The following is a 70,830-nucleotide window of genomic DNA, read 5'->3' as shown; positions in this document are numbered from 1 at the left end:
GTTACTGTTTTATAAATAAATTCTTTCATACCTTTTTTTAAGATTCCACGTATAAGAGATATATCATATGATATTTGTTTTTCTTTGACTTATTTCACTCAGTATGACAATCTCTAGGTCCATCCACCAATATTGCTAATTATAATTTAAGGATGCTCTTAGTCCTTTACAGAATTTCCAGAAGATTGTGCATGAAAAAAAGGACAGCTTTCTTTATTTCTGTTTTTGCTATTATTTATTATTCTGTTTTTTTGTTGCCTTCAGTTTTTGAGTAAGAGGTAACAGCATGGAGAGTTCCTTTATAATTATTCCCATAAAGCTTGTGCCTCAATCACTTGATATTAAAGTTGGGATGCACCTAGAAGAAGACTCTAAATCAAGCAGCTTTTTTAGCAACTGTAAAGCCGTAGCTCTTGGGCAAAGTGAAAGTGGCTCAATCGTGTCCGACTCTTTGCAACCCCACGGACCATAGCCTGCCAGGCTCCTCTGTCCATGGAATTCTCCAGGCCAGAATATTGGAGTGGGTAGTCATTCCCTTCTCCAGGGGATCTTCCTGCCCCAGGAATCAAAACTGGGGTCCCCTGCATTGCAGGCAGATTCTTTACCAGCTGAGCTACCAGGGAAGTCCCTTTGGCAAAGATATAATGCTATTAGATACAATTCATCCTGAAAATCTACATAAAATAACTAAAACATTTAAATCCCATGAAGTGTAGAAGTTAGGCGAGTATCTAAAGGTATCCAAAGTGCACTTGAGGCTTTGGTTCATGACCATGTCCAACCTTTACAATTTTCCCAGAATTCTGTTGTTGACAGGTAACAGTGACCCTGTTGGGACTCAGGGCAGGCCGGCACAGAATAGATCAAGGTGAAATATTGATTATTTTGAATTAAAATTACAAAGAAACAGCCAGTGCAAAAAAGAAACCCTGATCCTCTTCTTTGTTTCCCAGAAAGCAGTAAATAAATATCCCTTGCTGTCTAGGAGGCAGAGAGACATCTTTATCCCCAGAGATAAGGAAACCAGGGCTGAGAAGCCTGTAAAACTACCCGTGTTATTTCTTTACTAACCAACTGCCCCAAGCCCAAACTCTGTTTAGATTCTTTACTAAAACTAAGTTTCTTAGCTCTGTCAATTCCTCACCAATTTATTGTGTTTTTTTTAATCTCAAAATTATAAAAGCTACCTGCGTTGGACTCTTTGTAGATCCTACTTCTTCTATTATTAATTGATTAATGTTTATTTTTGGCTGAGTTGGGTCTTAATGGCTATGCACAGGCTTCCTCTAGCTGCAGAGCGGGTGGGGCGGCTGCCCTCTAGCAGCAGTGCTAGAGCATCTCACTGTGGGGGTTTCTCTTACTGCGGAACACGGGCTCTAGGTTCACAGGGCTTCAGTAGTTGTAGGTTGTGGTTTTTGCTAAGGCAAGTCTGACACTTTGCAACCCTATGGACTGTGGCACATCAGGCTCCTCCCTCCTTCACTATCTCCCAAAGGTTGCTCAAATTCATGTCCACTGAGTTGGTGATGCTATGTAATCATCTCATCCTCTGCTGCCCCCTTCTCCTTTTGCCTTCACTCTCTCTCAGCATTGGGTAGGGCACAGGCTTAGTTGCCAGGAAGCATGTGGGGTCTTCCAGATGAGGAATTGAACTGGTGTCCCCTGCATTGCAAGGTGGATACTTATCAGCTCCTCTTCTATGAGACCTCTATATATACAAAGTAAATCTGTCCCCCTATTCCTGTTAATCTGCATTTAACCTACTTATTAGAATAGCCAAAAGAACTCAAGAGAGGTAGGAGGGACATGTTCCCATCCCTGGCAATTGGCACAATCAACATGATACTTCCCAGACTCCTCTTCCCCGGAGGCTGCTGCAGCTGAGAGATCCTGGGACATCTGACAAAAGCTGGCAGAAAGTGGGATTTCTTATCACAGCAACCTCCTTGATATCTGCCTGCAGGATTAAGTGGAAGGGAAGTAGTGAGAGTCCCTTTTCTCTCTTTCTAAGTTTAAATTACCTGGAAAAAATGCTTTCAGGATTAGTTCCCTGGACATAGCGACTCTGGCATTGAGCCTTTTCTTCTCAGAGATGGTCACAGTTTGTCTTTGTCTTTTGTCATTGTCATAAGGAGGAAAAACTATGGGGCAGAACGCTGGCATAGCCCTATAGCCTGGTGTTCAAACTGGCCTCACAGATTGGGAAGTTAATGTTTCTCATCAGACTGTCATTTGTTTGGACAAACTTTGCTGTGGGTCTCCTATGTAAAGACAAGCTGAGATTTTTCCTTTCATCTTTTTCTATATCCTGAGAGCTTGGCTTTGTAACCAACAAGAATATTCTCTGTGGTCTCCACCATTCCGAGAGTACACTTACCAGGGTGCAACTTCGTGGGTCAACCCCATAGCCAGCTCTCAGGGGAATTTTTCAGGAGTCCAAGTCTATAAGGGGTTTCTGTCATCTTAATTTTTGTTGCTTTTTCAGTGTTCAGAACATGCCATTCCAGTAGCACCAGTACCTGGTATCACAGATCAGTGGGTCTGTCACTGGAGGCATTTCACATTCTCCTGGGAAACTAGAGACACCATTTTCACTACACCAGGTGCTACCGCCTGTAGCACTGAAGGCTTTTACTTTCTTAGACTAACTCTAGGAGCGAACTTTCTGGGTCTGGCGAAGGCTGCATACTGTATTTTGAGATGAGGCATATGCTTTTTGTAAGCCATGGAAATGCATTGATTTGAGTTGCTATTTAAGATGAAGATCTTATTCATCGATGACAAGATAATGGATCCTTTGAATTGGCTATATTTAAGAGAAAAAAATTGTTTTAGCGAACTCTCTTTCTAAAACCAAATTTTAAAAGTGGATAAAACACAAGCAAAAATATATATACTGGCTTATCTTGAAGATATTGTGGTTTTGTTTCCAGATTATTCCAATAACGTGAATATTGGAATACACTGTCACACGATTTTTTTTTGTTTCCCAGTACATATAGAAGTTATGTTTATACTGTACTGTTGTCTATTAAGTGTATGAAGCATTATTTCTAAAAAAAAAATGTATACCTTAATAAAAATACATTATTGCTAAAAGATGCTAACCATCATTTGAGCCTTCAGCAAGTCATAATATTTTTGCTGATGGAGGATCTTGCCTTGATAGCTGACTAGGGTGGTGGCTGCTGAAGTTTGATGTGTCTTCAGCAATTTCTTAAAATAAGACAACAATGAAGTTTGCAGCATCAAATGACTCTTCCCTTCATGAACAATTTCTCTAGCATGCAGTGTTGTTTGATAGCACTTTGTCCGCAGTTGAATTTCTTTAAAAATTGGAGTCAGTCCTCTCAAACCACTGCTTTATCAACTGTGTTGGTGTGTGTGCATGTGTGTGTGTGTGTGTGTATGTTAGTTGTTCAATTGTGTCCGGTTCTTTGTGACCCCATGGACTGTAGCCCACCAGGGTCCTTTGTCCATGGACTTCTCCAGGAAAGAATACTGGAGTGGGTTGCCATTTCCTTCTCCAGGAGATCTTCTCAACCCAGGAATTGAACCTGGGTCTACTGATTGCAGGCAGTTTCTTTACCATCTGAGCCACCAGGGAAACTATATTTGTATTATAGTCTAAATCCTTTGTTGTCATTTCAATAATCTTCACAATATCTACCCCAGGAGTAGATTCCATTTCAAGAAACCACTTCTTTTGCTCACTCATCAGAAAGCAACTCCTCGTTCGTTAAAATTTTCTAATGAAAATGCAGCAATGAAGTCACATCTTCGAGCTCTACTTCTAATTCTGTTTCTGAACTTGGGTGGCCTTGGCCAGCAGTGGCTTGAAGCAAGATCTCAGATTCTCAACCAAAGATTGAAACCAGGCCTCAGCAGTGAGAGCACTGAACCCTAATCATTAGACTACAAGTGCCAGCAGATAGTGAGAAGTCCCTGGCTTATCTGCTGTATAGAAATGAATTTCAACAAAGAGATGGAAGATAGTGAAACAGTGAAGTGTTTATTAGGAAAAAAGGTACATGTGAATAGATATACACCAGTGGGGTGGGATAGGGGTGGGGTGGCTCAGAGAGACAGTCTCACCCTTTGGTGGTTTAAATCACTTACAGGGAGTATTTCTTCCTGGTTTCCTCTGGCCAATCATCTTGCTTTGCCTGGCTCTGAGTCTCTCTTGGGTTGCCCCGCAGGCATGGCTTGGTTTCATTGTAAGACAAGGCTGTGGTCCTAGTGTGATTAGATTGACTAGATTTCTGTGAGTATGGTTTCAGTGTGTCTGCCCTCTGATGCCCTCTTGCAACACCTACCATCTTACTTGGGTTTCTCTTACCTTGGGCGTGGGGTATCTTTTCACGGCTGCTCCAGCAAAGCACAGCCGCTGCTCCTTACCTCGGACAAGGGGTATCTCCTTACTGCTGCCCTTCCTGACCTTCAATGTGGGATAGCTCCTCTAGGCCTTCCCGCGCCTGTGCAGCCACCGCTCCTTGGTTGCTCCTCCCGGCCGCCGGCCCTGGCCTCAGGTGTGGGTGGCTCCTCCCAGTTGCCGCCCCTGGCCTTGGGCTTGGGGTGGCTCCTCAGGGTCACAGCCCCTGGCCTTGGGCCAAAGAATTTGGAAAACTCAGCAGTGGCCACAGGACTGGAAAAGGTCAGTTTTCATTCCAATCCCAAAGAAAGGCAACGCTAAAGAATGCTCAAACTACCGCACAATTGCACTCATCTCACATGCTAGTAAAGTAATGCTCAAAATTCTCCAAGCCAGGCTTCAGCAGTATGTGAACCGTGAGCTCCCTGATGCTCAAGCTGGTTTTAGAAAAGGCAGAGGAACCAGAGATCAAATTGCCAACACCCACTGGATCATGGAAAAAGCAAGAGAGTTCCAGAAAAACATCTATTTCTGCTTTATTGGCAATGCCAAAGCCTTTGACTGTGTGGATCACAATAAACTCTGGAAAATTCTGAAAGAGATGGGAATACCAGACCACCTGACCTGCCTCTTGAGAAATCATTGCGCAGGTCAGGAAGCAACAGTTAGAACTGGACATGGAACAACAGACTGGTTCCAAATAGGAAAAGGTGTACGTCAAGGCTGTATATTGTCACCCTGCTTATTTAACTTCTATGCAGAGTACATCATGAGAAACGCTGGACTGGCAGAAACACAAGCTGGAATCACGATTGCTGGGAGAAATATCAATAACCTCAGATATGCAGATGACACCACCCTTATGGCAGAAAGTGAAGAGGAAGTAAAAAGCCTCTTGGTGAAAGTGAAAGAGGAGAGTGAAAAAGTTGGCTTAAAGCTCAATACTCAGAAAACGAAGATCATGGCATATGGTCCCATCACTTCATGCAAAATAGATGGGGAAACAGTGGAAACAGTGTCAGATTTTATTTTTGGGGGGCTCCAAAATCACCGCAGATGGTGACTGCAGCCATGAAACTAAAAGATGAATTACTCCTTGGAAGAAAAGTTATGACCAACCTGGATAGCATATTCAAAAGCAGGGACATTACTTTGCCAACTAAGGTCCGTCTGGTCAAGGCTATGGTTTTTCCTGTGGTCATGTATGGATGTGAGAGTTGGACTGTGAAGAAGGCTGAGCGCCAAAGAATTGATGCTTTTGAACTGTGGTGTTGGAGAAGACTCTTGAGAGTCCCTTGGACTGCAAGGAGATCCAACCAGTCCATTCTGAAGGAGATCAACTCTGGGATTTCTTCGGAGGGAATGATGCTAAAGCTGAAGCTCCAGTACTTTGGCCACCTCATGTGAAGAGCTGACTCATTGGAAAAGACTCTGATGCTGGGAGGGATTGTGGGCAGTAGGAGAAGGGGACAACCAAGGATGGGATGGCTGGATGGCATCACGGACTCAATGGACGTGGGTCGGAGTGAACTCCAGGAGCTGGTGATGGACAGGGAGGCCTGGTGTGCTGCGATTCATGGGGTCTCAAAGAGTTGGACACGACTGAGCGACTGAACTGACTGACTGACTGAGTCTCTCTGTTATAAATTCAGAGTCCTCTCCTGTTTATGCAAATCTCTTAGCCAAGACGGATTTCAGCACAGAGGCCCGTGGGAAGGTTGACACCACCTATTATGCAGTGGTACGCCCTCTTTTTGGCCCCTGAGGAGCCTTTCTGCACATGTGCAGTTGGAAAGTTCTCCTTTACCTCAAGAATGAGAAATACGCAATCTCTTTATCTTTCTCTCTTTTTTTTCCTTTTGAACTTTTCTTTTCGTGCCAACAAATGTACAGATAGTCAAAGTTTTTTCAATAGTCATGTATGGACATGAGAGTTGGACCTGAAAGAACACTGAGCATGGAAGACCTGATGCTTTTGAACTGTGGTGTTGGAAAACACTCTTGAAAGTCCCTTGGACTGCAAGGAGATCCAGCCAGTCCATCCTAAAGGAAATCAGTCCTGAATATTCATTGGAAGGACTGACGCTGACATTCCAATACTTTGGCCTCCTGATGCAAAGAGCCGACTCATTGGAAAAGACCTTGATGCTGGGAAAGATTGAAGGCAGGAGGAGATAGGGATGACAGAGGAAGAGATGGTTGGATGGCATCACTGACTCAATGGACATGAGTTTGAGCAAACTGCTGGAGATGGTGAAGGACAGGGAAGCCTGGCGTGTTGCAGTCCATGGGGTTGCAAAGCATTGGACACGACTGAGTAACTGAACAACAACAAATGGAATATACCTGATTAACAATGTTGTGATAGTTTCAGATGAACAGGGAAGGGATTCAGCCATATATACATACATGTAACCAAGCTTCCCTTGTAGCTCAGTTGGTAAAAAATCTGCCTGCAATGCAGGAGACCTGGGTTCAATTCCTGGGTCAAGAAGATCCCCTGGAGAAGGAAATGGCAACCTACTCCAGTATTTTTGCCTGGAGAATCCCATGGACAAAGGAGCCTGGCAGACTACAGTCCATGTGGTTGCAATGAGTTGGACATGACATAGGGACTAAACCACCAACCATGCATGTATCCATTCTCCCCTAATCCCCCCTCCCATTCAGGCTGCCATATAATATTGGGCAAATTGTCATGTGCTATACAGTAGGTCCTTGTTGGTTATCCATTTTAAATATAGGTGTATATGTGACCATCCCAAACTCCCTAATTATCCCTTCCCTCCAGCAAACATAAGTTCCAGGTCTCTTTATCTCTTATCTGGGCAGGATTCAGCTCCTCCTTTCTCCTACCATGATCTTTACCTTGGAGTATCTGTCCACAAAGGATAGACTTCAGCTACTCAGACTGGTGTCCATCTATCTCAGTTCTTTTGCTATTTTTACCACATCTGTAGTGACTGCCTCCACTAGGAGGGAGTCTTCATCCCCTGAAGTATGTAGGTTAATGAGAGCACATCCTGCTTAATAACCTCCAGTTTCAGTTTTAAGATATGATCCGTCAACAAGTAAAATTAGGTCAGGGTTATCAATAGAAGTCTAGAAATCTGAGATCCAAAAAGTTCTCTGTCTGAGATAAGATGATCATGAGGCTCCCCTTCTTTTGGTCAGAGAAGAGTGGCAGAATTCAGGGTGCTTCAGTGGTGAACAGTATGTGAGATGTGAGAGTAATGGATTCTCATACCTTAGCTGGACTTGCTGGCTGGATATTTATACGAGGGCTCCACGTGGCACCATCTTCCTCACAATGTGATGATTGGGTCCTAGTGTGGGTGTCCCACAACAGAGAGGGAAAGCCAGGCAGAAGCTGTCTCACCTGTTATGACCTGGCTTTTTATATATTTATTTTTGAACTTTTTATTTTGTATTGGGGTATAGCCGATTAACAATGTTGTGATATTTGCAGGTGGACAGTGAAGGGACTCAGCCATACATATACAAGTATCCATTCTCCCCCAACCCCTACCATCCAGGCTGCCACATAACACTGTGCAGAGTTCCATGTGCTATACAGTAGGTCCTTGTTGGTTTCCCATTTTAAAATAGCCATGTGTTCATGACCTGCCCAAACTCTCTATCTCTTCCCCTCAGCAACCATAAGTTTGTTCTCTAAGTCTGTATCTTTCTGTCTGTAAATAAATTCATTTGTATCATTTCTTTTTAGATTCAATACAGTATTTTTCATTTGACTTACTTCACTCAGTATGACACTCTAAAGCTGAAACTCCAGTACTCTGGCCACCTCATGAGAAGAGTTGGCTCATTGGAAAAGACTCTGATGCTGGGAGGGATTGGGGGCAGGAGGAGAAGGGGACAACTGAGGATGAGATGGCTGGATGGCATCACAGACTCAATGGACGTGAGTCTGAGTGAACTCCGGGAGATGGTGATGAACACAGAGGCCTGGCGTGCTGCGATTCATGGGGTTGCAAAGAGTTGGACACAACTGAGTGACTGAACTGAACTGAACTCAGTATGACACTCTCTAGGTCCATCCGTGTGGCTGCAAATGGCATTATTTCATTATTTTTAATGACTAAGAAATATTCCATTGCATATACGTACCACATCTTCTTTATCCATTCCTCTGTTGATGGATGTTTAGGTTGCTTCCATGTCTTGGTTATTGTAAACAGTGCTTCAGTGAACATTGGGGTGTATATATATTTTTGGATCATGTTTTTCTCTGGATATATGCCCTGGGGTGGGATTGCAGGGTCATATAGTAGCTCCAGACTTCTCTGGTAGATCAGATGGTAAAGAATCCACCTGCAATTTGGGAGACCTGGGTTTGATCCCTGGTTTGGGCAGATCCCCTGGAGGAGGGCATGGCAACCCACTCCAGTATTCTTGCCTGGAGAATCCCCATGGACAGAGGAGCCTGGTGAGTTACAGTTCATGGGGTTACAAAGAGTCAGACCCAATGGAGTGACTAAGCACAAGCACAAGCCTGGCAGCTCTATTAATGGTTTTTGATGGTTTCCATAACTTAATTAAAAGCTTAAGGGTGGGAATTCCCTTGGTATTTTCAATGCAGGGGCCCAGGTTCAATCCCTAGTCGAGGAACTGGGATACCACAAGTAACTCCACATAGCCAAAGAACAAAACAAAACAAAAACAAAAACAAACAAATTTTTAAAAAAATCCAAGGGTTTGTCCAGATTGCCATACACAAACAGGCAAAATGAAATCTTACTTTGGGATGCCTAGGGGGTAGACTATTGAAGAACCTTATTTGGGTCACTGAAAGCCTGTTCATATTTCTGAAATTCTGAAATCTTCTTGTTGGATCAACTCCCTGAAATTCTTCTTGCACTGGAAAAGTGAAACAAGAATGACTTTTCATGCAGCTATGCCCAACACCTTAGTGGACTCCCCTGGCAAATACAAACCTTCCTGTTGGGGACCTTTAGGGCAGGCCCTGTAACTTATTTCTGTACTTCACTGAGGCTGAATGAATGAATGAGCAAATTCTAAATTGGTTATTGTGAGTAACCAATGAAGATCTGTAGAGTTGATATGAAGGTTATTTTAAACTGAAGATATTTGAGACCCAGCAGATGCAGAAAGAAGCTTTTTCTGAGCTTCCCTTTCTGAATAAAAGCAGAATCTTCTGATAGTAAAGCTGCTATACATCCCTTTAGGGGGGAGTTACACCCAGGAAGAAAACAGATCACTCACACTTGCATTAGACAAACCTTAAAACAAATTATTTCCCGTACCATTTATTCCCATAAAAGCTCATTTATCTTTCCTTTTAAAAATCCATTCATTTCCTGTAGAGTCCCTGTTTGCTCCCCTCTGCCCCATTAAGCTGATGTAAAGTATAAACCTTTTCTCTAGCAGTTCAGGAGCCACGTCTACGTTCTTCCATATGCATATGTATAAACTTTGTCATTTCTCCTGTTAATCTTCAGCCATTTTGTCAGTTCATTCACAGGGTTCCTAACTGTACATAAATGAGTACAGGAAAAGTTTTCCTTCCAATACCCCTCAAGATGATATGAGTACAAACTAAAGACTAAGAGACAAACAAAACCTGGGTGGTGAGTGAATTACGGAACAGGAAACTAAAAGCTCACACTTTACCACATCTTCTTTGGCTCTACTTCCCCTTCCAAATTTAAACACATTAGAAAAGGTTTACTTTACCAAAGATTTCTTGGATTTCATATGGCAAAACAATTTAAAATTTTCCCTTAAAGAATTCTGGTGGTCCAGGGGTTAAGAATTCGACTGCCAGTGCAGAGGATGTGAGTTCAATCCCTGGGCCAGGAAGAGCACACATGTCTGTGAGCAACTAGACCCCTAAGCCACTACTGCTGAAGACCATGCACAGAGCCTGTGCACCATCACAAGAGAAGCCACTGAAATGAGGAACCCATGCACTGCCATGAAGAGTAGCCCCACTCACTGCAACTAGAGAAAGCCCTCACACAGCGATGAAAACCCAGGGTAGTAAAAAACCGTTCATTTATTTATTTATTTTCTTTAAAATCTCTTAAAAAAAAATTCTGTCCTTTCCATCAAGTTTCCTCTCCTCTCTCTTCTTCCTACCTTTCCCTCCCCATGGATTTGAAACTTCCTGCTGTTTTCAGCTCTGGATTTCAGCAAAGCAAAAGCCAGGCAGTTATTGACTCCATCCCCTGTAGAAAGCAGTTTCAAGATCACCTATTTTTATTTAAACAGATTCTTTGTGGGAGGTTTTAACCCCACTCTCTGTGAATAATAACAGGCTTTCTAAGCACTGTCTGCATCTTACCTGGCCTGTGCACTCAGTAGCACAATCTTGTCTGACTCTTTGTGACTCTACGGACTGTAGCCCGCCAGGCTCCTCTGTCCATGGGATTTCCCAGGCAAGAATACTGAAGTGGGTTGCCATTTCCTCCCCTAGGGATCTTCCTGATCCAGGGACTACATGTGTGTCTCCTATGTCTCCTGCACTGGCAGGCAGGTTCTTTACCACTGAGCTATCAGGGAACACTGCTTCTTACCTTATTTTGTCTTAAAAATAAGTCTAAGAGAAATATGTTATTATCACCCCATTTTAGAGATGAGAAAACTTTCCCAGTGCTTAAGGTGATAAACCAGGAATTGGACTTGTTACTGAGTCCAAGCTTGCTCTGTTCACCATATACTAGGACAATAAATCTGAGAGACTAGGTGTTGAGACACAGAATACAACTTTGTTAGGGGAGTGTGTAATTTCCTTGGTTATGTCTCACTACAGCAAAGATCTGAAATGACAGACCAGTGTTACAGCTCGGTTACAGCTTAGTTTTATTCAGCAAGCAAAGGACAGTACACCCTCGAGGTGTGAGGGCAGGCAGACCCCAAAGGAGAGGCCTCAATCTGTCTTGGCTTCCTCCTTTCATTCATTTGTCTCCTCCCCGCTGAGCCTGCCCCATGTAAATTGGGCTGGCCAAGAAGGGGGTGTGTTTGTTTCACCAGTTCTCACTCCAGTCCACAGGTTTTCTTTTGTTTCATTTTTATGGGCTTTTCCCTTTCTTTATCTTTTAGCCACCACCATTTTTGACTCCTTTTTCCTATTCTAACTACCTAACAACTTTATTTGGATAGTCAGCTGACCAAGAAGATGGCAGACTAACATCTCAAAATAACCATTTTGTTGGGGCCTGGATGCCAGGTTCTTTTATGGATCAGAGATGGGGGGTGAGGTGAGGAAACAAAGTTGAAAGTGAAAGTGTTAGTTGCTCAGTCATGTCTGACTCTTTGTGACCCCATAGACTATAGCCCACAAGGCTCTTCTGTCTGTGCAATTTTCCTGGCAAGAATACTGGAGTGGGTTGCTATTCCTTTCTCCAGGGGATCTTCCCTACACAGGGATGGAACCTGGGTCTCCCGTCTGAGCCACCAGGGAAGTTAAAGTAGAAAGACCATTGATTTCTTGCAAATACCTTCTAGAATGGCAAGTCCCAGATGGGGATATGCGAGTTTCACTTCCTTACAGACACGAGTGTTAAAGAACCCACCTGCCAATGCAAGAGACATAAGAGACACAGGTTCAATCCTTGGGTTGGGAAGATCCCCTGGACAAAGTCATGGCAACCCACTCCAGTATTCTTGCCTGGAGAATCCCATGGACAGAGAAGCCTGGTGGGCTACAGTCCATAGGTCATAAAGAATTTGATGTGACTGAAGTGACTTAACACAGAGACACAGCCTTTTCGCAGGTGGTGTGAAACAGAATATCTCCTGCCATATCAGTAAGCAAGGATGCCACAGGTATGTGCAATTCCAGCCACCCCCTCTCCCCCAAATATGAATTTCTGAGCCACCCCAGACAAGCAGCAGGCAAGTGGCACCATTATCTACACAAGGAACTTAAGAATGTCACAGTCCTTCACAGGTGGGCAGGGCCAGGTTATCTTCCTGTGAGCTAAACAAAGGCACTTTAAAGGGTATGACTTCCCTGGTGGCTCAGACAGTAAAGCATCTGCCTACAATGCGAGAGACCTAGGTTCAATCCCTAGGTTGGGAGGACTCCTGAAGAAGGAAATGGCAACCCACTCCAGTATTCTTGCCTGGAAAATCCCATGGACGGAGGAGCCTGGTAGACTACAGTCCATGGGGTCACGAAGAGTCGGAAATGACTGAGCGACTTCACTTTAGTTTAAGGGTGTGGGGGTGGGCAGGATTCTCTGAGGCAGGCCTTTAAGTATGCTATTATAACAAAAGCAGCAAAAGAAAACAAGGATTAAAGTTACAGAAAGAGATCCAGTCCAGTATGGAGTCAAAATTAACCCTTCTTGGTTACAGACCGAGACAGTGTAAACCTAGAACCTAGAGAGAGGGAGTAAAATTATCCTCCATGAGAAAGTAATAACTGTATATGTGTATATATATCTGAGTCGCTTTGCTGTACACCTAAAACTAACACAATATTGTAAGTCAACTATACTTTAATGTGAGTAAAAAGTGAAGTCGCTCAGTGGTGTCTGACTCTTTGTGACCCCATGGACTATAGTCTACCAGACTCCTCCATCCATGAGATTTTCCAGGCAAGAATACTGGAGTGGGTTGCCATTTTCTTCTCCAGGAGATCTTCCTGACCCAGGGATTGAACCCAGGTCTCCTGCACTGTAGGCAGACACTTTATCATCTGAGCCACCAGGGAAGTCCATACTTTAAAAGTAAAGAAATAAAAACAAAATTGTCTCTCAGCAAATACAGGTTTCTTTCTGGGAGGAAATTCTACTGCTAAGAAATATGATGTTCTCTGTTTCTTCTCTAAAGCGGATTTTGCATTTGGCTTATCTCAAATTCCTCTCCTCCACTCTGGCCTATAGGAGGAGAGATCACTGTAGATAAGAACAGCCACACACTCTCTTTCAACGGCCCAGGAATGTAGATGAGGCCAGAACTGGGTGAGGTCACACAGAGTCTTCCTTTTCCTCCTCCGTGTTCAGGTACTGTCATCTTGTCCAGATCTAGGGAGCCTTTCAGCTAGGGGCAGCTGGACACCTCTCATCTCCTCACCACCCCCTTCCTCTCGCCACCCCTTCCCCTGCAGATGCTGATGGGAGTCATGAAATTCTGGCCAAAGCAGCTTCAGGATTCCCGGGGAGAGAGAAGACATCCCATGCCTTCCCCTTCCCATGATTACTTGTTATGTGACTTTTGCTAACCTCTCATGCTTCCCAGGTGGTGCTAGTAGTAAAAGAACCCAACTGCCAGTGCAGGAGATATGAGACATGAGTTTGATCCCTGGGTTGGGAATATACCCTGGAGGAGGGCATGGCAACCCATTCTAGTATTCTAGCCTGGAGAATCCCATGGACAGAGGAGCCTGGCAGGCTATAGCCCATAGGGTTGCAAAGTGAAAAGAGAAGTGAAAGTCATTCAGTCATGTTTGACTCTTTGTGACCCTGGAATTCTCTAGGCCAGAATACTGGAGTGGATAGCCTTTCCCTTCTCCAGGCATCTTCCCAACCCAGGTCTCCCACATTGCAGGTAGATTCTTTACCAGCTGAGCCACAAGGGAAGCCCAAGAATACTGGAGTGGGTAGCCTATCACTTCTCCAGAGGATCTTCCTGACCCAGGAATTGAACCGGGGTCTCTTGCATTACAGGTGGATTCTTTACCAACTGAGCTATCAAGGTCACAAAGAGTCAGATACAACTGAAGTGACTTAGCACACATGCATGGGCTATTTAGTCTGGAACACGGACTTGGTTGGAGTTTGAGCATCAGTGCTATCGTGGCTTTCTCTGCTGCTTTATAGAGAGAAAATTTCTTATCGGCTAAGGCTCACTATCCCCAGCAGCCCCCCAAAGAGGGTGTGCGTGCATGCTCAATTGTGTCTGGACTGTAGCCTGCCAGGCTTCTCTGTCGATGGACTTTCCTAGGCAAGATCTGGAGTGGGTTGGTATTTCCTTCTCCAAAGGATCTTCCCACCTCAGGACAGAACCGGAGTCTGCTGATAGGCAGGTGGATGGCTTACTACTGGGCCAGGTGCCCTGGGCAGTTCCCCAACCTTTCCTCACATGACCTTGTTTCCTGTGGAATGAGACCAAGATGCTCCTCCCACCCTTCTTGGAAGCCAAGCCCCCTTTCACTGGTATAAGGTCCATACCTCTGGAAGAGGAGGATTGCAGAAACTGCCTTCTCACTCTCAGACATCAAACTACAGACCCAGGTAAGCAGCCCAAGAAGTGGTCTCAGGAGCTGCTTCTGCCTGAGGGTTTGAGAGGGAGCATCCAGGGTGAGTGAGACTAGCCTGAGAATCGGGCTGGGCAGACAGGGGCAGTGAGCAGAGTTGGGGTCAGGAATGGAGCATGCAACTGCAGAGCCCACAGGGTTGGAGAAGGAGAAGCCTCCAGGTTGGGGGAGGCTTGACTCTCTTGTAGGAATATAATGGTGTCCTTCATGGTGTGGGGTCAGACACAGGACAGGGACTGAGTTTCCCTTGTGCTAGAGGACAACAGGGCTCTGTCAACTGTGGTCTGGATGAATACTGGTGGTTATTTTGGGGGTACAACTTGGCTTATTCAAAATCTGACTTATTTATTTAGTGGTTTATTCAAAAGGATCCCCTAATGAGCTGCGTGAGTGCTGGGTACAAAAGTATTTTATTTTCCAAATATATTTCATATCAAAAGACTTTCTGTAGTCAAAGACAGGACTGCTAGGATTTTAGAGCATTTTAGGGGTCACCACCCAAAGGGGAGGACGACACCTCTGTAGGGAGTGGGAGTCAAATGTTTGTGGGAAGAGTATACGTGAGCGTCTCCTTACCTAGAAAAGCTGTTAGGAACAGGGACATCTTTCTGGTCAACCGGCAGGGAGACTGTAAGCCAGGGAGGCTGCAGGTGGGAGCTGGGGTTCTCTTTCTAAGGCGATGCTTTTCCTCCTCTGCCCTTTTTCCCTGGCAGATTTCTCCAGGCGAGGGTGGTCATCATGGCTCTGAAGTCCCTGGTCCTGTTGTCACTGTTGGTCCTGGCTGGGGTCCAGCCTTCCCTGGGCAAGGAATCTGCAGCCGCCAAGTTTGAGCGGCAGCACATGGATTCCAGCACTTCCTCTGCCAGCAGCTCCAACTACTGCAACCAGATGATGAAGAGCCGGAACCTGACCCAAGATCGATGCAAGCCAGTGAACACCTTCGTGCACGAGTCCCTGGCTGATGTCCAGGCCGTGTGCTCCCAGAAAAATGTTGCCTGCAAGAATGGGCAGACCAATTGCTACCAGAGCTACTCCACCATGAGCATCACAGACTGCCGTGAGACCGGCAGCTCCAAGTACCCCAACTGTGCCTACAAGACCACCCAGGCAGAGAAACACATCATAGTGGCTTGTGAGGGGAACCCATACGTGCCAGTCCACTTCGATGCTTCAGTGTAGGTCTCCACCTGAGGCCAGAGCAGCAAGATGCACCGCTTCATCACAAAGGCATCTGCCTCTCCCCGCCCCCCCCCAACCCCGCCGCGTTTCCTTGCCCTGGGGGCAATAGCTCAAGTTAGTTAGGGCTCTTATCTCTGTGCACCTTACCAGAAACACACATACAGGATTCCCTGGCATGAGGGCAATAACTCAAGCTAGTTGAGTCTTCTATCCAACCCACACTTGCTCCCCTGGTCTGAGTCTTGCCCCTGGTGGTTTGGGGGGTGGAGTGGGTTGTGAGAAGGGACCTGTGTTAACAAAATCACTGCTTCTTTCAATAAAACATGCTTGCAACCACCTGAATTCCTGATGCTGTCCTCACCTGGGTATTTTTTGTGTGATTGCTCTCTTGCCAGGGGTGAGAAGCGTGAATCTGGTTATCTGTGGTGAGAGGGGAATGGAATCCTTAAATGCCACCTCTTTTGACTTTTGGTTTTTACTGCCCTAAGATAATTCCTCTCCTTGTAGGTTCCTTGACACCCAGTATAAACGTGTGGGCGATTTTAGGATCTATAGTCTGGGACACTGTCATGCTGGGTGAGCTGACAAGAGGGTGAAGCTCTCATACAAAAATCTCTGGCACAGAAGGAAAGATCATGTGACCCAGGGGGAGACCCTGTTTGGCCTCAGGAGCAGAGGAAGACTATGAAACTTTGACCTAAGATTTCCATTTTCCTTTTTATGAGGGAGCTATTACTAAATCAAAAAGATGGTCGTCTCTTACTTGCAAACGTGGAATCCTTCATTCAGAAGCTGCAAAGGACCTCAGGGGTCACCAAATGTGGGGAGGATTTCAAATAAGTAGATTTCAGCTTGTGGACCAACTCTAATTAGAAGTGCCTGCCTAGAATGTGTACAAAAATGCCTAAACAGTGATATGATGGAACAGTGGTCTCTACCAAAGGCTCCACGGAGGTGAGTGTATATGTGCCACCCACTGGCCATCCTTACCTAAAGAAAGCCCTGCCTTTTACAGAGGGAAACCTGAGTCTTAGAAAGGTTAAGTGACCTGCTCCTGGCGGCTGCTAGTTACTGTCAGATTGAGATCAAACCTTGGGTGTCCTGGCCTCCCTGTCGTTGCCCTTTCTGCTACTGGAGTCTCCTCAAGGTGAAATCCCCCAGTCTCCCTCCTTCACTGAGAGCTGTGGAGTTGCAGCTTTGCCTGCCTGAGCTGCTGGGGGCTCTCACAGGTTTCCAGTGCACTTGGCTGCGAGCCTGCTCCCTTCTCGACAACCCTTAATTATATCCATTGAAAAGATTAGACTCGGCTTTTGTCACCGCTTAATCATTTCATCTGACTTCCTGTTTATGCTTGCATCTGGCTCTAGACAAGGTCATAGAACTAGAGAAAGATCCTTCTGCCAACCAGTTTGAGCAGTTCTGTCATCATGTGTACTACATTTATAAATGGTGGAGTTGATCATATGTTTTTAGGTAAAGTGAACGCTTAACCTTGGGGTCTCTGGGGGATAAGGGCAGATAGCTGATTCAGTGGCAGTAGGGATCTCACTCCTTACAGAGAGGATGGAGGAGGAAATAAAAAGGAAACTTTGTTTCTAGATCTGTTTTCTTTAGATAGAATTTTTCTTAAGTTCTTCTATTGTTTCCAAAACAGCAGTTACTCTTTTTCCCTCCTCCTAGAGCTGAGAGAAGACTTTAGCGGAGGTTCGAACATTCACTTGGAGTTTTGCTGCATCTATTCTGCACGGTCACCAGCTCTGACTACTGCTTCCCTGCAGGTTCTGGGCCAGTGGACCATGTGAGCCTCCATCTGGGGAATAAAGTGATAGGTGGTAACAGATAGTCTGGGTGCAGCCCTGCACAGCCAGGGAAACAGAAGGTGTGGGTGGGGGTGGGTTGGAAGTGCTCTGAACAGGACACCGAAAGGGAAGAGATCAAGTCTTGTCCTAGAGACATCAGGCAGAGTCAAGGAGAAACAGCAGTTGTTGGGAGACAAATCAGAGATCTCTTTGTGGGGGACCTCCCTGGCAGTCATCAGTTAAGACTCCAGGCTTCTGCTGCAGGAGCCTAGATTCTATCCCTGGTCTAGGAACTAAGATCCCGCATGCCAGGTGGTGCAGCCATAGAAAAAGGTTTCCCTTCTGTGGGGGACTCTTGCTACCCCATAAATAAAGGGGTACAAACCTCTTCCAGAAGACTAAGCCAGGCAGATTAATCTGAAAACTGAGGTGTTAACATGTGAAGATGGATGGGTATCTGCATCATGACAGAAATGACCATATTTAGTGATTCTTCTAAGAAAAGTTAAGTTAGTTAAGTCGCTCAGTCGTGTCCGACTCTTTTGCATCCCCGTGGACTGTAGCCCACCAGGCTCCTCCGTCCATGGGATTCTCCAGGCAAGAGTACTGGAGTGGGTTGCCATTTCCTTCTCCAGGGGATCTTCCTGACCCAGGGATCGAACCCAGGTCTCCTGCATTAGAGGCAGACGCTTTAACCTCTGAGAAGGATAGTGTTAATTTTCGGAAGATTCTTCAAACCAAACAGGCTCCAGGAATTCTGCATTCTTGGTGGACAGGTAAAATGCCTCCCAGCACACTCCTTGCTCCTGCAGTCTTACCTGTACCGACAGAACCACAGTGTCTTCTGCCTCTTTCCACAGGCTGATTTTCTCCTGCCTCTCTCTGTGGTAAATTTCCCTTCAATTCCAGCAGCCAATAGTCTTCCAGCCTGAAACAGATCAGTCAGCCACACCTTAACTGAGTCCTTCAGTGAATGGATCCAGGACCAGCACGTCAGGTTCTTTCTTTCCAAGCGCTGTCTCGTCAGTATTCTGCACTTTGAGCTTTCTCTCTAATTGGAAAACGAAAGGCGGCTCCCAGTCCCCACTCTTGCCTCCTTAGCCTGATTCAGCCTTCCCACTCTTCGCAGAGCAAGTGGGAGCACTAGGGGGCGCTCATCTTCCTGTCTGTGATGAAAGGCACTTCAGTACTGGTTTGAGGAACTGATCACGAATGTGAGACAGCCCTCCATGGGCATGATTCGTGATGCATGGTGGAGGTCCTGGAGAAGGTACAGAATGAGAGTGAACTTTCTGTGGCCTAGACTGTGACACTCCTGCAAGCACTTCAGAACTGTCCCAGGAGCTACTTTCTGGGGGACAAATCGCAAGCACGTCTGCAAAGCATTCAGTAAATTCCCACGTACTTTGGGTTTCTCTGTGGCTGTAACAAGTGTAGGTAGGATAGTTTCATCTCACTTCCTCAGTGCCTTTGAAATTTATTCAAGTTGTTGTGTGAATCAATGGTTCATTTCTTTTTATTGCTGTGGATGTTCCGCAGCTTATTTATCCATTCACCTGTTGGACAATTGCACTGTTTCCATTCTGGGTGATTATGAAGATAGCTGCTTTGAACATCAAAGTACATATTTCTGTGTGAATTGGTGGAAGAATAAACACATCAATCAATGGGACAGCATAGAGAGACCAGAGACATACCCACACAAATACAGTCAAATGATTTTTTAACATTTATCTTTGGCTGTGCTGGGTCTTTACGACTGCGTGCAGGTGAGTGGAGGCCACTCTCTCTCTAGTTGCAGTGTGAGGGCTCCCAGCTGCGGGGCTTCTCTTGTTACAGACCGCTGGCTCTAAGGTGCCGGCCCTCAGTAGCTGCAGCACTCGGGCCCAGCAGTTGCAGCTCACAGGCTATAAAGCAGGGGCTCAGTAGTTGTGGCTCATAGGCTATAAAGCAGGTGCTCAGCAGTTGCGGCTCACAGGCTATAAAGCAGGGGCTCAGTAGTTGTGGCGCAGAGGCAGCAGCTTGTAAAGAAACATGTTGAGGAAAGAACTGATTTTTAAAAAAATATCCCGTGTTATATTAATTTTTGAAGGAGTTGCAAGACTACATGGAGACTGTAAAAACAGTAAGTACTGGGCACCATACTACTGAGTTTAGGTAAAATACTAGGCTTGACATAGAGGCTGCCCACCAATCCTGAAAGCCCAAGAAAACAAGATGGGATTCTGGAAAAGCAGAGCTCTATTTCTTGCGAGAAAAGCAAAACAAAACAGATGTTTCTCCTACTCCGGAGTGACCTGATTTTGTTATAAACCTCCAGGTAGTCAACAGAACCCGGGGAACTAGGCACGCAAGTGTGCCATCATTTCTGATCTTATTTTCTCATCCTATTCTACCTCTGAGTCTCATCTATACTTCCTGATACCACAGTATAATCCCCTCTGTCTTTCTTCTAATCTCCTGTGCCTTCTTCATCGCCTGTACTGTCCCAGCTTCAAGGCTTCCACCTACCCAAGGTCTGACTGAGAGCAGATCCGTGTGGTGGGTCTAGAACTTAGAAGCTGCTGTCTGTGAAATCCCCCAAACCACTGGTAGACACCACAAAACAGTTGTTCTAAGAGTAGGGAACAAATTTATGCATTGTATCCTCACTTCAGAAAAGCTGTCAAACTGCATTTAAAGACCTAAACATAAGGATGCCTTAACAGATACAACTTGGTGACTAACCATCTCCGCCATCGCTCAGTTCCTTGGGATGCTTACGAAACTTCTTTTTATAATCTCTTTTACAGCTTGAATTGTGTTCTCCCCAAATTTATATGTTTAAAGCCCTACCTTGTTGAAAATGTGAGATGCATTTGAAGTGAAGCGCTTTAAAGAAGTGAATAAATTAAAATGAGCCCTTAGGTGGGCCCTAATCCAGTGTGACTGGTGTCCTTATAATAAGAGGAAATTTGAACACAGAGAGACACCATGGGTGCCAGACTGCTGTGGCAAGTCACTGTGGTGGGGTGGGGAGAGCAAGACAGGAAGTTGACAGCTGGTGAGAAAGGGGGCTATTTGAGGATTTTTTTAAAGAGGGCTAAAAAAACTTTCCTTGAAGCTTGTAATCATCCAAAAGGAAGATGGAACTACTTTTATGATATACCAGGAATTTCATTAAACCTCTTTTATATGTATGCTTGTGTCTGCATTAGGTCATTCAGGTCTTGAAACTGTTGTAGCCACGCGTTCCGGGAAACACACTCACTCAGAAGGACAATGCAGATAGTGGAGTGCAGTTGATTACACCGGCAGGCCCAGGGCAGAGTCTCCTCTTAGCCAAGGACCCCGACCAGTTAAGTGTACTTGCTCAAACCCACCTCCCCTAATTCCTTGAAACTAGTTGGGACAAGGTAAAAAAGATACAATCAAAGTTAACCCATGATTCGTGTGTCACAAGACTAGATAAACAGTGGATATTTATCAAAAGGCCTGTGGTCGTATCCCGATAAACATAATGGAATTTACCACTTTGTTCTGTTACAGAGATAATTCGCATATTCTTTTAGGCTAAGGAGAGTCCAAGTACAAGTCCTGAGGCTCTTTTATCCTGGGGGTGGGGGAGGGGGTCTGGTTTTCCATTGGTATGCCATTTCTATAGACACCAGGCTCAAAGTTCAGAGTCCATTGCGAAGGTAACCATGTGTGTGGCCTCATGTTCGCAGCCTGGCCTAAGATGGAGTCCAGCTCTGTCTGTTTCCTCCCTCAAAACCACTCTGAGAACTAGTAATAATCACTTTCTGTTAAACATTCCAGTTTTCTTGGTTTTTCCCACTTAGCTTAAAGATACTATTGACTGGGTCTTTTTCACATTTCTGTACCTGGTGATTTTCAGGGTGTCAGACAGAGTGGAGTTTGGTAGATTCTATAAATGAAAGTAAGTAGACATAATATCTTATCTTAGTGTCGACTTAAAAATTAGCCACAGCCTGAAAGTAGAGAGTGTTTTACTTGATTCGAATGTTTAGGAGCCCCAGCCTGGGAGACAGCATCTCAGTAGCCCTGAGAGACTGCTTGGAGGAGGCAGGAGAGGGAGTCAGGCTATACACAAGTTTGCAACAAAGCAGACAGGCAGTCGGAACATCAAAGATGATTGTTAAATAAGGAAAAGCAGATATCAAGTTAAGGGATAGTGTTCTACGTGTGGGAGGGCTTCCAAGGTGGCGCTAGTGGTAAAGAACCTGTCTGCCAATGATGTTTAGATGTAAGAGACCTGGATTTGATCTCTGGGTCTGGAAGATCCCTGGAGAAGTAAATGGCAACCCACTCCAGTATTCTTGCCTACAGAATCCCAAGGACAGAGGAGCCTAGTGGGCTGCAGTCTATAGGGTTGCGCAGAGTCGAACATGACTTAGCAGCAGGCCCAACCTATGTATGCAAGATTCTGAGATTATTGAAGTCATTCCTTGCATATGCATCTCAGTTATCTGGGGCCAACATCCTGCATTTTTACAGAAATGTTCTTCTCTTCTTGAATTCCCTTAGGTCACACTGGAGGGCTATAATCACTGATAACTATGACATCCTTAAGTTCCTCATGCAGGGAGTGGTGCTGTTTGTTGGCATGACTCATAAATTCACATTTAGGGGCTGGAATCTCAGATAGCTGTGGCACTTTTTGCCCACCACATGGCAGGAAATATTTGATTTCATGTTAGTAAATGAGGCATTGATTATCTGCAAAGGTAAGTACCTTGCACAGGTAGTAAATGTTTGTGCTGAAATTGTTTTTTTAATTTTTATTTTGAAATAATTTCAGATGTACAGAATGGCTGCAAAAATGATACAAAGAATACCTGTATACCATTTGTCTATATTCTCTAAGCAACCACATCTTTCCTATTTGCTTTATTGTTGTTGTTTAGTTGCTAAGTTGTGTCCAACGCTTTTGAGACCCCATAGACTGTAGCCCGCCAGCCTCCTCTGTCCATGGGATTTCCCAGGCAGGAATGCTGGAGTGAGTTGCTCTTTCCTTCTCCAGGGGATCTTCCCAACCCAGGGATTGAACTTGTGTCTCCTGCATTGGCAGGTGCTTTAGCTTTACCACTGAGCCACCAGGGAGCCTCATTTGCTGTATTAGTCATATATTTATGTATAGATATATAATTTTTTCTGAATGTTTGAGAATAAGTTATGGACATGTTGCCCTTTTTCCTAGGTACACTATACATTTCCTAAAAACAAAAACATTCTTTTTACAAGAGTTGAATATAAGTATACTTATCAAAATCAGGAAATTTGCATTGAAACTATACTATTATCTAACCTGCAGACTATATTCAACTTTCATCAACTGCTATCTTTAACAAAAGAAAAAAAAATTTGGTCCTGGAACCAGGCTTGGCCCTGGGATGCCACTAGAGACATGGACTCTAAAACCCCTCAGGGCTTCCTGTCTTTTGAGGCTCATATCTTTGTGGGGTTCCCATATGTACATGTGTAACTAAAATTGTTGTTTTCTTCTGCTAATCTGTCCTTTTATTACAGAAGGATCTAGGCCAAGAACCTAGAAGGGTTTGTGGAAAATTATTTTTTCTCCCTTACTCCTAAGACCTAAATTCTTAATCCCAGTCCTTCAGTTTCTAAATCAAATACTTATTCCAGGACACAGCTTCCACTCAAACAAGGGTGTGGGCAGGTCAGACTCACCAGTGACAGACTGAATGGGCCCTCCCAGAGGACCTGGTCCAGGGCCTGTCCGTCACAGCACTTCCTCCTCACAGCACTTCTGCCTCTGGCACCCACGCATCCTCTGCCGGGGGCATCCTGTACTGAAGGCTGTTAGAGCCTCCCTGGACCCTGCCTCCCAGCTGCCAGGAGCAGCACAGCACCGACTGCGACCACCAGGAACGCCTCCAGACACGGCTTCCTCCTGCTCCACGACAGCCACGCCCTTCGTGATGGGTGATTAGGAAATAAGACACACAAGTCGAAAACGAGGTACAGATGTCATTAGGGTGAACCACACGCACTTTCTCTTACCAAGCGCTGGAAGCCGAGGTACAAAGGGAAAGAAATCCTATGACACATGATATCATAGCAGGAACTGAAGCAAAAGATCAGGCACCCACCGGAGTGAGCAATGTGTCAGGAGCCAGAGTCTAAAGGGTATGATGAGTCTGACCCCTCAAAGGGACAGCTGAATGAATGTCACAACTCCCTTAGGCTGATTAAACCTCTTGTTACAGTAAACAAAGATCTGTGTGATAAAAAAAAAAAAACATCTGTTCCAAAACCCCAATGGGTAGAACAAAAATGTGTTTAGTTTCCCAGTGCTTCCCCCCTCACACTCCCCCTCCTCCGTGATCGATACTTTCTCTTAGTTCATTCTAGTGGAGAATGGGAGACTTGACTCTAAGGTTACTGTGGATTATTATCACTATTATTTGTTTGTTATTATTATTTTTGGTTGAGCTGGGTCTTTATTGTTGCTCACCAGCTTTTTCTAGCTGCGGTGAGTGGGGGCTACTCCTTGTTGCGGGGAGCGGGTTTCCCGTTGCAGGGGCTTCTCTGGTTTAGTAGCACAGGCTCTAGGCACAGGGGCTTCGGTAGTTGGGGTGCATGGGGTGAGTTACTCTTCGGCATGTGGAATATTCCCGAACCAGGGATTGAACCTGTATCCTCTGTACCACCAGGGAAGGCCCCTTCAACTATTTATATTTAAAACATTATCTGATTAAATATAGAAATAAATAGTTAAGATCTAGGGTGCCTCAGTTGCCAGTGTTAGAACCTGTGTATGAAATGCCATTAGCACTCTGTATCAGTGCCACCTCCAACAAACACAGACAATTATTTCAGGGGAAATATGTAAAGCTATGAGCAGAGTTTGAAGGCATGTTGAATTTTCTTGCTCTTTAATCCCAGAAACACGAGGAAGAGGGACATGGCAGAGGCCCCAGGTTGCTAAATAACCTCAAAGTTTGCCTAGGGCCAAAGTAGTTCTTAGAATGTTGGCAAATGCAGGCCTAGATAGCTCTAGGCTGGCAATGACATGAAAGGCATCTCAAACTTACTTACACACACACTCATTATAATGCAACGAAAAATGGTTTTATTGCTCTGAACACAATACAGCAAGCGTTGGCCAAGTTCCTAAGGTTAAAAATATGGAGGTCTGGACCCTCCTTTACCCTTTCATCTACTACCTTCCTTCAAAACACAGAGCTCCAAAGCAGAAAAGAATCTGACTTTTTTGTTGTTGTTCCAACTCTGGTCTGGTATCCTCATCACTCTAATTTTTCCAATACTCTCCTTTTTCCTTCTATGGGAACCAGGAAAATCAATAAGAGACAAAAAAAATCAGAGGTGATCATAAGAGAATTTGTGCTGAGCGAGAAGCAAAGTGATCTTTAAACAACCTTATCTAAGTGTACAGGAACCAAAGGATAAGGGGGGTCGGTCTTCTGAGGAGGGTCACAGGCGACAATGAAGAACTTGTATTGGGCGGCATCATGGTAGCGGCAATCAGGATACCTTCCCGCAATGAAATTGCACTGAGTCAGGTTGACAGGCTTTGGACTCTGGTGACAGTTGTGCCGGCCATTCTTACAGATGATGTTGGGCAAATCACAGACAGCAGTCACATCCTGGAAGAAGTTGTGCAGAAAGGTGTTTTCAGGTTTACAGTGCCGAGTGTAGTTATTGACACCACTCATTGCTGTGTTGCATTGGAGAAGCCTTGGCTGTATGTGCTGAATTTCAAACCAGCGAGCCTTGGTGAGACCTTTTGGCACAGCACAAAGTGGACACACTGACCACCACATTCCCAGCAGCAATAAGAGGAGAGAAGAACATCCCAGAAGATGTGGCCCCATCTTTTCTGTGCAAGGAGAGAGAAAATAGATCGTAGCAGTAGAAACAATAAGAGAGAAATTATTGCTCATAACCATTCAGATTTTTACTCTGCCTTTTAAGATTTTGATAGCTCTTATTTTTTTTTTTAAACCATCTTCTTTCTCACTTGAGTCTCACAATTTTGAAGAAACTAAAGCCCAGTGAGGAGGAATTTGAGGTAAGACAACTTTCACTCTGGTAGATCTTGTTCTTCTCTTTGACCTGCACTCGTGGGTTTGATGCTGCCCATGTCAGAAACCTTGTCTCTTCCCAGGACTTCCCTGGTGGTCCAGTAGCTAAGACTCTGAGCTCCCAGTGCAGGGGGCCCAGGTTCAATCTTGGTCCGGAAACTAGATCCCACATGCCGCAACTAAAGATCCAGCATGCCACAATGAAGATCAAAGATCCTGCATGTGGCAACAAAGACCCAACGCAACCAAATAAATAAATAATTTTTATAAAGGAAAAGAAACCTTTTCTCCTGCTCCCTGAAACATTTATGCTCCTTCTATTTGACCTGGATCTCCCAGTTATCTTCACTGCCCACTCTCTCCCCAGCTATGGGGCTTACCAGGTCTCCACGATGGGGCTCCAGCAGCAGTAGTTAGTCCCAGGACCAGAAGCTTTTGTCTGTTGTTCTCCTCCCAGGCATGCTAGGTCTGCCTGCGTGGGGAAGGATTCTGAACCCTAAGAAAGAGAAACCTAGAGCTTGGAAGATGAATTTCTTGTGGACAGTGTGGATGAAACACTTAGATTTTCAAACCTGCTGTTTAAAATAGTATCAGTTACACTGTAGACATAGGGAGAGTAAGCTTATTTTAAAAACAGTGAGACTCAAAACATGAGGAACTGATCACTTCCTGATATGAAATGGTGTTTCCTTCCTTACTTGAACTTCATTTTTTTTTTTAATGATTTCAGTTCCTTAGGAGAAAATATACATGAAAATCTGATGTAATAACTGCCACATACTTGGTATGTGAATTTCAACAATAGACTTGAATGAATTATTCATTTATGTGTATGCTTTTTAGGCCAGCTACTGGGCTACTCTGATTCATAAGCTCATGATAGAGATAGGTTAATGGACTAATACATAATATATTAATAAATATAAGTAGCACTTACAGCTGTGATCAAGGTAACTGTCTGGAGACAGTAGAAAGGAGGTAATTTTGGAAGGCACAACACCTGCTCTGAGTTTCGAGGATTAATTAGAAGTTAGATAAAGAAGATGGCAAGGGCATCCCGAAGAGGAAACTGTGAGAAGAGACCCATACATATGAAGCAGGGGACATTTAGGGTATTTGCCTGTTAAACCTTTTCGTACCTTTTCCTTGGGGCTGCAATATCCTTATTCAGATCCTACTGTCTCATAGAGGACTCACATAAAAGTTTCCTACATGGACTCTTTGCCTTTAGTCTCTTTTGCTTCCAATCCATTCTACACATTACTTCCAGATTAACCTTTCTTGAACATAAATGTAACAGTGAAACACTCTTGCCCAATACTTTTAATGGCTCAAATAATCTTCAGGGTAAAATTTAGTCTGTTTATAGCAAAGTTACAGGATACAAGGTTAATATACAAAAATTGATTGCTTTTTTATATACCAGCAATGAACAATTGGGATTTGAAATAAAGACACTAACATTTCCATTAACATCAAAGAAAAATGAAATACTTAGGTGTAAATCTAATAAAATATGTACAGGATCAATATGAAGAAAACTATAAAACTCTCCCTGGTGGCTCAGACGGTAAAGCATCTGCCTGCAATGCGGGAGACCCGGGTTCGATTTCTGGGTCGGGAAGATCCCCTGGAGAGGGAAATGGCAATCCACTCCAGCACTCTTGCCTGGAAAATCCCATGGACGGAAGAGCCTGATAGGCTACAATCCATGGGGCCGCAAAGAGTTGGAAATGACTGAGCGACTTCATTTCACTTCACTTCACTTCACTTCATAAAACTCTGATGAAATAAATCAAAAGAGGATATAAATAAATGGAGAGATATTCCATGTTCATAGTGAAAGAAACCAGAACATGTCATCCCCAAATATGGCTCTTTGACATAAAAATTATTTTGCATTGAAGGCAATTAAGAATCATGAAGTGCAAAACAATCTTCCCCCTTTCTGTCCAAAGGCAGAAAATAAATTTTCCTTTTACTGGAGAGAGACTGTCATCATCCCAGGGAGGACACCAGTGGAATCTGCAAATGAATCTCAAAAACTATCTTTTTAGTTACTTCTTCACCATTTACTATTCAGAGATAGTATGGTGAAGGGGTATACTATCTCTGGTCTCTGGTGTACTATCCAGAGACCAAACCCCTTTGTTCTGTCAGTTCTTTACAGAGGTATTGTTTCTTTATCCAAAGGGTATAAAAGCTTCCTGCTGTGTTCACTTATTTGGATTTTCATTTTCTTGTGAATGATCCCATGAGCATGTGAATATTTAATAAAATTTGTGTGCTTTTCTTCTATTGATCTTTGTCAGCTGAATTTTCAGACCCAGCCAAGGAACCTAAGAGTGCTAAGGAAAACTTTCTTCCCATACAATGACATTATGCACTTGCCAAAAATGTGTACAGCAAGAACAAATCCTAGTATAAATTGTGGACTTCAGTCAATAATAATGTATTAAAAAAATAATTTTATTTATTTATTTGCTGCATCTGGTCTTAGTTGCATCATGTGAACTATTTTGTTGTACATACAGACTTTCTAGTTGTCACGTGTGGGTTCTATAGTTGCTGCACCCAGACTCTGGAGTGCCCAGGCTCAGGTGTAGGCTTGGTTGCTCAGTGGTATGTGGGATCTCAGTTCCTGGACCAGGGATTGAACCTGGGTCCACTGCATGGCAATGTGGATTCTTAATCACTAGGTCATCAAGGAAGTCCCAGTATTAATGTATTAATATGATTCATCAATTGTTACATAAGCACTACAGTAAAATAAAATGTTAATAATTTTAATATTTGTGAAAAATATCTTTTCCTTCTACGCTTCTAAATTCTAAGCTGGGGTCCCTGTAACAAAAGACAGATTAATAAGATAAAAGCATACAAATTTATTTAGTATAAGGAGCATAGGGAGACTTCTAAGGAAATGAAGACCCTAAGAAGTGATTAAACCTAAGCATTTTAATGGTAGGTTTGACAAAAAGTGGGAAGACATGGATAGATGTGAAAGAACAGAGGTACAAGCTAAGTGTAGTAAGAAAGGAGAAACTTCCAAGACCTATCCATCTAGATCAGAGATAAAGATGCTCTTTTCCCCTTAGGCATAGGGAGGGCTCCTCTCACATGAAGATTTCATGATCTGCTTCAGAAGGTCAGAAAATCCTTCCTGCATTATCTTCCATCTCTCAAATTCCTTCAGCTTGAAATATTCCATAAGCTATTGTGTGCACACTCAGTCATGTCTGACTCTTTGTGACCTTATGAACTGTAGTCCACCAGGCTCCTCTGTCCATGGAATTTCCCAGGCAAGAATATTAGAGTGGGTGCCTTTTCCTCTTCCAGGGGATCTTCCCCACCTGGGAACAGAATCTGCGTCTCCTACGTCTCCTTCAGTGGCAGGCATATTCTTTACCACTGCACACCTGGGAAGCCCTCAATATGCCAGGGTACCATATTCAGTAGTGACATGTCCTGAATCCCATCAGATACTCCCTGTGCAGGAAATGGACCCTGGTGATTGGCTGGGCCCTTCTGCCGGCCCTAAAATTCTAAAGCAAGTTCAGGGCATCTGATAGGGTCTCTATTATCTATGTTTTCTCCATACCCATGCCTCACTGAGAAGGGATTAGGTCCATGACCTGTTATTTTGTATATTCTATTCTCTAGACCTTTATTTGATTGCTGACTGCAAAAGTAACAGTCTTGAAGCCCTGTCCTAAAATAACAGATCAGTCTTCAATCTAGTAGTTACTTATTATAACAATTATCAACCATATTCAGACCTTTAGAACATGGTTGCTGATGTATTTCTGTGTCAGGCATCCAGCCAGTGATGGCCAGAACAACGAGTCAGAGGCTGATGCTAGGTGATGAGTTCCAGGTTCCTTTGTGAGGTTTAGTTTTATTGTTTCTGTGGAATTGAATTCCTGACACTCGAGATGGCCTTCAACTCTTAGCTCATTGGTCAATTTGGGCATATGATACAGTTTCTTCTTTGGCCTATTGCTGTATCAGACTATTTCTTGTGACTTCCTTCTTCCTTTTCACATCAGTCATAACGATCTCTATACATTTTCTAAACAAGATGCTTGCTCCTTGGAAGGAAAGCTATGACAAACTTGATATATTAAAAAGCAAAGATATCACTTTGCCCACAAAGGGCTATATAGTCAAAGCTATGGTTTTTCCAGTAGTTATAATATGGATGTGAAAGTTGGACTATAAAAAAGGTTGAGCACCAAAGAATGGAATCTTTTGAGTTGTGGTGCTGGAGAAGACTCTTGGGAGTCCTTTGGACAGCAAGAAAATCAAACCAGTCAATTCTAAAGGAAATTAGCCCTGAATATTCATTGGAAGGACTGATGATGAAGCTGCAGCTCCAATACTTTGGCCACCTGATACAAAGAGCTGACTCATTAGAAAAGACCTTATTGCTAGGAAAGATTGAAGGCAGGAGGAGAAGGGGACGACAAAGGATGAGACAGTTGGATGGCATCACCAACTCAATGGACATGAACTTGGGCAAACTTGGGAGATATTGAAGGACAGGGAAGCCTGACACCCTGCAGTCCATGGTGTCTCAAAGAGTTGGATACAACTTAGCAACTGAATAATAACAATAACAGAAGAGAAAGTTGTCCAAGACTTGGAAATGGACAAAAGAGATCACTGGGAGTCTTCATTTAGCACCAGGATTTGTCTAGCAGACCCATAGTGGGTGAACAGACACTGTGAAGGTGTATACCTTTGATTTGCAGAACAGACATAAACTTATAAAATGATAATAGTGCATCATTCCTGTTCATGGTGATGCAAATGAATTTTACCCAGCAAAGAATATACATTTCTGTAAACTAAAGTCACATTTGAACTGGTTTTTGATTGTTACTGACTTCCTTATTGCTGATGAGTTTAATAAATTGGGTTTATTTATGAGCTTATTCAATGACATGAATTTATTATTTAGACTTTCTTGATAGTCACAATTTTAACTTAAAAAAAATTATTCACACTTCACAGTTTTACAGGTGTAATTTCTTTTTCCTGGAACATCCTTTCCAACCTAGTCTGCCTGGTTGCTTACTCATCTTTCTAGACTGTGCTCAAATATCCTCTCCTCCGAACTTTCCTCTCTCCAGGCCCAGAACTCTTCCAGCCCTAATTGTTCAGACTCTATTAGCACTCATTAGATTCTATTTTCATTGTTAAATTATATTATAATTATACCAAAGTATAATTGAAGTGTAAATTCAGTTAGAAAACATCAAATTTGCTATCTTGCTCTTCTGCTCTTTGCTCCAGGTCTTCAAAGCACGGTGGCTTTTGCTAACCACACATAGCTTTCCCTCATTCCTTCTAATTGAGTTAGAATTTCTCTGTGAAGCAAATTGACTTCTAGCTTTGGACTTATAGCTACTCGTAAAGTTATGTGGGGGGAAACAAGAATACCTGCCTCCCATTTCTCAAATGGAAATTTAGGATTTTTGATGAGTGTCTTAAGATTCTTTATTGCTAGGATTCTTCAATATTTGAGAGGAGGATTTGAGGATTATAAAATGCAAAAAGTTCACGAAAGCTAAGAAGGGATAGAAATTTTCTCAGAATGCAGAACAAAGGGTGAAGATGTCACAGCAAGCCATCTTTCCCTTTTCCCATCTCATACCTGCTCACCATCAGCAGTATAGATGTGAACTAGAGTGTTTTGTTGGATCAGAAATAAACTTTTATAAGAGTGTTTATGGGATTATTATAATTTTGATGTGTGTAATATCTTGTGAAAATATCTATCTTTGAACAAGACCATTGAATAATAACTTTGTCCCAGAAAATGCTGACTCCTAAAATATGGGCTATCCCTTGTGACAGACAAAATCTGAAATTTTTCCAGTTAGAGTATCTTTAACATAAATTACTTTGGGACCACTAACCCTACTTTGTAAAATGAGTTTTGACTAGATTAATAGCATCTTTGATAGTTATGTGCATGTGTGTGCTAATTATATCACAGCTGCTAGACCAATGACTGTAAACGTCTCTGAGAATTTGATGAAAGCCATTGATTTGCTGTCCCCAAGTGGAAACATACCGAGAAGAATCCATATAACTTCAGTGGGTTTGTTACTAGGAAGAGCCCGTTTTTGCTCCATGTTGGATCTGCTTCTTCCATTTTAACCTTTGCTGTTTGCTGCTTTTGTTATTATAATCATACTTAATGGTCTGCTCTTCTGCTTGACTATTCACAGAGAGACAATCTGACCCTGTCCACCTGTGACTGGCAGAAAAGAAATTAACACTTACCCACCCTGAAGCTGGCCATTCCCGGAAACATTTGCGAGACTTATGACCTTTTTACTTTACTTCCTCACCTTCTCCACACCTCTCTGTTCTAAAAGAACCAGATATCCCCCCAACAAGACGGTTATTTTGAGACATTAGTTGGCCATCTTCTCATCCAGCTTGTCTTCTGAATAAAGTCGTATTCCTTGCCTCAACACCTCATCTCTGATTCTTTGGCCTATTGTGCAGCAAGCAGATAGACCTTGGACTTGGGAACATGGTTCATGGACTTCTTGAAGTCCCCAGGTTGTAAGAAGCTGTTCTAGAGAACTTGACTCCCTTGACTGCATGGAAGCTGGCTTTTCCACCTTCTACCATAATTGCTTAGCACAGCATTTATCACACAGTAGGCATTCTATAATGCTATTGAATAGATGAATACATGAATGAATGAATAAAATATGAGAAAAATTTTAACCATATAAAGCAGCATATGCTAAATGCCAAATGTATGATGTAAATGGGTCAAGAGGAAGAGGTCATCACAGATTGGAGCCTAGCAGCTTCTCAGTGGCCATGAACTGAACTGGGACATGAACATAGGGCAGATTGTCACCAAGTGGCAGGAAGTGAGAACCAAGTTTCAGTGGCTGGAATGTGTATGGCATATTCCTGGAACGGTAAGTGGCTACATATGACTACTACTAAGAGAACAAGTGAAGTGAGTGATATCAGATGAGCCTAGAAAGGTGGGCACAGGTCAGATTATGAAGACTGTGTGCTTGAAACTGAGTAAGACCTTGCAGAATCCTCCGGGTACAAAAGTCTTTCCATTTCTTGTTTGCGGAACTTCCCCCTTTCCAAAGAGCAGATGCAGACAGTTACTAATTAGAGAAGTGGGGAAATGGAGAAATGAAGGAAAAGCAGTCAAGAAATAAGTCCCTGCACAGCAAGGGAAAGAGAATGCTTTAATAGAGAAAAAAAAGGAAGTTGGAGGGCTATAATAAACAAAGAGTCCATGGCTGTTCATTGGCAGAATCCTTGCCAGGAAAGTCCTGACTAGCCCTGCTAGACTCTGCTATGCTCACAGGGTGTGAGAGCTCCCTCTTCTGGTCTTCCAGTACTATTTAATTGAGACTCTGTGTGTGTGTGTGTGTGCGTGTGTGTGTGTGCACACACTAAGTCGCTTTAGTCTGTCCAACTCTGTGCGATCCTATGGACCAACGCCTGCCAGGTTCCTCTGTCCATGGGATTCTCCAGGCAAAATACTGGAGTGGGTTGCCATGCCCTCCTGTACTGTTTACTAATTTTGTACAACTGTTAATAATTTCTTTTAAATTCATTTTCCTTCTATACTGTTTTGAACCATCATTATTTAACATTGTAATAAAAACAAATTTTAAAGAATTTTAAAAGTGAGGTATTTGTGAAAAACTATTGTAGGAGAGCTGAAAAGACAATCCTAAAGAATGACTCTAGGAAACCAGAATACACCAGTACATTTTAAAGCAGTATTTATCAAGTAAGAAAAACAACATGTTTCCCACATGTAAACTGATCATTGATGAAGAACTATTACCCCCAGAAAACTGAATTTGCCTCTTGGTGGATGTCAGGTGAGTGTAATCTCCTCAGTTCTGTCTTGTCACAACAGAAATTTGTAGCGACAGACGTTAAAGCCCTCAGCGTGTCACAGCTCTCAGACAGACCATGGTACAGCTCTCAGCTCTCGGATAGATGGTGTTATAGCCCTCGGACAGATCAGTGTTACCGCTCTGTGTTTTATTTAGAACACAGTTTTATTTAGAAAATAAAAGGAAAATACATCCTTGAGGCATGAGGGCATGCCGACCCAAAAGACACGAAGAGAGAGCCCCGGCCCTTTGGCTCCTCTTTTTATGTGTTTTATATGTAAATTGGGCCAGCCAGGATGCTGTTTGTTCTACCTGAGGTCCTCACTCCCATCCTCGGACCTTCCTCTGTTCTATTTTGACAAGCTTTTCCCTTCCTTGTATTTTAGCCACCGCCATTCTGGACTCCTGTTTCCTGTTCTAATGACCTAACATGGATGTCAAGCCAAAGGCAAAGATCAGGAGCAGGAAAGATTTATTACTTGCAGCAAGGAGCCTGGTGGGCTACAGTCCATAGGGTAGTTAAGAGTTGGACACAACTGAAGCAACTTAGCACCCACACAGCAAGTTAGGAGCACAGCAAAAAAGGGGAAGTTTTAAGCTAAGGGTACTTGCATATTGCGAAGCGGCTTGAGCAGAGAATTCAGTGTAGAACTGGGGAAATGTTGACAGAGTCCAAGCTCTAGTTGACTGAAATCAGGAGGGTCAACAGCATCTTTCTGTCCAGCATCTGTAACTCAGCTTTATCAGATTGTTATGTATGTCCTTTGGAGAGGAACTGAGACACTGTTTTATTGCTGAAGGATTACTTCTTGACTGCTTTCCCTTTGATCCCTTACTTCCCTTAAGATCTTGTGGCCACGTCTAGACCACAAAATGCCTATGGCTAAAATGGCTTCTCTTATGTTTAAGAAAGCCCTTCCTGGTTCTCTTTCTCTGGGGACTCCCTATCCTATCTGCTTATAGAACTACTGTTTAATCCTAATCTCTTGTGAGTTTGGTTGGTAAAGTTCTTTATCTCCCAGGGTTCTGCTCATTCCCAAGTACACTGAAAAAAATGGAAAGCTGAGGAGCTATTTGGAACATGATGACCAGTCTAGATTCACTGGCCACTCACCGAGGCCCGAGTTCTAGAAAGGTGTTGTTGAGCGGAAAATTTGTTTCCTTTTTCCCTTGTAACTTAACTGGTACAATAATTATATTATATGAGATATCGAGAGGAGAAAAACAAATGTTTAACAACACGTATAGTACATAGCAGAGACCCGGAAAGCTGAGTAACTCACCAAGATGGCTTAAACACCATCTTTAGCTAAAGACAAAAGGAGATGTTGAGGGTGAGGAATCTATGGAAGATGATCAATAAAAACACAGTAAACAAGGATAAGATTGTTTATTATTGCCTTCTCCATCAGTAAGTTTCTAGAGTATGAGTCACCCCCACCCACCTTCCTGGTGCAGCAGGAAGACACTCTTACAAATGGAGATTTCCCTTTCACCTGTAATTGTCTCTTGTGTGCATTCTAAGTTGCTTCAGTTGTGTCTGACTCTCTGCAACCCTGTGGACCATAGTCCACCCGGCTCCTCTGTCCATGGGATTCTCCAGGCTAGAATACTGGAGTGGGTTACCATGCCCTCCTCCAGGGGACCTTCCTGACCCAGGGATTGAACCCATGTCTCTTCTGTTTCCTGCATTGGCAGGTGGGTCTTTTACCATAGCTCCACCTAGGAAGCCCAAATGTCTCCTACAGAAGAGTTACAAAAGTAACTTCTATTTGGTTTTCAGAATGTCTCTCATATCTGCTGATTCTTCAAAAATAACGAGGCCAAAATGACCCCTATGCCAAAGAGGCATATTTCAGGGTGGACAATTCTGCTTCCTTACTGTGTGCAAACTAGTTTAAAATATCAGCTAATTTAAAATTTTTATATTATTGTTGTTCTGTCACTCAGTCATGTCCAGCTCTTTGTGACCCCATGGACTGCAGCACTCCAGGCTTCCCTGTCCTTCACCATCTCCCAGAGCTTGCTCAAACTCATGTCCGAGTCAGTGATGCCATCCAACCATCTCATCCTCTGTCATCCCCTTCTCCTCCTGCCTTCAATCTTTCTCAGCATCAGGGTCTTTCCTAATGAGATGGCTCTTCACATCAGGTGGCCAAAGTATTGGAGCTTCAGCTGCAGCATCCGTCCTTCTAATGAATATTCAGAGTTGATTTCCTTTAGAATTGACTGGTTTGAACTTCTTGTAGTCCAAGGGACTTTCAAGAGTTTTCTCCAACAACACAGTTTAAAAGCATCAATTCTTCAGCATTCAGCCTTCTTTGTGGTTCAACTCTCACATTCATATGTGCCTACTAGAAAAACTATAGCTTTAACTAGACAGACCTTTGCCAGCAAAGTAATGTCTCTGCTTTTTAATACGCTGTCTAGGTTTGTCAACGTTTATACCTTGGTCTTTTTTCTAGTTGTTTCAAGGTTTGAGTCATTTGTTGATGCTGGAGACTGAATAACAGTGTTTAGTATTTCTCCTTCACATACCTGCCCTGGGCATAATTATATGACATGAACATCTCTCTTACCCTGTGTCTCTATCCCCTATTTAGCAAACAGAACTACCATGGACATTACTTACTTCTGTCTTCAACATTTCCTTCTCCCATATACTTCCTCTTTCCTTCAACAGAGTGTAAGTCTTAAGCCTCACTCTTGAACAGAGTTTCATCTTAAAGTCCTCTAACCTTACAGTGGCAACCCACTCCAGTGTTCTTGCCTGGAGAATCCCAGGGACGGTGGACCCTCGTGGGCTGCCATCTATGGGGTCGCACAGAGTCGGACACGACTGAAGTGACTTAGCAGCAGCAGAGAGAGCAGACAGTTGCTGGGCACTTGTCATGTTTGTTTTCTCAAAGTTAAAATACCAAGTCAAAGGATGAGGAAGGAAGAAAATCATTGTTGACTGAGCAGCTTCCATGTGCCAGGAACATGCTACATATTTTACACCTAATCAGCTTTGGCTACACCCACCAGTCTGGGTGGAACTCAACATGTCCCCACCATTAATGCCTAGGTCACGTCTTATCCCCTACTTAGCGCATAAATAGTTATACATTCATCACACACAGAAACCTATTACACACAGTAGACACACACATATACTTTAAACCTATAAACAGTACAAATCACATTTAAGCATAAGCTATATAACACACACTTAAAACACCTGTACTAATCACACAACACATACTCTGTATACATAAATACATGTCATACACACTGGAATGATATAATTTATTTAGGGATGGAAGATCATTCAGTTTGCAAAGGTATGAGGAGAATCAATATCAGGAAAATTCCTGGGATAGTAAAAACAGAGACGCCATATGTGCAGAATCTTAAAAAAAAAAAAAAGGAGAAGAAGAAAATTAGATAGATGAGAGCGGAAGGGTATTCCAGACAGAGAAACAACACAGGCAGTTATGAGAGCAAGAAACCACGTGAAAAATGCTAAGTAGTTGAAAAATGTTGGCCCATAAACGTAAGGGCTCTTGATGTAGGCGGGGCTACCACTTGCAAGCACTGAACACTGAAAGCTGTGGGTGTGGGTGGACTTTCTAGTTGCTGATATCCTTTAATAATCGCATGTCCTCTATGCCATCAACAAACCCATTCATGCTGCAATGGAATTCAATGTAGCTGTAGCTCTTGTAATCTTTGTAATTGCCTTTGCTGTTCTTCCGGATGCACTTGAGTACCTCGAAGGGATATGGGGCCCATATATATACATTTCTGTAGCTGTCTCTCCAGTTCCTCAGGCATATACGCTCAATTTTGTGCCATAAGGTGTAGATGAAGATGTGATAGTTCTTGTCTTTTGGAATGCCTCTTTCCCTCATCAGATCATTGCATTTGTACTTGCTGAATTCCCAATTTGTGCTCAGGTGGTGCTGTTTCATAAATTCCCTCCAGGAAAGGTTCTGGCTGTGTACAAGGAGCCCACATAGAGGAAACAGCAGAGCCAACAGAGAGCCTAGGACCTTTAGAGTGGGTGCCATTTCAGTCACCAGGACCACCTGTGGATCCACAGGGAAGAGAGAGGAAAGCATTATCTCACCACTGCCCCAAGAGCTGCGCTCCACCTTAAAATTCCTTTCTCTGTCAGTGTAGGCTGCTGCTAAGTCACTTCAGTCGTGTCCGACTCTGTGCGACCCCATAGACGGCAGCCCACCAGGCTCCGCTGTCCCTGGGATTCTCCAGGCAAGAACACTGGAGTGGGTTGCCATTTCCTTCTCCAATGCATGGAAGTGAAAAGTGAAAGTGAAGTCGCTTAGTCGTGTCCAACCCTCAGCGACCCCATGGACTGCACCTGGACCCAATTTTACCATTTGGTTTCCAGGCTGGAAGATAAGTCTCATTAGATAATAAAGTTTACAAGAAATGACAATATGCTACAGCCTGTCTGAGACAAGAACAAAGTTGTAAAAAATTAATGAAGTTTATTTTGACAGTTCCAAATACCTCTGGTCTGCCCTCTCTTCTACCTGAACTAAGGAACTTATTTCCCTTTACCTAAATGTTTTGCATCCAGATCAATTCATAGAGGAGTGTATATCCTTAAGAAAATGGGATTTTAAGCTTTATGTTTGTGAATTGCAAAAGGTTGTCACCTTTAAAGGGTATGCAGAAGATGAATAGAGACTTGGCAGATATTTTCTCAGCAGGAGGCTTTGGTTCCCTGAAATCCTAGGCTGCAGCTACACTGACTCTGAAAGATGTTGCTTCCAGGATCTTGTCTTCCTTATGACACTTCCCCAAAGCTTGTGAAACAGGCTATCACTTCTGACTACACACACCCCTTCTCAGAAGACATTTCCCTAATTATTGTCATTATAAACGATCTTGATCTGTTGTTAAGAACGTCATCACAATGAGCTCCAATTTTGAAATATTGTTCTAATGAATCAGGTACCAAGATTGAAATTGCCCTCACAAGAGCTACTCTGTTCAAAATTAGGGCAGAGAGTTGCTTGAAAAAGTCTCCCCCTTAAATTAGCTCTCTGCCCTCATTTACCATGAGGACTATACCTGGCCCTGTGGAATGTCTATCCTAGTTCTCAACTCTGAGCATGATGCCCCAAAATGGGACTAATCATCCGTCCCTCAGACTTGTGAGAGTCTTATGAGATACATGCATTGAGAGCATTTGTGAGAATGTCAAGTGCTACATCAAACACAGCGTAAGGGATAGGTGCCTTCTCTTTTGTGATACCCTATCTCTGGCTCAAAAGGCCTAAATAGGATGAGAAGACCAGGATTCACGCTGCTTCAGTGTATAGTTGGCCCTCTGTATCCACCTGTTCTGCACGCAGGGATTCAACAAACCACAACCATAAATTTAAAATATATATAGAAAAAAAATCCTGAAAGTTCTAAAAAGTAACACTTGAATTTGCTTTGTGCTGCCAGCTAATTCCATAGCATTTATATTGTATTTACAGCTATTTACATAAAATTTAAATTGTATTAGGTATAATAAGTAATGTAGAGATGATTAAAATATATAGATTAAATGCAAATGCTATGCCATTTTATATAAGGAACTTGATGCCTGGATTTTGGTACCCTGGGCATGGGGGGCCTGGACCAATACTCCATAGATATCAAGGGACAATGATATTATGCTCAGGAAGATTGAGGAGGAGCAGGATGGGTAGAAGAGTGGGGAGAGGCTCTAAGAATTGTATCAGTGAGATTAATACGGAATTGAATTCAGGTCGATGGTACTTACAAGTTGGATCACTGTCTGTTCTTAATCCCACCATCTTAATTTCCCCTTCCAGCATACCTGGGCCTTTCCCTCTAAGCATCCTCAGCACCAGCGCTTCTAACCATAACTCACCTTATTTAGATCCAACACTCTTGTCACTGGTCAAAGTGGGGATCAGTTTATGGATCTGAAGAGCAGAGAGTGTGTGTCTTTCCCCTTTCCTTAGAGCCAAGAAGTCTGCAGCCGTGAAGGAAGGACAGAAGGAATAACAGTCAGTGGGAGGCACAGCCCTCCAACTGATTGGCAGCAGTTGCGGGGAGGGGATAAGACAGCCTTACTAAAAGAACCAGTCCTGCATCTTTTCATCTGGAACACTTGGGTTTACTCTGAGAATAGCCTGGAGCAAAGGAGTCAAACTTCAAAGACTGACCTGTGGGCATTAAGAAATTATAAGGCTCTGGATAACCCCAGAGGGGGATTATCAGGAGACAACCAGAGATTCGGCTCCTAAACTGGTTTCCCAACAAAATTCTAGGAGAAATTCCCTGGATGGTTATGTTCCAGGGGAATTTAAGTGAGGGAAACTACACCTGAAATTGTAAACTTCTGGACTTTCATTGAGAATTGAAAAGGCACATTTTGCAGATAAAGTGAGATCCTCAAATGTGTTTTCTATTAACATTTTTCTTCAAGGGCTGTTTCTAGCTAAGTCTCCTTGGCTGAATTTCTCACTGGGCCACCTTGTTATCAGAGTATCATGAAGTGTAGCAGAATATAACCCCCAAAGTATGCCTCTGAGGGGAGTAACATTTGCCTCCCCAAAATATGTCTCTTTTGCAGGTGGATTATTTTGAGCTAGAAACAATCAAGGTCCAACAGATTGTGAAAGAACATTTGACCTTCTTCCTAACTACCTAAAAGAGTTATGGACAAAGAATATCACCTACCATTCCAGGAAACAAAGGATGTTGAGGCCATCAAGCCAGCTGTCATTGCAGCAGTTGAATTCAGGATGGAGATAAACAGGCCTAGATAGTGAAGGTGTATATCAGGGAAAGATTTTGGTGAGTCTAGACTCTTGCATCTTTCTGTACAAGGAAAAGTGCTAAATTTGTTAAACTTGAGTTGCCTGGTTTTTCTTTAGTTAACAGGAATCTCTTGATGTTCCAACTATTTGTGGCTTTTTTGAGGAAAAGTTCCTATATATCCTGGTTCTCCCCTGACTTCTTCAAAACAGTCCCTCAGAGCTGAGAGTCTGTCTCCCAAGCTTAAGTCCTCAGTAAGTCCACTGAATAAAACATAATTCTCAACTTTTAGATTGTGAATTTTTTTCAGTCAACACAATGTAGATGGAGGACTTATTTCAGGAAGAGAGCTATCACCATGGATAATCACAGTATAATATGAACTAGATGTGTAGACAGGGAGGTCTGTTAAAGTCTGTTAATTTTTTTTCTCTGTTCCCATGGTCTCTGCAAGGCTTAACAAATATTTATTGACCAAATGTTTGCTCCTTTCAAATTCTGCTGAATTGCTCCCTTCCCTTTGTAGTCCCCAAATACTATCCCCAACTTTTGCCTCTAGCTAAAAATGTCATTTGAGGTAGCAGCTTGGTCCATTTGTCAATTTTTACTCAGCTTTCCTGGGTACCTCCTATGCATATGGGAAATATCCATGTTGTTAAGCTTCTATTTGTTTTTTGTTTAAAAAAATTAATAAATAGAAATCTCATTTAAACGGAGTCAGGAGACCAGAAGGGGAAGCTTTCACACTCTACAAGGATAGCAGAGCCAATGGGAAGAAGAAAGATTGCCTCTTCTGGCTCAGATCTTAAGAGACTGTTGCGATTCGGCCAAAGAAAAGTCACATGCTCTTTGCTTACTGTAGCCCTCTCAACTTCCTTTTCCCCTCTATAAGAGAGTTCTCCTCTCCATTTTTGCTGAGGATTTGCATGTGGCTTACCATGGTTGCTTACCCAAACTTGCAATTCTTTGCTGATCCCCAATAAACTTTTTTTTTTTTTCTGGAAAAAAGCCTGGTGGTCTGATTGTCTTAGGGCAACACTTGCCCTTGTTAATTTATTTTTTATTACAGAGGGAACACAGACGGAACATAGAAGGTAGAGGAAAAATGATTTTTCTTGTCCTAGAGTTAAAATATTTAGTTATATCCAGAACTCATCTTCAAAACTTGTTAGTAGCAATGCCATCTTCTTTCTTCTCTCTTTTTGGCCATGTGGGTTGACTTCAGTTCAGTTCAGTTCAGTTCAGTTGTTCAGTCATGTCTGATTCTTTGCGACCCCATGGACTGTAGCACATGAGGCTTTCCTGTCCATCAACAACTCCCAGAGTTTACTCAAACTCATGTCCATTGAGTTGGTGATGCCACCCAACCATCTCATCCTCTGTCATCCCCTTTTCCTTCTGCCTTCAATCTTCCCCAGCATCAGGTTCTTTTCAAATGAGTCAGTTCTTCACATCAGGTGGCCAAAGTATTGGAGTTTCAGCTTCAGCATCAGTTCTTCCAATGAATATTCAGGACTGATTTCCTCTAGGATGGACTGGTTGGATCACCTTGTGGTCCAAGGGACTCTCAAGAGTCTTCTCCAACACCACAGTTTAAAAGCATCAATTCTTCAGTGCTCAGCTTTCTTTATAGTCCAACTCTCACATCCATACATGACTACTAGAAAAACCATAGCTTTGACTAGACGGACCTTTGTTTGCAAAGTAATGTCTCTGCTTTTTAATATGCTGTCTAGGTTAGTCATAACTTTTCTTCCAAGGAGGGTTGACTTGCAGGATCCCAATTCCTCCACCAAGGATCTAACCCATCCTCCCAGCAATGAAAGCTCAGAATCCCAACCACCGGACTACCAGGGAATCCCCTTGTTTCTTCTCTTCAGATAGGAAATAAGTCATCAGGGTTAGATGGGAACATGCTGGTATTTACAGAAACCCTGGTGCAATTTAAGCCCTAGCTCATTATTCCCCGAATAATGGGGAATTGGGCACCAATAGATTGGATAGGGGTTGTCTCAGGGAACATTGTAAATCCAACTACTCTCTAGTTCTTTGGGTGAATGAAGAGGGGGAGTAAAAAGGCAAGAATTCTGGGCACCTGGGTATGGAGGACTTGAGAGATGATTCTAAGAAAAGATAAAATGGCCATCATGTTCCCATTCATTTCGAGAGTTCCCAGCACTGATGCCCTAAATCAAGCAGTGGCTCAAGGAGTGTAGGAGCTGGAGGGAGACACTACAAGGGCTCATGTGTGATACTGCAAACTACGAAAGACCCATTTTATGTCTTCTAATAGCTCTTTTTCTGGGAAAAATCCCAAATTAAATTATTCTAAGAAGTTAAATGAGGGGCAGTAGTTTCTCTTCCAGAGAAGGCAATGGCAACCCACTCCAGTACTCTTGCCTGGAAAATCCCATGGACAGAGGAGCCTGGTGGGCTGCAGTCCATGGGGTCGCTAAGAGTCAGATGTGACTGAGCGACTTCACTTTCACTTTTCACTTTCATGCACTGGAGAAGGAAATGGCAACCCACTCCATTGTTCTTGCCTGGAGAATCCCAGGGACGGGGGAGCTTGGTGGGCTGTCGTCTATGGGGTCGCACAAGTCGGACACGACTGACGCAACTTAGCAGCACCAGCAGCAGCTTCTCTTCAGTTTGCAGTTGCTTCACTACCGTTAGCTCAAAATAAAGTGAATGAAAGTGAAGTTGCTCAGTCGTGTCCGACTCTTTGCGACCTCATGGACTGTAGCCTACCAGGCTCCTCCGTCCATGGGATTTTCCAGGCAAGAGTACTGGAGTGGGTTGCCATTTCCTTCTTCAGGGGATCTTCCTGACCCAGGGATTGAAACCCAGGTCTCCTGCATTACAGGCAGACGCTTTACAGTCTGAGCCACCAGGGAAGCTCAAAATAACCCACATGCCAAAGCAGCATGTCTTATGAAGGACTCTTCTGAACCCCTAGTTTTTCAAACAGGTGGGCAATATAGCAGTGTATACATAAAATGTGCTAACAGAGTAAATCCTATGGATTCTCACCACACACACACACACACACACACACACACACACACACATGAAAGGGTAACCATGTGAAGTGGTAAATATGTTAACTTGATTATAGTGATCATCTCAGGATATATATGTAAACCAAATAAAGTTGTACATCTGAAATATAAACAATATATGTCAGCTACAATTCAAATGCTTTCAGTTCAGTCCTTTCACACACACACACACACACACACACACACACACACACACTCTCTCTCTCTCTCTCTCCTTCTTTAGTAGCTAATGTCTTTATACATCTCTGTTCCCCAATTGTTTCTAAATATTCAAAGGGAGAATGCGTGAGAATTACCTTAAGAGGAATCATTCTCTCTGAAGCAGATGAAACAAAGCTTTCTGTGTCACGGTCACTAATATGATGGGCTTTAGTCTTGCCCAGAGTTTATGAAGATATTAAAGTATGTGCATGTTTGTAAACTAGAGAAGAATTAAAAGAGGATAGGAGGAAAAATAATTGCACACACAAGAACATAGTCTTAAATATCTGGAATTGAAATTATTTTATTTTCTTTATTATAAGGAACATATGAAAAATCTTTCAATCAGGAAGAGTGAAGGAGTCTTAATGATCTAGTATGTTTTAATACTCTGACTTACTAGGGTGACTCAAAAGTTTGGGAAGGGGAAAAGAAAATGCCTTGTATCATTTCTTGATCTTATTAGATTCAAATACAGCTAGTTTGCCACATAATACAGATAGAGCTCTCACGTTGCAAGTATATATTTCCAACTTTTTAATGCTTCTCCTAAGAGCTGACTTTTAGAAATAACAAAAGCCATGTATTAACACCATGTATTAACACAAAACTCTTTGTGCTGAAGTGGGAAAAGCACTGGATGAGTAGCTAGTTAAACTAGACTTTTGTCTTAGCTTTTCTACTAACTTTTTGGTCTTAGCAAATCCCTTAACTTTGAGCTTTTGTATACTGTATCACTAGGACCAGCATCCCAAGGGTGCCATGGTATTAGAATGAGATAGCCTAGATGAAAGGACCTTGAAATTTTTGAAGTGCTATGTAATCACTAAATTTCAGATGATAAGATCAAAGATAGCAAAGCTGACCAATATTATAAAAGAAAGCATATTACAGAAGAGCCTAGATTCATTATAAGTTTGTGTCTCATCTTTCTCTGTCATGCAATGTGTATAAAGAAGAAAAAAAGAATCAGGGGAGCTGGCCTGGGACAGCTCAAATGCTTACTCATTACGATTTAAGGAGTAAGTTAAGGGCCAGCTGCTGGGCCATAACCCCTGTTGAGTGGTATCTATTTGTCAAAGTGCACAGGCACTTCCGGGTTACCCTCACAGGCAATGACAACACGTCTGGTGCTGGCCTTGGCCCGGTATCTGCAGTTGGGAGCCCTGGAACTTCCGGTCTCCCTGCAGTCTGTGACCTTCACTACACCCTCATGGCAGTTCATCTGGCCATTCTTGCACTGAATGTTGGTGGTGCTGCAGATACTACGGATGTTCCAAAGATCTTCATGAATGAAAGTGTTGAAACGCTTGCACTGATGTGAAGTCATCTTCCGTCTTTGCATCATCAAGTTGCAGTAGCCGTCATTGCCTCCTGTTGTATCAGGGTCCACGTGTTGCCTCAGGAATCGTTGGTACATGCGATCCTGGCCATAGGAGGGCTGTACCAGCCCCAGCCCCAGCAGGGTCAGCAGCAAGAGCAGAAGAAAGGCCTGGGTCCTCTGGAGAGCCATCACTGCCTTGGAGATGCCTAGAGAAGACCAAGGGGCAAGAAAAATCATCCCAGATTCAATAGGAAGTGAGCAAACCCAAAGCAGCAAGGACAATTTTTGGAGCAACAGACAGGCCATTTTTCTAAGGGTTAGACCCAGCTGAGTTCCTAATTTGATACATACGGTTACTACTGTCCTTTGTTTTCAAAGATGCTGCTTCATGATGGTGGATCACATTGTGTGTGATTATAATGCTGATGAAGGACTTGCATCTTATTCCACCTAGAGCCTACCCTTAACAATAATGATCAGGATTAAACATAACTATCATTCGTTTAAATGCCACCTTCTTAGTTCACAACCACGTTTTGCCTGTGCACAGAAAGACCCAAAGCTCTATGTCACATTGCTGTGTCTGCTGCTGCAGATACGCGATATGGAGTTAGGAGGAGAGGGAACTGAAGGAGTTGTGGGAAGCAGGGTGGCAGGAAGAAATGATGCTCGATTTACTCCTCACCCCAGGACCACTGGATACAACTTCTGAAGATACACTTAGCACTTGGGTAAGAGCTTCATCACCACAATGTACTTTGCGTGTCTGTCCCAAAACTAATTGTGCAGAATTCTGTCTCCTTTCTCTCATTCTGCTTCTTTGTGACCAACAACATGGTTTAGCGACACGACTAGCTACAGAGAAGATTTTACTTTTCAAACAAGAGCATGGATGGCCTCAGTCATGGTAACCAACTGACTTAGTAAGACAAGGGAAAATACTACGAACAGAGTTCGATGTACACATCAATGGGTGCCTCTCAAAGTTCTACCTACAACAGAAAATAAAATGATCTCCAAATCCTTCCAACACACACTTTTTGGTTAGAGCTTGCCCCAAAGTCTTTCTCCACTGAACACGACGATCTCAGTAAGAACTTCTTTTGATACAGTGGTCCCAAGGACCTAGTTCTGCCACATTAACTGTATGACCTTGAGAAAATTACTTAACCTCTGCAGTATATTTCCTCAAAAGTAAAATAAGCATAAAGGTAATACCTACCTCTAAGAATGTTGTGAAGAAGGAATGATAAAATCAATGTAAAGTGCTTATCATAATGCCTAGCCTATGCTAAGTGTTCAGTAGGGGTCAGCAATGATTATTTTTAGCATTTCCATTTTTTCTTGGTTTCCTTTGTTCTCTTCATTCTGCTAAAATAACAACTACACTGAATTGCACATATATAGACATCCTCCCTCTTATACTGTAGAGAACCTATATTCCCAAGACATTTGAAGGCTTTTTTGCAGCTGAAATATCTCAGCTACTAGGATTTATGCTGTGTACCTACACAAATGTTTCCTCTCCAAAGTGCATGGAATTTTCTTCCTTGCATGTCACCCTTTTTCAAAGGACTGGACAATTTTGAGTTCTTTTTCTCTTATCCTTGCAAAGTCAGCAAAACATAGTGGAATAGGATTTCAATTTCACAAATGATTGACCTAAGATAAAATGACTTGCCTGTGATTAACACTTCATTCTAAATAGCTTTTTGGTTGTGAGAGAACAGGAGATCAAGAGCAAAAAATACTAGGAAGGGCTGGCTACTCAGCTGCTAGCTCCATCAGCAAGTGGAGAAGCGCCCTGTCTCATTACCACATGATTTCCTTGGAAAGTGTCATTTGTTCTAACACCAGGGCTGAGTACGCGATAATAATGCTCTAAGCAGATGCTTGGAGATGTGAGGTTTAAAAAATTTATTTATTTATTTATTTATTTAGCTGTAGTTGTGGTGCAGTTCCAGAGCCCACTGCTCAGTAGCTGTGGCTTGTGGGCTTTAGATGCTCTGGGCCACGTGGGATCTTAGTTACCTGATCAAGGATCAAATCCCCATCCGTTGCATTGCAAGGTGAATCTATTAACCACTGGACCACCAGGGAAGTCCCTGGAGATGTGAGTTTTCACAACTGTGATGTGATCAACGTAGTAATGGTCCAAGCCTTTGACCTTCCCCATCGAGACCATAGCATTTCCCTGGTGGCTCAGTGGTAAAGAATCCGCCTATAATGCAGGAGATGCTGGTTCAGTCCCTGGGTGGGGTAGATCCCCTGGAGAAGGAAATGGCTATGCATTCCAGAATTCTTCCAGAATTCATAGGATTCCCCAGAAATCCTATGGACAGAGAAGCCTGGAAGGCTATAGTCCATGGGGTTGCAGAAAAGTCGAACACCACTTAGCGACTAAACAACAACAACAATCAAGACCATAAGTGGACAGTATTGTAAGCAAAATAAAGTTAAAATAAAAAAAGACCATAAGTGGGCAAGAGTCTGCTTGGAAGCCCCCTTTACCTCAACAGATGGTACTGGTTGGAGAACCTGAGAAAGAGTTCTAGCAGTCTACTAAGCACTGGAAATTTCTTGCTTCCTAACGGCTTTTTTTTTACTTTATAATAGTAAGACAAATTTTACAAAAGAGTTGTGGAAAATTCTTCTCCCTACTTTGGAGAGAAATGACAATGTTTTCAATTTTGAAATAGATGAAACCATGACCTACTCTTCCATCCCTTCCTCCAGAAATTGAATACTTTCTGTGAGGGCTCTGTGCAGTACCAGGACACTGGCCTCTAACCCAGGTGTTGAGGAAACAGAGCTTTTGGTCCGTTTCAGGACATGCAGGCATCAGGGGAGGCCACCACGGCGAATACCGTGACCATGATAGTCATTCATAAGAAGGCAAAAATAATGATGCATAATTGTAGTTTATTAACTACTCTCTAAGTAAGATATCCAGGCATCTGTTGATGAAATTAGGTAACACCAAACTCATAGATTAATTAGTATATTTTACAAAGACTGTCTGTTAACTTAACTTGTATTTACTTGAAGTGAAGTGAAGTGAAGTGGCTCAGTCATGTCCAACTCTTTGTGACTCCATGGACTGTAGCCTACCAGGCTTTTACATCCATGGGATTTTCAAGGCAAGAGTACCAGAGTGGGTTGCCATTTACTTCTTGAAATCATATCAAATTGAAGAAAAAAGGATAAGCTTGGAATTTTTCTATGACCTCCCCAAGACCTCAGAGTTGCCAGGCATCAGTTGATAAAGGAAAAGATTAAAGAGAAAATAATGTAGTAATCAATTTTTTGATCTTTGTATGAAACAACCATAAGAATATCCTGGGAGTGTTCCATTCAAAGCAGTATCAAATTTCTTCCTGCTTAAGGGAAGAGGTGGCTACCCTGAATGGGTTTTGTTATTTATGCAGGATTTCAAATATGTGCATCTGTGTGTGAGAGAGAGAGAGGGAAAGAAAATGTACTTAATCTATTGGTATTTAGTCCCAAAGGGCTTCCCAGGTGGTGCAGTGTAAAGAATCTGCCTGCCAATGCAGAAGACACAAGAGGTGTGGGTTCAATTCCTGGATTGGGAAGATCCCCTGGAGAAGGAAACGGCAACCCACTCCAGTATTCTTGCCTGGAAAATTTCATGGACAAAGGAGACTGGTGGGCTATAGTTCACAGGATCCCAAAGAATGGAATATGACCGGATGACTAACACACACACCCCTTCACAGAAAGGTAAATTCCATCCCCTGAATGCCTGAAAAGGAGCTGACTGATAAGGGAAGAGGCATTGCTCTACCATCCAACTCTCTCAGGTGAACAGAGGAAATGCAGAAAGATCAATAGACCGAGAATCAGTGAGAAGACTTTGATTCTTACTGATTTGAGAGACTTTTTATTTATGAAGCATATTGTAAAGCTGAAAAGATCAGCAGCTCATTTTCTGGATTCTTATCAATGAACGTTGCTGCAGCGTAAGGGGAAAATGCAAGGAAGGAAGAGCAGAGCCAGCTCTGGACTACTGGCGTGGAGCGATAAAGGACTCATCAAAGTGGACGGGCAAGCCATTTTCACAGCCGATAACAATGACTCTGTAGTCTGCTGCGGCTCTGTACCGGCATGGATACCAGGAGGAACCTCCTTTATGCCTGCAGACGGTGACCTGGAATGCAGACTTGCTTATTCTGAGATCGCCTCTGTAAGGTTGTCCATTCCTGTCGTCACAGATGGCCTTGATGTCATTCTTGTTGCCATGAATAAAGGTGTTGATGTCTTTGCAGGGTTTGATCAGGTGTCGTTTCTCCATCATCGTTTCACAGTATATGTGATCCCGGCGCTTTGGACTACGATCATAGTGCTGGTCCAGGAAGTGTATGTATCTGTTGTCATCTTGAGCCAGGGCCAGTGGGGTCAGACCCAAACCCAGCATGAAGACCAAAAACAGGGGGCTCAGGACCATCACCATCTCTTCCAACAAAGGCTCCTGCCAAGGGCAAAGAGAGATGCAGTAGGGCACGGAAGAGCATTGCCAAACTAGGCTAAAAGGACAGGGATTTGTTTTTATGATGGGGTGCCATGAATCAGGCATCCTCTGTCACTAGGTGCATCTTTTTCTTTTCCTTTCCTCAGTGGTCTCACCTGTCTTGTCAATCGATTTCTTTGGAAAGTCAATTTAAAAGTTTCCTGAACACAACTTCCAAATGCAAACACTGTTTCCTATCCCTGAAGATCACTGAAAATTTACATTTCTATCAGTGGTAACATTAAAAAAATCCATTCACATTTAATTCATTTATTGACTGGGTACCAGACACCGTGCTAGGTCCTGGAACACAAAGACCGTTAAGACATACCAAGTGCCTCCCTAAAACAGGGTGCAGCACCCACGGGGAGATCAGCCAGAGGGAAGGGATCAGAGCACCAATATACAAAGATGAGACAATAAGATATACGCTGAGAGCTATGAAGGTGAGGGACTTTCAGGGAACCTTGAGCCCAGGGAAGGGCGATCAGAGAGGATTGTTGACGATGGATCCCAGGGCAAGTCAATCCATCAGTTGATTGTGAGGAGAGCAGTGAAAGCAGTTTCACCAGGTAGTGAATGGAAGCAGAAGTAGAAGAACTGATTCCCCAAGAAGTAAGTGTTTCATGGCCAAATGTGGAGTTATTACTGTTTAGAAAGAACAGGGACAAGTATGGAAGAATCTGTGTCATACTTGGGAGTGGGTCTGGGGTCAGCTGTTACAGAGAACTGGCAGAAGAGGAATTCAAGCTTACTCTTGAGAGCTTCTTGCACTGGGAACAGTTTGGATTATTCTCAGAGAATATTTTCCCTGAAGGCCTATGTGGACAGTTACACAACAGGCAAATGGTATTATCATGTGGTTAAACAAATAAACAACAAAACACTTCATACCTTTTCATTCAATAAAAGCCTTTATAATTTGCTGTATTGGTTTCTTAACATCTTCTTCAAAAGAAGGGAGAGCTGCCATCATCACTCAGGAGCAGTCAACTAAAACTGTAAAGCTCACACATCCCGAGAATGGTGTGGCACAGACACTCAGCACAGCCAGAGAGTAAATACTGTGCTTCCGGCTGGGACATGATTTTAACTCAATGATAGAAAATTAAAAATAGAATCAGACAGGCATAATTTATATCAAAATAGAAAACAAGCTTCTTATGAGCCACTAAGATTTTATTTCTTCTGAAAGTTGAGAACTGGAGCATTGCAAGGTGCCTATTGTTTATAGCAGGTAGTTTCTGACTATACCATCAGTTCTTTGGAGGAAAATTGAAAGAATAGGGCCTTTTTAAAAAACCACCATGGTCCTACTTCACATTTTACCAAAGATATGTGAATGTCCTCATGTCTAACAATAAAAAGAACTTTCCAATGTTAATTGGAAACTGATTTTTATAACTTGGTTTTTCAAATTGTTTTCCAATGAGTAACTCATCCAGTTTATAATTGGCTATGTTTTCTCATCAATCACCACACATGCTGGAAATTCTTAGACTGGGATAAAAATCTGATCTTCAATTTATTTTTAAATGCGCTATAATCTTTATGAATCCTAAACTTAAATAGAAGTGGTATAGTGTCATGGATATTGAATTATTAATTTTTATACTGTGCTTCTCTTGTTGTAATCCATAAACATATTTTCATAGTAAATATTTTTGTAGCCCTAAAAGAGGCCACGAGTTGTAACACTAAACCTGTAGTGATGCTAAACAATCCTGGGAGTACCACTGTAGATCTAGAAAGACAAAAGGATTCGGGATTCTGCTGCTTACATGGCAAGGCACGTCATAGGGTGAGCTTTCTAATCAGCATCTGACACTGATCTACCTTGTCTGTTTAATCGCTGTTCAGTCACTCAGTCATGTCTAACTCTTTGCAGCCCCATGGACTGCAGCATGCCAGGCTTCCCTGTCCTTTACCATCTCCTGGAGCTTGCTCATATTCATGTTCACTGAGTTGGTGATGCCATCCAACTGTCTCGTCTTCTGTTGTCTCCTTCTCCTCCTGCCTTCAATCTCCTTGCAATCCAAGGGACTCTCAAGAGTCTTCTCCAACACCACAGTTCAAAAGCATCAGTTCACTGGTGCTCAGCCTTCTTTATGGTCCCGAGCTCACATCCATACATGACTGCTGGAAAAACCATAGCTTTGACTATACAGACCTTTTTCAGCAATGTGATATCTCTGCTTTTTAATATGCTATCTAGGTTTGTCATAGCTTTTCTTTTAAGGAGAAAGTGTGTTTTAATTTCATGGCTGCTGTCATCACACACAGTGATTTTGAGCCCAAGTAAATAAAGTCTGTCACTGTTTCCATTTTTTCTCCATCTATTTGCCATGAACTGATGGGACCAGAGGCCATGATCTCAGTTTTCTGAATGTTGAGTTTTAAGCCAGCTTTTTCACTCTCCTTTTTCACCTTCATCAAGAGGTGTTTTAGTTTCTCTTCGCTTTCTGCCATTAAAGTGGTATCATCTGCATATCTGAGGTTGTTGTTATTTCTCCCAGCAATCTTGATTCCGCTTGTGTTTCCTCCAGCCCTGCATTTCACATGATGTACTCTGCATAGAAGTTAAATAAGCAGGGTGTCAATATACAGCCTTGACATACTCCTTTCCCAATTTTGAACCAGTCCATTGTTCCATGTCTGGTTCTGACTGTTGCTTCTTGGCCTGCATACAGGTTTCTCAGGAGGCAGGTAAGGTAGTCTGGTATTCCCATCTCTTTCAGAATTTTCCACAGTTTATTGTGGTCCACACAGTCAAAGGCTTTGGTGTAGTCAATGAAGCAGAAGTAGATGTTTTTCTGAAATTTCCTTGCTTTTTCTATGATCCAGTGGATGCTGACAATTTGATCTCTGGTTTCTCTGCCTTTTCTAAATCCAGCTTGTACATCTGGAAGTTCTCAATTCATGTACTGTTGAAGGCTAGCTTGAAAGATTTTGAGCATTACCTTGCTAGCATGTGAAATGAGCCCAATTGTATGGTAGTTTGAACATTCTTTGGAACTGCCCTTCTTTGACATTGGAGAATGAAAACTGACCTTTTCCTGTCCTGTGGCCACTGCTGAGTTTTCCAAATTTGCTGGCATAATGTGTGCAGTACTTTTATAACATCATCTTTTAGGATTTGAAGAAGCTCAGCTGGAATTCCATCACCTCCGCTAGCTTTGTTCGTAGTGATGCTCCCTAAGGCCCGCTTGACTTCACATTCTAGGATGTTTGGCTCTAGGTGAGTGCTCACTCCATCGTGGTTATCTGGGTCATGAAGACCTTTTTTTGTACAGTTCTTCTGTATATTCTTGCCACCTCTTATTAATCTCTTCTGCTTCTGTTAGGTCCATACCATTTCTGTCCTTTATTGTGTCCATCTTTGCATGAAATGTTTCCTTGGTATCTCTAATTTTCTTGAAGAGATCTGTAGTCTTTCCCATTTTATTGTTTTCCTCTATTCCTTTGCATTGTTCACTCAGGAAGGCTTTCTTATCTCTCCTTGCTATTCTTTGGAGATCTGTATTCAGATAGGTATCTCTTTCCTTTTCTCCTTTGCCTTTCGCTTCTCTTCTTTTCTCAGCAATTTGTAAGGCCTCCTCAGACAACCATTTTGCCTTCTTGCATTTCTTTTTCTTTGGGATGGCTTTGGTCTTTATGTCCTGTAAAATGTTACGAACCTCTGTCCATAGCTCTTCAGGCACTCTGTCTACCAGATCTAATTCTGTGTCTACCAGAACTAATCCTTTGAATTTATTTGTTACTTCTATTGTGTAATCATAAGGGATTTGATTTAAGCTTACGTTGCACTTTTCAGTCTCCTGGGTGTGTTTTCTCTATTTTCTTGAAAAAATTTTCCAGCAATCAATTTAACATCCCAACCTTCACAGAAAGGAAAAGTCTGCCCCCTGTTACCTGAGATGGAAATGACTGATAAGGGAAAAGGCATTGCTCTCCCATCCAACCCTCTCAGAGGGGAGCTGAATAGAGAACATGGGGGAAGATCAATAGACCAGGGATCAGTGAGAAGACTGATTCTTGCTGATTTCAGAGACTTTTTATTTATGAAGCATATTGTAAAGCATGAAAGAAAAGATCAGCAGCTCCTGTTCTGGATTCCTAGCAATGCATGTTGCCATAATGCGAGGGGGAAATGCAAGGAAGAGAGAGCAGAGCCAGCTCTGGACTATGGTCTTGGAGGGAGAATGGTCTTCTCCAGGTGGACGGGAAAGCCACGTTCACAGCGAATAACAATGATTCTGCGTGCTGTGAAGGCTCTATACCGGCATGGAGGCCGGGTGGACCCTCCTCTGTGTGTGCAGGTGGTGATCTGGAAGGCAGACCTGCTTCTTCTAAGACCGTCTCTGTAAGGTTCTCCATTTCTATCATCACAGACGGCCCTAATGTCATCACTGTTGCCATGAACAAAGGTGTTGATGTCTTTGCAGGGTGTAGTCATGTTTCGTCTCCTCATCATGGTATCACAGTATCTGTCATCGTGGCCGTTTGGTGTAGGATCATAGTGCTTCTTTAGAAATTCCTTGTACCGATCGTTTTGGGCCAGGGTTTGTGGGCTGAGGCCCAGATACAGCATGAAAACCAAAAACAGGGGGCTCAAGACCATGACCATGTCTTCCAAAAAAGGTTCCTGCAAAGGGCAAAAGGAGATTAAGTAGGGAAGGGAACAGAACAGCATCGCCAAATTAGGCTAAAAGGGCAAGGACTTTTCTCTCCGACAAGGTATGATGAGTCAGGTATCCTTCATCACTGCTTAGTGACATTCTTTTCCTTTTCTCGTTAGTTTCCTCTGTTTTGGCTATTGATTCCTTTGAAAAATCCATTTAAAAGTCTTCTGAACACAACTCCAGCCTCAGCTGATCTTTTCTATCCCTGAGGATCACTGAAAATGTACCTTTCTATCAGCTGTAACATTACAAAATCCATTCACACTCTTTAATTCAGTTATTAGCTAATTTAATAACAAACACTATATAAGTCCCTACTGGATACCCTGGAAGACAAAGACCACTAAGACACACCAAGTGCCTTTCTAATACGGGATGTATCATCCATGGGGAGGGGATGGGAGCACCAGTTTACTGAGATGAGACAGTAAGATAGATGCTGAAAGCTATGAAGGAGAGGGACTTCTATGGAACCTCAAATCCCAGGGAAGGGGCGATCAGAGGATTGTTGAAGACAGATCCCAGGCACTCAGATCAATCCATCAGTTGACTGTGAGGAGAGCAGCTGCACCCTGAGGTGCTGAGGTGAAGGGAAGCAGACCTAATTCCCCAAGAAATAGGTGGTTCATGGCCAAAGGTGGAATTATTATACAAACTACCATACAGTTGTGCTCATTTCACATTCTAGCAAGTTATGCTCAAAATCTTTCAAGCTAGGCTTCAGCAGAATGTGATCCTAGAACTTCCAGATGTACAAGCTGGGTTTCAAAGAAGCAGATGAACCAGAGACCATAACACTCTAATGACAGAAAGTGAAGGGGAACTACAGAGCCTCTTATTGAACGTGAAAAAGCTAGCTTAAAACTCAATGTTAGGCTCGGGCCCATTCGCGCCCGTCCTATCAGCCACGTCCTGCGGGGTGGCGGGCGCGCTGCGGCCCCTGGTACAGGCCGCGGTGCCCGCCACCTCGGAGTCGCCTGTGCTGGACTTGAAGCTCTCCATCCTGTGCCGGGAGTCTCTCAGAGGCCAGGCCATGGGCTGGCCTTTGGTCGCTTCCGTGGGCCTCAATGTCCCTGCTTCTGTTCGTTATTCCCATACAGACATCAAAGTGCCTGACTTCTCTAACTATCGTCGCCCTGAAGTGTTAGATAGTACAAAGTCTTCAAAAGAGAGCAGTGAGGCTCGGAAAGGTTTTTCCTGTTTGATAACTGCAATAACTACTGTGGGTGTTGCATATGCTGCCAAGAATGTCGTCTCTCAGTTTGTTTCCAGCATGAGTGCTTCTGCCGATGTGTTGGCCATGTCGAAAATTGAAATCAAGTTATCCGATATTCCAGAGGGGAAGAACATGGCTTTCAAATGGAGAGGCAAACCCCTGTTCGTGCGCCATCGAACCAAGAAGGAAATTGACCAGGAAGCTGCAGTTGAAGTGTCCCAGTTGAGGGACCCACAGCATGACTTAGAATGAGTAAAGAAGCCTGAATGGGTTATCTTGATAGGTGTTTGCACTCATCTTGGTTGTGTACCCATTGCCAAATGCAGGAGATTTTGGTGGTTATTACTGCCCTTGCCATGGGTCACACTATGATGCGTCCGGCAGGATCAGGAAGGGGCCTGCACCTCTCAACCTTGAAGTTCCCTCATATGAATTCACCAGCGATGATATGGTGATTGTTGGTTAGAGACCTGGACTCAAGTTAAAGGCTTCTTTCAGTCTTCATGTCACCTCAGAAGAGTTACTTGAGAACAAGCCTTCTGTGCTTTGAATTAGTTGATTTGAAATATTTAAGAATTGCTAATAATGTGTTTGCAAACATGTAAAGTAAATTGAATTTAATGTTGAATACTTTCAAGCATTTACCTAAAAAAGCCACCATTAAACATTGTTATGCTAAAAAAACAAACAAACAAAAAAAACCCTCAATGTTAAAAAGACTAAGATCATAGCATCTGGTCATCACTTTACGCCAAATAGAAGGGGAAAATGTGGAAGTAAGTGACAGATTTTAATTTTTTTGAACTCCAAAATCACTGCAGACAGTGACTGCAGCCATGAAATTAAAAGACACTTGCTTCATCCTCTAGCTCTTACAGAGGACTGCAGGAAGAGGAACTCAAGCTTATTCTTACGAGCTTCTTGCACTGGGAACAAATAGGATTATTCTCAGAGGATATTTTTCAGTTTCCCTGAGTACATACCTACGCTGATACACCATAGGCAAATGGTATTACCATGTGGTAAAACAAGCAAACAAAATACAGAATAGATCTCTTCATCAAATCAAAGGCTTTATAATTTCCTGTATTGATTTCTTAATATCTTCTTCAAAAGAAGAAAGCTGCTATCACCTCTCAAGAACAGTCAACCCAAAATGTAAAACTCAAACATTTTAGGAATGGTGTGTCACAGACACTCAACACACCCAGAGAGCAAATACTGTGTTTCTTTCTGGGGCACAATTTTAACTCAATGACAGATAATTAAAAATAGAATTAAATAGGCATGCTGCTGCTGCTGCTAAGTGCTTCAGTCGTGTCCGACGCTGTGCGACCCCACAGACGGCAGCCCACCAGGCTCCACCGTCCCTGGGATTCTGCAGGCAAGAACACTGGATAGAATATAATAAATTAGATCACAAATTTCTTACAAGTCACTAAGACTTTATGTCTTCTGAAACGTGAGAACTGAAAGATATTTGTTGTTTGTAACAGGTAGTTTCTGCTCTACCTTCAGTTCTTTCAAAACAAATGTGACAAACAGGGCCTTTTTATAAACCACCATCGTTCTGCTCCACATCTCACCAAATATATGTGAATGCCCTCACGTCCAACAACAAAAATAACTTTCCCCTGTAAATTGCAAACTGATTTTTATAATTTTTGTTTTTCAAATTGTTTTTTCCATGAGTAACGCATTCATTTTATAATTGGCTATGATTTCTTGGCAATTATCACACACGCTGAGAAATTCTTAAATGGGACAAAGAGTTGACCTTCAATTTATTTTTAACTGTACTATAATCTTTATGAATCCTAAACTTAAAAATAAATAGTATAGAGTCATGGATATTAAATCATTTTAATATTGTGCTTTTCTTATGTGTAATTCAATAAACATATTTTCATGTTAAATAATTTTATAGCCCTTAAAGAGACCACCAATTATAACACCAAACCTGTAGTGATGCTAAACAGTCCTGGGAGCACAACTGTGAGTCTAGGAAGACAAAAGGATTCAAGGTTCCGCTGGTTACATAGGAAGGCATGTTAGCCTACATGGGAAGGTTGAGCGAAATGATCTCTCTTTCTAATCAGCATCTGGCATTGATCCACCTTTGTCTGTTTTATCTTATCTATAGACAAATTTTGTATACTACCAAAGAATTACCAAATTATACCCTAAGATTCTTTGGTCATTCCTCAATACTGAAAGATAGAAATAGCCTCTGAAATGGTTTCCATTAGGCACATAAGAGTATCATTTGTAATAGAATCAGCAAAAGTATTTTAAGGAGGTTAACAAGAAAGTGGTAGACGGCTGGGAGAGTCACGCCTAAAAGAATGACACGCCGTCCTACAGGGCCACTGCTCCGCCACAGCCGCTGGGCTGCCTGCTCCCCACGCACCAAGCTCTTTACCTTTACAGGGTGTTTCAGTCCCCTGGGTGTGTTTTCTTTTTCTACTTTTTTGGAAGACACTTTTCTTGAATTGTAATCAGTTAAGTCTTCTACTCTGCAATGGACAAATATTGCCTTTTAATGTCAAAAGGAGTTGTAGAATGGTAGGCTGTCAAGGTTGGAAGTATCCTTCACTGTGAACAGAGATCAGAATCCCAGAGTTCAAAAATTTAGTAGAACCTGAGCTGGTAGTACCTGAAAGAGTCATTAGGTGGCAGTGATGGATAGGAATGTTGTCTCCCTTGCTTGGCGGTAACAGTGGGTCCCTGTAGGCAGAATCAGTATTGTACAGAGAATATTGCTGATCACAGAAGAGGGTGTGAGCTGGCAGGCCTGGCCACAGTCTCTGTCCAAACAGTCTATGCCTTAGATATTAAGACCAAGGACGCCTCACTAGATACGAGTGTCAAAGCAAAAGTCACAAAGCTCAGGATATCACAAATAAATAAAGATTTAGCTGTCATCAGGTTTCATGCCTGCCATTCCCAAACCATTATTCATGGGATCTTAAGCAAACAATTACCTATTCACTTATAAATGTTTCTTGCATCACCACTCAGTCGTTACCGACTCTCTGTGACCGCGTGGACTGCAGCCCACCAGGATCTTCTGTCCACAGCATTATTTCGGCAAGAATACTGGAGTAGGTTGCCATGCCCTCCTCCAGAATAAGTGTTTCCTATTGGCGCATAATCTACAACGGCAGAGAGCATATTACCCACTTTGAGTCATACAACATGCCTCACAGCACACCTGCAATATATATTTTTTTTAATGACTGATTTCATTTTCCTCTCCAAACCTAAATTTGCTTATCTATAAAATGAGAGTTGCTCACTGTAAAAGTCTGAAATTCCGTGGTTCTCATTAAGGCATCAGGTAATGTTTCTAGTTTCACAGCAAATGTCCAGTGACCATGGAATTGTAAAGATAAGTTTGTATGGATTTAGTTGGTAGCACAGCCATCAGCTGAAAGAAAGAGATGATAGGAAGATGTGAGCCCAGTCTCACTGGTATGTATCTTCCCTTAAGGCTCAGGGTATAAGCCCAGGCCTCTTCACCTCTAGTTAAGGTGCTGACCTTACCTCAGGGCTTGGCACCCTAAAAAGGTACTTGTTTGTTGGGAGGTTGAAGGCCTTCATGTTCCAGTCTGGGGAGGTAAAGGAATATCTTTATTTCTGATATACAAAATTTGCAAAATTCATCCTGTAACAATTCAGCTGAAGTTTGCTTAGACTGATTGTAATTTTGACTCCCTGAGACATCCAGAAACAAAACCCCAACAAACACACTATGGCCACCTCTGTCTAACATCTGCTCCCCCACTTCACACATTGTTTTCAAGTCTCACATGTTTGCAATTCTAAACTTCTGGAAACGAGAGGTAAAATGGAATTGGGAAAAAAACAAATAAGAGACAGAATGTTTGTGGCAGAAGTGAATCTGCCTAGGCAAATGGTATAGAGCCTCACATTTGGTCAATGATAGTCAGACTCATTTACATAGATCCTTCTAGACCCAAGCACGTAATTAGCAGTGGAATTTATTTCAAATGTTCTTTAGATTTTTATCCTGTGTCTCAAACCAATCCCTTGGTCTTTATAAAAATTAACATTCTTGTCCTCTCCAACAGGCAATATTTTGTATTCAAGGGAGCCATCAAACTTCATGTACCAGATAATTACCCCAACCTTTGATCATGAGTAATTATGGCCAGTGCACCTTTTTTGATCTTGGGATGTGTTCCACTTCTCTTTCAAAGAGCACCCAAAACTTTCTTTCTTCCTTTTTTGCTGTACCACACAGCTTGTGGGATCCTAGTTCCCTGACAAGGAATTGAACCCATGCCTTTGGCAGTGAAAACATAGCATAGGCCTGCTTAGATTGCTAGGGAAAGCCTCCAAAATTTTCTTAAAGAAGTTAGCAGGGAAGTTTACAAGTAAACAGAGATTGGACTTCCCTGGTGATGCAGTGGCCAAAGCTCTACACTCCCATGCATGGGGCCGGGGCTTGATCCCAGGTCAGGGAACTAGATCCCTCATGCCACAGCTAAGAGTGCCAGTGCCACAGCTAAAGATCCTGTATGCTGCAACAAGGATTGAAGATCCCTGTGCCACAGCTAACAGCTGGTGCAGCCAAATAAGTAAATAGATATTTAAGAAAAGAAAACTAAGAGCTGAAAATATACTTTCTGTTTCTTTTCCTGTTCAGCGTCATACAAAACCTATATTGGGGAGGTAGGGGCGAGATGGGGCTCCAGATACCCTTCAGCAAACAGCTTTCCCCAGGCTTTGGGGATTTTCATCACAATTTAGAAATCTGTCCTAGCCCTCCACTTGCTCCCAGTGGCACTAATTTGCCTTTGTCTACATATAGGACATCCCCCAAAGAAATCTGTTTTCATTTTAAACTTTGGAATCCAATTCATTTTCTTCTGAGCTTGGGCCCAGAGGCTTTAAAATAGGGGAAAATAGTTTCATTAAAATGGGTGGATGGGTATAGTATATAAACAAAAAACAGACAAATAAATAAAACAATGGATGACCCAGATGGAAGAATCTTACAAAAATCTGGAAGTTTCCCTCCAACTTCAGAGGGGTTCCAGCTATTTGTTCCTTGAGACGGGTTCCAGCCAAGTGAATCTGGAGGTCCCTCCTGGTTCTGATCACACAGTGATCAGATGAACAGGGTAGAGAGACCAGGTCTGAAAATTCCCAACCCTGACAGTGACACACAGACCAAGGACACCGATTTTGAACAAACAGTGAGAGTCATTCACCTCTTTCCTGGGCATGATTCGGTCAACTATTAACCCATATTTGGATTAGAGATTTGTTCTAGGAGGCAAAGTTTGATAAATGTGGCCTTTTGTCCCTGAGTTGGCTTTTTCTGACATCCCTGGTTCTTACTCCTGCACAAGACAGGACTGAGGTTTCATTGTTCCCATGCAATATCTGGATTCCAAAGATGTTGTTTCTTGGGCCAGCTCCAAAAACTGCTTTGTAGAAGCCTGCAGAGAAGATGGGGTCCCTCAGGAGGATGCTGCTCCACTGTACTTTCTGTTTACCCACAGAATTTGGTCTCATGAACAGGTGCTAAGTAGGTTTTATAGAACCGGGAAAGCACTTCCAGAGAAGGTTATGTGACAGCTGTTAGCACCCTGCACCTGGCCTCAACCTCCCATCTATTAACCTTCAGAAATATCCTTATCATATTCCTGGGCTTCTCTTTCCTTTCATCTTTACCTGTCCACAAATGACTGTGAGTGTCCAATCTTCCACTGCAAAATTGAATAACTCTACCATCAATGCAGGAGAAGACAATGGCAACCCACTCCAGTACTCTTGCCTGGAGAATCCCATGGACAGAGGAGCCTAGCAGGGTGCAGTCCATAGGGTCGCACAGAGTTGGATGCAACTTAGCAGCAGCAGCAATCCGTCCATAGAACTGACAATGCCAAAAGCGAGTTGGTGAATAATGAGTGATTACTTTTATTCTGGCACCCCACTCCAGTACACTTGCCTGGCAAATCCCATGGATGGAGTAGCCTGGTAAGCTGCAGTCCATGGGGTTGCTAAGAGTCGGACACGACTGAGCGACTTCACTTTCATGCACTGGAGGAGGAAATGGCAACCCACTCTAGTGTTCTTGCCTGGAGAATCCCAGGGACTGCGGAGCCTGGTGGGCTGTCGTCTATGGGGTTACACAGAGTCGGACACAACTGAAGTGACTTAGCAGTAGCAACTTTTATTCTAATTGTTTCTCTTTTCACCTTGGTACAATGAGGTGATGAAAACAGAAAATAAGATTTTGAAATAAAAAGAAAATTTTACTGTTTCATTAAAATGCATCTAAATGCTTGCTCAGTATGCCAGCAAATTTGGAAAACTCAGCAGTGGCCACTGGACTGGAAAAGGTCAGTTTTCATTCCAATCCCAAAAAAAGGCAATGCCAAAGAATGTTTAAACTACTGCACAATTGCACTTATCTTACAGGCTAGCAAAGTAATGCTCAACATTCTCCAAGCCAGGCTTCACAGAAGGTGAACCGTGAACTTCCAGATGTTCAAGCTGGATTTGGAAAAGGCAGAGGAACCAGAGATCAAATTGCCAACATCCGCTGGATCCTCGAAAAAGCAAGAGAGTTCCAGAAAAACATCTACTTCTGCTCTATTGACTATGTCAAATCCTTTGACTGTGTGGATCACAACAAACTGTGGAAAATTCTGAAAGAGATGGGAATACCAGACCATCTGACCTGCCTCCTGAGAAATCTGTTTGCAGGTCAAGAAGCAACAGTTAGAACTGGACATGGAACAACAGACTGGTTCCAAATCAGGAAAGGAGTATGTCAAGGCTGTATATTGTCACCCTGCTTAATTAACTTCTATGCAGAGTACATCATGTGAAATGCCAGGCTTGATGAAGCACAAGCTGGAATCAAGATTGCTGGGAGATATATCAATAACCTCAGATATGCAGAAGATACCAACTAATAGCAGAAAATGAGGAGGAACTAAAGAGTCTCCTGATGAAAGTGAAAGAGGAGAGTGAAAAAGCTGGCTTAAAACTCAATATTCAGAAAACTAAGATATGGCATCCAGTCTCATCACTTCATAGCAAATAGGTGGAGAAACAAAGGAAGCAGTGAGAAACTTTATTTTTTTGGGCTCCAAAATCACTGCAGATGGTGACTGTAGCCACGAAATTAAAAGACGCTTGCTCCTTGGTAGAAAAGCTATGACCAACCTAGATAGCATATTAAAAAGCAGAGACATTACTTTGCCAACAAAGGTCCATCTAGTCAAAGCTATGGTTTTTCCAGTAGTCATGTATGGATGTGAGAGTTGGACTGTGAAGAAAGTTGAGTGCCAAAGAATTGATCCTTTTGAACTGTAGTGTTGGAGAAGATTCTTGAGGGTCCCTTGGACTGCAAGGACATCAAACCAGTCCATCCTAAAGGAAATCAGGCTTGAATATTCTTTGGAAGGACTGATGCTGAAGCTAAAACTCCAATACTTTAGCCACCTGATGGGAAGAACTGACTCGTTTGAAAAGACCCTGAATCTTGGAAAGATTGAAGGCAGGAGGAGAAGGGGATGACAGAGGATGAGATGGTTGGATGGTATCACTGACACGATGGATATGAGTTTGAGTAAGCTTCAGGAATTGGTGATGGACAGGGAAGCCTGGTGTGCTGCAGGCCATGGGGTCTCAAAGAGTCGGACACAACCGAGCAACTGAACTGAAATGCTTACTCAAAATACCTACAGTGAGAAGCTACAGTTAACCTTCCATATCCACAGGTTCCCCATCCTCAGACTCAACCAACTATGGACTGAAAATATTTGAAAAAAAAAATTCTAGAGAGTTCTAAAAAGCAAAATTTTAAATTCACTGTGTCCCAGCAACTGTTTACATAGTATTTATATTAAGTATTATAAGTAATCTAGAAATCATTTAGGAGAAGGCAATGGCACCCCACTCCAGTACTCTTGCCTGGAAAATCCCATGGATGGAGGAGCCTGGAAGGCTGCAGTCCATAGGGTTGCTAAGATTCGGACACGACTTAGTGACTTCACTTTCACTTTTCACTTTCATGCATTGGAGAAGGAAATGGCAACCCACTCCAGTGTTCTTGCCTGGAGAATCCCAGGGACAGGGGAGCCTGGTGAGCTGCCGTCTGTGGGGTCACACAGAGTCGGACACGACTGACGTGACTTAGCAGCAGCAGAGATCATTTAAAGTATAGGGAGGATGTGTGCAGATTATGTATTAGTACAAATACTATGTTATTTTATATAAGGGGCTTGAGCATCGGGTTTAGGTTCCTTGGCAAGTCCTGGAACTAATTCCTGTTGAATACTGAAGGACTACCCATAACCTATGATTAATGAATGCTATATCTTTTTGTCAGTAACTTCAACAAATGGGAAGCGCCATGGTGGCTCAAACTGCAAAGCGTCTGCCTGGAATGTGTGAGACCCGGTTCGATCCCTGTGTTGGCAAGATTCCCCTGGAGAGGGAAATGGCAATCCACTCCAGTACTCTTGCCTGGAAAATCCCATGGATGGGGGAGCCTGGTAGGCTACAGTTCATGGGGTCGCAAAGAGTCGGACACGACTAAGTGACTTCACTTACCTTACCTTCAATAGATGGGAAGCAATTGCACTGCCAATTGAAAAAAATGCTCGTATATTTAAAAAATGTTCTGACAGCTTGAACTTAAAGCCATCCCCTTATTTTGAAATGTTTTTCACTCTCTCCTTCAAACCAATAGTTTCCCTGCACAAAGACACAGGAAGCACGGGTTCTCCTTCTATGGACTTAGTGCTAGTGTACTTTTCCCTTCAGACAGAGCACATAGGTTTAGTTCTGTCCCCAAGGGTAATTATAAAAGTAGGTGATGGAGGAAAGAGATTAATCTATCAATTCCTTCATAACAAAAATATTTAGGTCTATAAGTGTGAAACTTCTTTAGTAACAGAAGTCAATGGTTAGAGGAGGATGAAGCCCACATGGAAATAAGGATCACTCTTCTACCTCCAGGAAGTAGAAAACACTATTGACTGAGGGAGAATGGGGACAAAGTCCTACTGGCCTACCTATATTTCCAAATAAAAACAAACATTAAACATTCAGTTTTCAACAGACTCTGGGTGTTGTGCCCATTTGCTCTTTCCCGGTTGGAGAAGGAAATGGCAACCCACTCCAGTATTCTTGCCTGGAGAATCCCAGGGACGGGGGAGCCTGGTGGGCTGCCGTCTATGGGGTTGCACAGAGTCAGACACGACTGAAGCGACTTAGCAGCAGCAGCAGCTCTTTCCCAGGTATTTCAATGTGTTCTGAGAATAGCTGACAGATACTGTTTGCTCAAATACAGATTCAATAAAATCTAAATAGGGGTTTCACCAGCCTGCTGGGGTCCACTTTCTCAGCCATCTAATTTATGAATCACGCTGGCAAATGCTTCTAACAGTAACTGGGTAAACCTCTTAGCTTTGACTGCTTATACACTCACATCTGCTCTTTTAACAATAGCCAGAGCCATTCCTCTTTTTCTAGAATGATTTTCCCAAGCCAAACTAATTTGGCTCAAAAGAGGATGTTGAGGGTGGGGAGGGTCAGTTATGGAAAATTACCAGGAAAAGCACGATAAACACAAGTAGGGTTGTTATGCAACTTAAGTCTTTGCCATCTCCAGTTGGCAAGAGTTTGTAGAGATTTGGTCATCATCTTCTTCTGGGTACAGCAAGGGAGACATTCTTACAAATGGAGGTTTCCCTTATAAATGTAAATGTTTCTTGTTACAAAAAGGTAACTCCTACTAGGTTTTCAGGGTTTTCTCCTTGTCTACTGTTTTTTAGAAAACAACCAAGTTAAAATAATATGCCAAAGAGACATTTTGGGGTGGCAAATTCTGCTCCCCTACAGCTCACTTGAGATTTCCCCAGGCCCCCAAACACTGTTGAAAATCGCTTTTCCTGTCCTTCCTAAATAAGCCTGTGTCGTTATCATTTGGTGTGCTGTCACAGAGTAAGAAAGTTGAGGATCCCAAGGTTCCACTAAGAAAGTTTAGATGAGAGGTTGCTGGCGAAGTGTCTCAAAGAATTTCACAACTCAGGCTGAAGGTGGGTTAAGGGGGAGAAGATAGAGGAGGAAAGGAAAACACGAGTTCCCAAATGTCAGTTATGGTTGCAAAAACTTGACAAGTTATGGTTCGTAAATCTGGCGATCATCCAGTTTTCCTGAGGAAGTGTAGCCCTCCTCGGATTTCCCTTCGGTTCACCAATTCTGCGGTCACGCTTAGAGCCTATGTTCTAGGCAACAGGCATTTCATGCTGGCAGCTCTACTCAGCTGCAGAAAATAAGCAGCGGAGTAGGAACGTGGGCTGGAAGAGGGCATGGCAACCCACTCCAGTATTCTTGCCTGGAGAATCCCAGTCAGAGGAGCGGGGTGGGTCACAGTCCGTGGGGGTCGCAGAGTCGGACACGACGGAGAGACTAAGCACAGGAAAGTGGGATCCCTAACTGTAGAAGAACGGAACGTTTACCTTCCTTCCCATTCCTCAGCGCCTCCAGGCCGCAAACGCCTCCCCATAGAACTCCGTACTGTCTCTGCTGAAAAGGGACTCCCTCGCCCAAATTCCCGGATAAAGCTACCAAAAAAGGAGGAGAGGAGGAGATGAAGGAGCAGGAGTGTGAACCTACCTCGGCCTCGGAACAAGTCTGCAGAAATGGGCAAGACGGTGGAAACAGAAGTTTTTCTCACCCGCTTCTTCCCTGTAACGACGACGTCGAGTCGGGAGAAGATGCAGAGAGGTGGAGAAGGGTCGGGGTGCGAGGCTTTTTGTAGTTGGGACAGCGCCCCACTTCTACGAGGCGCTTCCCGCCAGGACCCGCCTCCAAAGCAGGCGTCAGAGCAACCCCCGCTCTAGGCGGAACTGGTGGTTTTCTGCCTGGGCTGAGGTTGAGCTTGGAGGTCCGAGCCCGACGCTCACTGGCCAAGAGGACACGGGCTGAGGGGGCCGCAGACTGCAGGACCCTGGCCCCTGCTCCAGGGAGCAAGGCTGCCTCTCCCAGGCGTCTGCTGGCGAGAGTCCAGTAAGCCAGGCAGTTTGACCCCGCACACATAACCAGCTCCAGCTACCATATGTTCGATCAGTGTACATCTTTTGTAAAACAGTTCGGAACGCGGGAAAATTTGCACTGAACAGAGCTTTTTTCAGCAATTAGCAAAGGTGGAGTGGAGAGGGGAAAAAAGGAACTGGGCTCGTCCGGGATTTGAACCCGGGACCTCTCGCACCCAAAGCGAGAATCATACCCCTAGACCAACGAGCCACCCTAAGGAGAGCATGCAGAGGTTGTCTCTGCATCTTACTTCTCCGTCAGCAATTGGCTGCCTGGTTGCTCTGAACTTCTATTTTCTGTGTAGACGTTTACCTTTGATTTTGCTTAGCTGTTCATTATGAAGTATCACGTCTGACTCTGACCTCACTTATCCTCCTCCATCCGCATCCTGGACCCCTTCAGACGCCAGATGGGGTGAGGAGAGGCAGCTTTGCAAGACGTCAGTCCCCGTGTCTGAACTCCAACAAGACCCTCCCTGAGGAGTCTCTTTGAGTTCCAGACTGGAGGGAACCTGGAGAGAACCGAGTTGCAGCCTGAGGGCCCGAGCTGGGGTCGATTGCAAGACTGTAGGGTCCTAAACACCAGGACAGATGCCCAGGATGTGTATCTGTCCGGCTGCTTCTACTTCGCGAGAGTGTAAAATCCTGGGGGCAGGAATGACGGGCGTCAAAATACGGGTAGCCAGTATTTTGATCTATTGGAGGTGAACCAGTCTGGGGCGTGCTCTTAAAAATCAGACTCCCGAAGTTTCCTTGAATGAGAATCAAATGTTCCATTTCCCCACCTTTGCTTAAGTTATTTCCACAGTTTGAAATTCTCTTTCCCAGTCACATCCCAATTTACGTCTAAGCCTAGTTCTCCTTCCTGCTCCAGCTCAAAAAAAATTTTTTTTGGTTGTTGTTGTTGGAACTAAAAATCTGTTAACAGTTGAATAAATTAAAACGCTCTCCTCACTGAGTGGATATGTGCGTGTAGAGTGAATGACGGTCTTAGGGGGTTGTCCCGCAAATTAGAGCTCTAAGGACCGCAGAATATAATATATATTCAGTACCAACGAGTGGTGTTGGATCTTCAATTTTTGAACCTCAGGCGGCAACCTAAATTCAGTTAGACCATCTAACTCACAAGTTCTTCAGATGGTTGGAAGAGTTAGTGCTCACTTCCCCTTTTCTGAAAACCGTACCCAACAGGACCATTTTCAAGATAACAAAACCATCTTTGTAACGGGGTAAGGTCTGGAGAAAAATACCCTAGAACACTTAAAACGATGTGAGAAATTGGGAGAGCAAGGCTCACCAAATGGTTGCAACCCCCAAAATATTCCTATTTTCCTTCGAGCCGGAGTCGAACCAGCGACCTAAGGATGTCCATACTTGAAAGCACTACAGTCCTCCGCTCTACCAGCTGAGCTATCGAAGGAAGCACGAGCGAGGATTACTTAGAATTTTCTATTGAGAACATTGATAAACAGAGGTTCTGGCACAATAGCCTACTAGCTGCCAGTGTGTGGATACCACGTAGCCAACCATCTTAGGAGAAAGCCCTTCATCCACACTTGTACGGACAACCCCTCTAGAGCTGGATTCTCCTGCTTCAGAGAGGGGCTTTCAAGCAGGCCTAATCTGTGAGCTTTTCCCTGGCGTACCTAGAGCCTGTGGATCTCCAGGCCACCCCAAGCCGTGGCGATCTGCTGGCCTGGTGTCTTCACTTCACGCGCTGACATACGGGCCTCCTGGCCTGACGGTGGGTGTCTAAAGTGGGAGCAGACATACGGGCATTGGAAAACTAAGGGTTGAGGTGGTGTTAACACACAATTCTGATCGCGCAACTGCGAACCAAGAAGGGCGGGCGTTAGAGCTCCAGCCTGGGCCTCCCTTTTCCTCACTTCCCATGCTCGCCTCCATGATCCAGGAGCGTTTGCACAAGAGAGCTGCTTCTCCCTTCCGCTCACACGTCCACAGACTAGCGGAGGGAGAGGCTGTGACGTATAATGCATGGCTAAGCCCAATGTTACTGTGAGAATTGACTCTTGGAGAAACTATTTTAAGGTTTTCAAAGAGGTAGTCACAGATTCTTTGAGTCAATAATAAATTTAGTGACACGAGTCTCGACCCTAATTTTCCCGCTGAGATACTGAAGTGTTCGAAAACCCACTGAAACATGGAACCTTGTCGGACAGCCTATATTCTCCCAAACGCTTAATCGGGACAGTGGACGCTGGGGAGAGGACTTGGAGCAGGACTCCAGACCTGCTCAGAGCGGGTGTAAGGCTTCGATCCTCACCGCCCTTGTGTCCCGCCGCGGCACGGGCCGCCCCCACGGCTCTTGCTGTGGTCCCGCAAAGCCAGGGCGTCCTCGGAGCCTGGCAGCACTTGCCGCAGTTTGTAACAGACTGCCACAATCAGGGCGGCAAAGCAGCCCTTGCCCCCTACTACTGGAAGCTAAAAGTAAGTGTTCTGCTCGGGTGTTTATTTGGGACATCTGGAAACTGGTGGGAAATTATAATTAGCGGAATTTCCGCTGGAGTTCAAGTTACGCGAGAGAGGTGGGTAGCTGGTGAAGGAGATTTTAAAAAGAGTGAAAGGATTGCCCAGTAGGCCCCAGCGAGATTTGAACTCGCGACCCCTGGTTTACAAGACCAGTGCTCTAACCCCTGAGCTATAGGGCCGTGCAAGTAACTGCTATCCCTTGCTCTCTGAAACAGCTTTTATGCTGGACCTTTATTAAGGTGTCTGTGTGTACTGGGCAAAAAAACCTAGATGTCGTTTCAATCTGTTGTTGCTCAGCCGCTCAGTTGTTTCCGATTCTTTGCAACCCCATGGACTGCAGCAGGCCAGGCTTTCCTGTCCTTCATCATCTCCCTGAGTTCACCCAAACTCATGTCCATTGAGTGATGGTCCATTGGTGATGCCATCCAACCATCTCTCCCCTTCTCCTCCTGCCCTCAATCTTTCCCAGCATCAGGGTCTTTTCCAGTGAATCGGCTCTTTGGATCTGGTGGCCAAAGTATTGGAGCTTCAACTTCAGCATCAGTCCTTCCAATGAATATTCAGAGTTGATTTCCTTTAGGATTGACTGATTTGATCTCCTTAGAGTCCAAGGGACTCTCAAGAGTGTTCTCCAGCACAGTTCGAAAGCATCAGTTCTTCAGTGCTCTTTACGGTCCAGCTCTCACATCCTTGCATGAATACTGGGAAAATCCATACCTTTGCCTATCTGTTCCTTTGCCAGCAAAGTGATGTCTCTGCTTTTTAATACGCTGTCTAGGTTTGTCAGAGCTTTTCCTCCAATGTTCAAGAGTCTTTTAATTTCATGGCTGTGCAGTCACCGTCCATGGTGATTTTGGAGCCCAAGAAAATAGTCTCTCACTGTTTCCATTGTCTCCCCACTTATTTACCATGAAGTGATGGGAACAGATGCCATAATCTTATTTTTCAGAATGTTGAGTTTTAAGCCAGCTTTTTTACTCTCCTTTTTCACCTTCATCAAGTGGCTCTTTACTTCCTCTTCACTTTCTGCTTTTAGGGTGGTGTCATCTGCATATCTGAGGTTGTTGATATTTTTCCTGGAAATCTTGATTCCAGCTTGTGCTTCAGCCAGTCTGGCATTTCGCGTGATGTACTCTTCATAGAAGTTAAATAAGCAGGGTGACAATATACATACTCTTGACATACCATTTTCCCAGTTTGGAACCAGTCCCTTGTTCTATGTATGGTTCTAACTGTTGCTTCTTGACCTGCATACAGGTTTCTCAGGAGGCAGGTAAGATGGTCTGGTGTCTCCTTTAAGAATTTTCCACAGTTTGTTGTGATCCACACAGTCAAAGGCTTTAGTGTAGTCAAAGAAGCAGAAATAGATATTTTTCTGGAATTCTTTTGTTTTTTTCTATGATCCAATGAATGTTGGCAATTTGATCTCTGGTTCCTCTGCCTTTTCTAAATCCAGCTGGTACATCTGGAAGTTCAGTTGAAGCCTAGCTTGAAGGATTTTGAGCATTACCTTACTAGCATGTAAAATGAGTGCAATTGTGCAGTAGTTTGAACATTCTTTGGTGTTGCCCTTCTTTGGTACTGGAATGTAAACTGACCTTTTCTTGATCTGTGGCCACTGCTGACTTTTCCAAATTTGCTGACATATTGAATATAGCACTTTAACAGCATCATATTCTAGGATTTGAAATAGCTCAGCTGAAATTCCATGCCCTCCACTAGCTTTGTTTGTAGTGATGCTTCCTAAAGTCCCACTTAACTTCCCACTCCGGGATGTCTGACTCTAGGTGAGTGATCACACCATCGTGGTTATCTGGGTCATGCAGATCTTTTTTGTATAGTTCTTATCTGTATTCCTGCCACTTCTTCTTAATCT

The 70,830-nt window shown here is 43.3% G+C and overlaps 4 protein-coding genes, 3 non-coding genes and 2 pseudogenes across 7 annotated transcripts; 2 read left to right on the top strand and 7 right to left on the bottom strand.

Moving 5' to 3' along the window:
* The first annotated feature begins 15,157 nt into the window (after positions 1-15,157).
* On the top strand, positions 15,158-15,797 carry LOC138074012 (ribonuclease pancreatic-like; annotated as a pseudogene).
* Positions 15,798-24,712: 8,915 nt separating this feature from the next.
* RNASE6 (ribonuclease A family member 6) lies at positions 24,713-26,255 on the bottom strand. Its single transcript, XM_068965154.1, has 2 exons — positions 26,046-26,255; positions 24,713-25,460 (listed from the first exon to the last, which is right to left on the bottom strand). The coding sequence occupies exon 2, from the start codon at positions 25,453-25,455 to the stop codon at positions 24,991-24,993; it is 465 nt and encodes a 154-aa protein (XP_068821255.1). The 5' UTR covers positions 25,456-25,460; positions 26,046-26,255; the 3' UTR covers positions 24,713-24,990.
* Positions 26,256-43,923: 17,668 nt separating this feature from the next.
* On the bottom strand, positions 43,924-66,166 carry RNASE4 (ribonuclease A family member 4). The gene is made up of 2 exons (XM_068966410.1): positions 66,046-66,166; positions 43,924-45,154 (listed from the first exon to the last, which is right to left on the bottom strand). The coding sequence occupies exon 2, from the start codon at positions 45,135-45,137 to the stop codon at positions 44,694-44,696; it is 444 nt and encodes a 147-aa protein (XP_068822511.1). The 5' UTR covers positions 45,138-45,154; positions 66,046-66,166; the 3' UTR covers positions 43,924-44,693.
* LOC138074311 (angiogenin-1-like) lies at positions 48,822-66,170 on the bottom strand. The gene is made up of 2 exons (XM_068966408.1): positions 66,046-66,170; positions 48,822-49,437 (listed from the first exon to the last, which is right to left on the bottom strand). The coding sequence occupies exon 2, from the start codon at positions 49,417-49,419 to the stop codon at positions 48,973-48,975; it is 447 nt and encodes a 148-aa protein (XP_068822509.1). The 5' UTR covers positions 49,420-49,437; positions 66,046-66,170; the 3' UTR covers positions 48,822-48,972.
* LOC138074313 (angiogenin-2-like) lies at positions 53,529-66,170 on the bottom strand. Its single transcript, XM_068966409.1, has 2 exons — positions 66,046-66,170; positions 53,529-54,121 (listed from the first exon to the last, which is right to left on the bottom strand). Exon 2 carries the CDS (start codon positions 54,101-54,103, stop codon positions 53,660-53,662), a length of 444 nt encoding a protein of 147 aa, XP_068822510.1. The 5' UTR covers positions 54,104-54,121; positions 66,046-66,170; the 3' UTR covers positions 53,529-53,659.
* LOC138096878 (cytochrome b-c1 complex subunit Rieske, mitochondrial pseudogene) lies at positions 55,027-55,840 on the top strand (annotated as a pseudogene).
* A 433-nt stretch (positions 66,171-66,603) lies between the features above and the next one.
* TRNAP-UGG (transfer RNA proline (anticodon UGG)) lies at positions 66,604-66,675 on the bottom strand. Its single transcript has one exon. It is a non-coding gene; the product is annotated as a tRNA-Pro (tRNA).
* Positions 66,676-67,794: 1,119 nt separating this feature from the next.
* On the bottom strand, positions 67,795-67,884 carry TRNAY-GUA (transfer RNA tyrosine (anticodon GUA)). Its single transcript is given in 2 exon segments — positions 67,795-67,830; positions 67,848-67,884. It is a non-coding gene; the product is annotated as a tRNA-Tyr (tRNA).
* A 1,176-nt stretch (positions 67,885-69,060) lies between these two features.
* TRNAT-UGU (transfer RNA threonine (anticodon UGU)) lies at positions 69,061-69,133 on the bottom strand. Its single transcript has one exon. It is a non-coding gene; the product is annotated as a tRNA-Thr (tRNA).
* Between the last annotated feature and the right edge of the window lie 1,697 nt (positions 69,134-70,830).

Source organism: Capricornis sumatraensis, chromosome 2 (genome assembly GCF_032405125.1).
Source record: "Capricornis sumatraensis isolate serow.1 chromosome 2, serow.2, whole genome shotgun sequence".
Taxonomy (NCBI): domain Eukaryota; kingdom Metazoa; phylum Chordata; class Mammalia; order Artiodactyla; family Bovidae; genus Capricornis; species Capricornis sumatraensis.
The sequence above is the reverse complement of the archived record's forward strand: the minus strand, read 5'-3'. Positions and strand labels throughout refer to the sequence as shown.

What these genes read in the sequence shown, in the direction of transcription:
- RNASE4 (XM_068966410.1), bottom strand. Translation starts at nt 45,137, where the DNA reads ATGGCTCTCCAGAGGACCCAGGCCTTTCTTCTGCTCTTGCTGCTGACC.
- LOC138074313 (XM_068966409.1), bottom strand. Translation starts at nt 54,103, where the DNA reads ATGGTCATGGTCTTGAGCCCCCTGTTTTTGGTTTTCATGCTGTATCTG.
- LOC138074311 (XM_068966408.1), bottom strand. Translation starts at nt 49,419, where the DNA reads ATGGTGATGGTCCTGAGCCCCCTGTTTTTGGTCTTCATGCTGGGTTTG.
- RNASE6 (XM_068965154.1), bottom strand. Translation starts at nt 25,455, where the DNA reads ATGGGGCCACATCTTCTGGGATGTTCTTCTCTCCTCTTATTGCTGCTG.